The sequence below is a fragment of the Pollicipes pollicipes genome, unplaced genomic scaffold (genome assembly GCF_011947565.3).
Source record: "Pollicipes pollicipes isolate AB1234 unplaced genomic scaffold, Ppol_2.1 Scaffold_3087;HRSCAF=3621_pilon_pilon_pilon, whole genome shotgun sequence".
Lineage (NCBI taxonomy): Eukaryota > Metazoa > Arthropoda > Thecostraca > Pollicipedomorpha > Pollicipedidae > Pollicipes > Pollicipes pollicipes.
Genome location: NW_023596225.1, coordinates 9,471,150 through 9,541,458, shown reverse-complemented (window position 1 = coordinate 9,541,458; position 70,309 = coordinate 9,471,150). Strand labels below are relative to the sequence as shown.

At 52.7% G+C, this 70,309-nt stretch overlaps 5 protein-coding genes across 6 annotated transcripts in view; 2 read left to right on the top strand and 3 right to left on the bottom strand.

Annotated features, from left to right (window-relative positions):
- LOC119090537 (F-box/LRR-repeat protein 20) overlaps positions 1-7,443 on the bottom strand; it is a 16,119-nt gene extending 8,676 nt beyond the window's left edge. The window contains exons 1-3 of the mRNA XM_037213353.1: positions 7,312-7,443; positions 986-1,053; positions 537-666 (exon numbers count right to left, since the gene is read on the bottom strand). Coding sequence (XP_037069248.1) covers positions 537-666; positions 986-1,053; positions 7,312-7,341 — 228 coding nt within the window. The 5' untranslated portion in view covers positions 7,342-7,443. The remainder of the gene's footprint in view (positions 1-536; positions 667-985; positions 1,054-7,311) is intronic.
- Positions 7,444-24,575: 17,132 nt separating this feature from the next.
- Positions 24,576-30,437, top strand: LOC119089342 (ataxin-2). The gene is made up of 8 exons (XM_037212011.1): positions 24,576-24,652; positions 25,023-25,143; positions 25,633-25,840; positions 27,133-27,254; positions 28,459-28,644; positions 28,957-29,319; positions 29,962-30,130; positions 30,427-30,437. Exons 1-8 carry the CDS (start codon positions 24,576-24,578, stop codon positions 30,435-30,437), a joined length of 1,257 nt encoding a protein of 418 aa, XP_037067906.1.
- Positions 30,438-35,144: 4,707 nt separating this feature from the next.
- LOC119089733 (myosin regulatory light chain 2) lies at positions 35,145-45,710 on the bottom strand. Of its 2 annotated transcripts, none has more exons than XM_037212545.1 (4): positions 45,671-45,710; positions 42,336-42,378; positions 35,801-36,330; positions 35,145-35,498 (listed from the first exon to the last, which is right to left on the bottom strand). In XM_037212545.1, exons 2-3 carry the CDS (start codon positions 42,354-42,356, stop codon positions 35,812-35,814), a joined length of 540 nt encoding a protein of 179 aa, XP_037068440.1. In that variant the 5' UTR covers positions 42,357-42,378; positions 45,671-45,710; the 3' UTR covers positions 35,145-35,498; positions 35,801-35,811. The 2 variants fall into 2 exon arrangements, with proteins under 2 accessions (XP_037068440.1, XP_037068442.1); XM_037212547.1 differs by lacking the exon at positions 45,671-45,710 and adding an exon at positions 44,544-44,562.
- Positions 45,711-55,552: 9,842 nt separating this feature from the next.
- LOC119089727 (myosin regulatory light chain 2) lies at positions 55,553-62,542 on the top strand. Its single transcript, XM_037212539.1, has 4 exons — positions 55,553-55,664; positions 60,888-61,001; positions 61,406-61,909; positions 62,246-62,542. Exons 1-3 carry the CDS (start codon positions 55,662-55,664, stop codon positions 61,901-61,903), a joined length of 615 nt encoding a protein of 204 aa, XP_037068434.1. The 5' UTR covers positions 55,553-55,661; the 3' UTR covers positions 61,904-61,909; positions 62,246-62,542.
- A 94-nt stretch (positions 62,543-62,636) lies between these two features.
- The window catches only part of LOC119089729 (uncharacterized), an 18,137-nt gene continuing 10,464 nt past the window's right edge, over positions 62,637-70,309 (bottom strand). The window contains exons 3-8 of the mRNA XM_037212542.1: positions 68,331-68,488; positions 67,665-67,809; positions 66,486-66,719; positions 65,340-65,506; positions 64,062-64,332; positions 62,637-63,462 (exon numbers count right to left, since the gene is read on the bottom strand). Coding sequence (XP_037068437.1) covers positions 63,434-63,462; positions 64,062-64,332; positions 65,340-65,506; positions 66,486-66,719; positions 67,665-67,809; positions 68,331-68,488 — 1,004 coding nt within the window. The 3' untranslated portion in view covers positions 62,637-63,433. The remainder of the gene's footprint in view (positions 63,463-64,061; positions 64,333-65,339; positions 65,507-66,485; positions 66,720-67,664; positions 67,810-68,330; positions 68,489-70,309) is intronic.

Here is a 70,309-nt window from a genome sequence, read left to right as displayed (position 1 = left end):
CTGGGCCTTCACGACCGGAAAGGAGGGTCATGCTTGGCGCACCAAACCTTGCAATGCTTAGCGTGAGCTCTGATCCCAGACATCCATCCAATGAAACAGGTCCGGACTTAAAACACAGCACAGCGGTTCTCCGCTAATTACAAATACGGCAGCAGGAATGTGTTAGCCACACCCTCGAAATCCCCGGACCAAACATTTCCTCACGAAGTCCGGAGCACGAACACACGTTGAATGCAGACAAGCATCGCCAATCCGACAAACTGCACACTCGGGCTGAAGCACCCACTCCATGAAATTATGAAATTATATCACGGACGGCACCATCGCTCCGGTTATCGTCCTCGCCTGGTGTGTTAGAAAGTTAGTGTAACTAACACACCAGACGAAAACGGTGGTCTGGACAACCACTCCATCTGTGATAGTGATACCTCGTCTCAATCCTTCCGTAAATGGCTTGCGCAAGGAATGACATGTGCCAATCAAACGCACCGACGGTACGCGGAAAAGCGAAGCCAACGGGCGCCGGCGGCGCATACCTGCACATCGACCTGGAAGGAGAACAGATCAATGCGCTTCCAGTTGCTGCCATCGAGAGCGAGGATGTTCCAGTACTTGCAGACTTGAGCGCAGCGACACAGCGAAACGATGTCCAGGAAAGAGAATACTCTGGAAATGAGGAGCGAAACAGGTCACCCTCCAAAAACGACCGCTTCTAAATGCTTGAAAAAATCGAATTAGAAATGTACTCAAAGGTCAAGCAGTTTCGAAATCGTGCATCAGTTTGTCCTCTGTTGCTGGCTGCTTTATTGTCGTGAAATCCACGTAACCAAAACACTTTGATAAACAGCCTAATGAATCTACAACGGCAAAAGCTAGCAAGCAACATCCCAATGGTCAGCAGGCATCGCCTAATGAACAGGGCTTTCCTCATAGCCGTATCCCCTGCTATTATAATCGTCCAACTACTAAGATCACTAGCTCCTACCTGATCAGAACTTCCTTGGGCAATTTCTTGTTGATGAGCGCCTCGTCCTCTTGAAAGATTCGGGCAGGCTGCACGCAAAGAAACAGACTTACAGAACAGTGCAAGGCAGACGAAGGAAGTACAAAACAGGCCGTCAGCACTGGCGCTTGTTGGTTTGCCATATCCTACCCACTGTACGACCAAATAGGGTTAAGTGTTCTGGGCATGCACATCACATCGACATATCCATCAAGCGACCTTGTGCAACAGCAGCTTGTGCGGCAACAGTGTGAAACACACGAAGAAGAACGTGCCCAATACAGGAGGTATGACCGGTGAGCAGAACCTCTTGATCAAAGCACTGATTCACCGCTTTGACAAATACTTAAGGTAAATGCTCTTCAGCCTTAGCTGGGAGCGACACGACCTGGATATCATCGCCCAATATCTCCATTATTATGTATGTGACTGTTAGGATTATCAACGTCATAAGCCCCGATAGCATCAAGCAAAAACAAGCAAAAGGTCGGTTGCCAGTCTTGGGACACAGTATCTTGGCAACGAGCTAGATTCCCAATCATCCAGCTATAGCTTCCTTCGCCCAGATGGCCATGCTTGCCGACATCGACAATGGGTCATTAGACACAGCCTATACCCCATGGACAGTGAATGTCTATCGTTGCTATTTGAAGGCGTTGCTTCAGTGAAGCTCCACAGAAACCTGTTGCCACTAAGAGCAGGGTATTAGGTGCTGTATCGAATGGACCGATGTGACGACAAAATGGGTCTGAACTGAACCACTTCCAGATCATACATTTACGCTTGAAAGCCCAAGATCATCCAAATCGAATACTTCTTCCAGATCACATACTATAACTATTCCAGACCATGCACCTCATCGACTGAAAGTGGCAGGCTTCAGTATGCCCAGAGCGAGACAATTCTTCAGTAGCGCCACGCGCAAACTCGCGGGGGACCCACAGCATCGATGCACCTCCACTTACTAAGCTCGTGAAAGGAGCATAACCCAGCGAATTTATGCTCAAACTCGTATGGGTTCTCACGACGACGGACTTAATTTGTTTACGCTTGCGTATCATTTGCGTGGCCATACCAAGCACGTGTGTTACCACACCGCCTGTAAAAGGCGGCTCACTGATAAACGTTTTCTTTGCACAGCAAAACTGCCGTCTGCAACAATAGGACCTCATAGTGGCCTCTGCCAGTAAAGGGCTATTCACACACTACTCAATATATGTTTCCGACCTTTATGACCACTCCGGCGATATGACACGCGCAGTGCCACTCCCCAGGTCATCCCCACACACTTCAACGCTATGAAACATTCGCCTGAGGACACCTTCCACCTGATATTAGGATATACTGTATGAAAATACCAAATCTGCGCTAATCGCTTCACGCTCTTCCGCACAGCGACTCCTGTTTTGTCACTCACCCTACAGCAGAGGACGGGAATTGAAAACATACCTAATTTCAGTTCAGACTCTAGCATAGCAACACGGGAGTCTTATGCGACCACAGGTCCAGCCCAGGGGGGGGGGGGAGCACCCCCGCCCCCCTAGGACCCGAAAGTAATAAAAAGCGTGATCCGTTCTCGCTGAACTCAGCCCACCCACTATGAGTTCTGGTGGCACCCCGCCCGTGACCGCGTGATTATAGACGGCGCCGCAATGCAGGAATATCGAGAACTGTCCATGTGGTCTAAGAAACAACTCCTCAGGCTTCTAGTCCGCCAAACTGTTCCATGTTTGATGATGTTTATCCCATAGCTACCCGACCTGACAGATAAAAGGCATTCCACATCTCATTCTAAATCAGATGAACTTCGCCAGGCTGGCAGAGCTGCCTCAATCCAACCATCTGTCTGCAAACAACGACTGTAGTCCTGTAGTCCAGTCACGCCCGTTCAATATCGGTCCAAAATGGTGTGGATGACAGTTCATCTGGAAGGGCCAAGATAAATCGAAAACAGATGGATGTTGTCAAGGTCGTGGGGCAGCATCGGAATCGGACGATCTTATGTCAACCCCTGGCAGTAAATCTGCACTTCCTGCATCGATCCAGATTTAATATGTGAATAAGGTTGGTCGCGGCTAGCCGGTTTCCGGGTTGACTGCCTGCCGATCCGGCACTGGTGGCTAGCCGATCCGGCACTAGTGGCTAGCCGGTCCGGCACTGGTGGCTAGCCGATCCGGCACTGGTGGCTAGCCGATCCGGCACTGGTGGCTAGCCCATCCGGCACTGGTGGCTAGCCGATCCGGCACTGGCGGCTAGTCGATCCGGCACTGTTGACTAGCCGATCCGGCACTGGTGGCTGGCCGATCCAGCACCGGCGGCTAACCGACCTTGTCACCTGTTGCTGATCGGGCTAATGAGGGGGGGGGGGAGGGCATAAACCGGTTGGTTTGCCATGATTTTACTGTCTTTTCGACAATCCGAAAAATTTTCTACGCTGTGTCTAGCGATTTTACGATGAGGTTAAAGGTTATGTGTCAGTGCTTTGATTACGCACAAGTTTATGACTGACAGAATACCTATGCAATCATTTAGCACCTGTAGACATTTGTATCGCGGCTGAATGGTAAACTATCCCTGATCCACGGCTTGAATCAACGCGCATTCATTTCTCAACATCCCTCCAACCTCCCACAGCCGGCTAGCCACCATCTGCGGGTTAGTCCATTGATCGTCGGCTTGCTGGCTAGCTGGAAACTAGTCCTGCAGCACATAACGAAAAATTCAGATGTTGAAGATAAATAAATTTCAGTTTGCCTACCCGGCGGGGCAGCCCTAAGCTACCAGACAGTTCGGCAGTTTGGAAGGATCTTCATAGGCCTTTTGTTTCCGGATTTTTTTTCTTGTGTTAGGCTCCAAGAGGTTAGGATTTTTCCAAGCATGCCTGTGTGGCGCGGACTGTTCAGCGAGTGGGCGCCGGACCTGCCCCGTGTGGCGCGTGATGCCATGGACTCCTCCGATCTCCTCCTCCGCCATGGACTCCTCCGATCACACCCGCTTCTCCCACAGGTCTGAGGACCCGAGGCGGCGCGCTCATCGGCGCATGCCATCCGGTGTTTTCTCATCCGCGGGGCCGTCAGAGGCTCCTCTCGAGGGGAGCAGGACGCAATCTTCATCTCCGTCTGCAGTCTGAACTGAATGGCGCGACCCCGACGTCACCAAGGACGCCTAGGTGCACACATATCAGAGCAGCTGCTGTCTTCCTCGGGGCTTGTGAACGCAGCCCGCTTGAGCGGCTTGTCAGTTGCCTCCGCCGTTTTTGTTGGCATTCCTGCCTGATATTGTGCCGGGGGAGGAGCACAGAAGGCTCCGCTCTCGAAGCCGCTCTAGGAGTGTCACCAAGGACCTGGTCTTGAGAATTACAGCATCTTGTAGTGAAACATTTTGGGCTGTCAAAGTCCAAAAGTCCCATTACGAACATTTTCAGGGTCCTTCACGTATTTTCTGGACATCTTCTGGACCCAACCAGCAAAATGAATCCTAATGGCTTTCAAGTTGTTAATCTTGATTGTCGTGTAAAATGAGCCCATTCCAAAATTCTCTGCCGCCGTAACAGTACTGCCTCCCGAGTAAATCTTCAGTCGAGATGAGTTCCACACATTTCTCTTTCCTTGTGATATCACCAAAAGTTGGTGTCAAATCCATTAGTTAATCCATTTCATCGCTCTTATAACCTACTATACTCATATGAACCTCGTGTGACAAAAGGCTCAAGACTTTTGCGGAAAGTGCGATTCTTTCACCAAACGCGATCGTGGAGGCCTGGGCGTAGTTTCGCAAAATGAGTTGTTTTTTGTGTGTGTGGGGGGGGGGGGGCTGAGCAGTAGAAAATGGCACAACCTATGTCCAAATTATACCAAACAAACTAGTTTCTCCCCAGATTTGATCCACCTTCTTTTCAAAGTGTGCAGGGGAGGGGCTAGAGCCCCAACCTAACTGAACAAAAAATGAAACCTTTCCATGGTGGAGAAGTACTTTTTGCATCAAACAACACTACATCTAAGCTTCTCTGTGCCAGGTTTTCATCCTCGGATCAGTTGCCATCCTGCCAGCATGCCTGTGAGGGACAATGGACTACAAGTCTACCATCCTATTTGGTGATTTTGGGTAGTTTGGCCATCATGGTGTAGCAGCACCATGGCAGTCACACAGTCACTATTGACTCACCTGAGTTTGGCTGGGCTTGGTTAATGGTGATTATGATAGTTTGACCTTCACCTTATTTGGTTAACCTGAGTTAATTTTACCTCCATTTTAGTTGGTTTACTTAGTTTAGTTTGAGGCCCTTGAGTCTGTTAGTTTTCATGAAGTGTGGGTGACCAGTGGTAAATCCATCAGCCCATGTAATGCTTAAGGTTCAGATGCTCACTTGGTAACAGGTTTCTGAGGTTACATTGAGCTGGGTTTGGTTTACACCTTGTTACAATGTTGAGATGGGGCAACTGCTGTTCCTGGTGATCTCCCATGGGACCATCTGCACCAAGCAATGCTGGGATAACCTCATGATTAAGGTTTGGACAATGACTCAGTCTCTTTTGCCCCAAACTCATGCACCAAGAAGACAATGGACTCAGATTCAGACTGAAGGTTCTAGGATTCAGGATGCTGATCTGGACTCACTGTAGTGTGCAAAGGGCAGACTTTGGACTTAATTCTGATTACAGACATCATGACTTGAACTCCCATCCAATCTTTTGGACAGACCACCACTTGCTAGGCAACACATGCAGCTAATGGACTCAGGCTCAAGCCTTTGGGATTTGAGCACTATCTAAATCTCCTGGGACCAAGACTCAAGGATGGAGTCATAGGCCTCAACACCTTGCTGGGCTTGGACTCAGGAACATAATACTTGAAAACCTGATGTCACTTGTCATTCTACCCAAACAAACTCTATCTTAGCTCTTGCTTCACACCTGATTCAATACATGAAAAATTATGTTCTTACACTTGTTTGCTAGCAAGCAGGTATGTCACAACCAAGTGTGGTAAGGTTGGTCTAGTAAGTTGAACAAGATATCTGATTGCTTAATCTTGGAGCTTAACCTTGCTATGAATTTTCTTGTTTGTGTGCAATTAAAGGTAACTACAACAATAACATGCTTATCTTTCAATGCTTTTTACCCCAGACCTCAGGAAATTGTATGATCACTCTAAATATTTCCAGTGCTTATGAACCATTACAGACACCAAGATGCAATAATAATAACTAACAGCAAGTCCCAATGTTTTAATATATTGCACATATGGCTATGCCCTAGCAAAAACAGATGTGCTTTTATATTGTGAGATCCCTGAAATGTTCATAACATTTGCTGGACACATCCTGTTTTAGGACACCTGATGAAGAGCTCTGGGGATATTTGGTTTAAATGGAATGTAGACTGGGTGTAGAAACATTGATCCTATGTGCCAAGCAAATGCCTCCAGAAAAGAGCATGTTAACAAGCTATGCTTCAGGTGTGAGCCAGTTAAGAGCAGACATAAAATGGACCCTCAAGTACCAGAGAAATACATGTAATCAATATCCTTAAGAAAGCCCATTATGCTATTCCTAGCAAAGAACATGTCAAAAACATATCACATAGTAATACAACCATCAACTCAGTGCCTGTAACTTGTCACAGCTACTGCTTTATGCCGACAATGCCAGTTCTGGCTTAGAGATAATCATACTGGTGACATGGGTTCTCAACAAACTAAATCCCCATTTATTCTACTTGCATAAACAGCAAAATTGGCAGTGTTTGCATTTCACATTTCATTAGTTCAGAACAAATAAACCAGGAGTGACAACCATTCTCCTATCAAATTCATTTGGCTATAGCCATGTCAAAACTGGTTGGAGGCCTCCATATTTCACAAGACAGATGAGCACATGAAAAATTTTGTCTAACATATCTGTACAAGTTAGATCCCATCTATACAATACTTACACATCATTCATTGAATATCAATGTTACCATAGTTAGGCATGCATTAGATATGCTGAGCTATGCTGTTTGTCACAAAGCATGACAATAAGTCATTCATGGGTCACATCTGGAGGACAAAGAGCTGACAAACAGGCTCAGGAGATATGTCCTCTGAGCTTGAAGACAAAGACACAAAACAGGAATGGTGCCCCAACAGCCTTTTTATCATGAGTGTGTGACTTTCAGAACATCTGGTGGGGAGCCACACTGCATCATTCATTTTCCTCAGGTTACTGTGCAGATCAGCTGATTGAAAACACATTGACAGCGGGCGGCTGGCGATCATAACAAAGGCTATCGATTGTCGCCACCGCTGCTCCGCAAAGAAGTCCTCACCTCAGACCTGTGCCTGCCGTTACAGTGCATTATAGCTTGCCAGAATGAAGATACAGGCACATCGCTCGAAACTTCGCCGCCCCTGCACCCTCCCAGACCCTCGTTGGTGCCCCACCGCAAACTCTGCCCGCAGCTGCGGCTATGGGACCCGCGTCAAGGACGCGAGAGGAGCTGCGGCGCGCGCTACAATGGCGCACGTAAACAGATCGCATCACAGCTGATAGTGTGACGTCACAGACTGAACCACTCAGCGACAGCCCGCGTCGCGAGACCGGTGTCGACGACCGGTGGACACGCGGCATCGAAGGTCAAGGTCGAGTGCTTCGCTGTGCCTCAGGAAGCCACGCGACTTTTGAAGATGTGAATCAGCAGCGTGCCACCCACGTGTGATCGCGTGATAATACGGCGTCAGCGCAGGCGAGGACCGTGAGGGGGCCAAATCGCTAGGGGCGCGATCATGTCGATCGCCGACGGAGCGGTCGCTTAAGCGTCTCTTGACGTTCACGTGCATGGGTGAACCTGACGATTCCGCTGCGTGGCGGAAGGCATTATCAATGGTAAAGGGCCCTTCGATTTAATCGATTTCATAGCCTGGTGTCTGGACGCATGCTCGGCCGTGGGCAAAGGCAGCGGTTATCACGTTTGGAAACAGTCCTTCGGTGCTGCGCTCTCTCGTCGCTCTGACGATTTTCGTCCTCATCTCAGCGAGGGGCGGCGCCACCGAGTGACGCTAGCTCCTATACAATTTTGATATTTAATGTTGCGGCAAATTGTATGATTTACGTCCAATGTACGGAAGCATTGGATCTAAATATTCTCTATGCCCACAGCTCGCCGTCCCATCCCCAATCGTCAGCCGATGGCGTACCAAGACAAGTGGCCAATTGATGTACACCTGATGCTTTTTCACCGAATGTGAATAACTAGAATGCATTTCACCCTGTCTTTTTGCCGCCATGTTAAAAAGGCGAACGGTCAAAACGTGAAAAGCATGTTGGTGGCACGTCTTTGACGACGTGCAAATTGTAGAAATACAAACGGACCAAAATGTTAATAAGCCAACGACTAAATTGTCAAATAGATAAAAACCAATATTCCGAAACGGGCTATAGGCGAATGACAATTAGGAGAATGAAAATAACCGAATGCCTTTTCGCCGAAATACGAATCTGATGATCGGCAACTCGACAAATTGAAAATCACCAGATAATTAATCAGCTGAATGTCTTTCGCCAAAATGTGAATTAGACAAAATGCAGCTAGGCGAACGTGAATTCTTCGGGTGGTGCAATTGCCGACTTCCTTCTGTTGAAATGTGAATTGAGCTGAACGGTTGAAAGTTATTTTAAAAATGCCCTGTGGACAAGTTGTCTTAGGAATTTCAGTATTCCGCCTGATTGAAATGGCGGCAAAAACACACGTTCACCAAGTATCATTGTGTTAAATGCACTCGACAAAAAGACATTCGGTTGTGCCTTTCAGTTACTTGTCAGGATATCACCCGTAGCACGGCCCCTGTGCGTATGGAGAACATGCTACCACTGTGCTATTGTCATGTGACTGTAAATGTAGGCCGCTAATCACGTGTGAACCTGATTCGCTTCTGTAGGATGCATGTTGCACTGGCGTAAGAGCTCGGAACGTGGGCAGGGTCGGCCGTGGTTGGCTTACCCATTTTTCCGGAAAGTTCAGCAGGAGCCGTATATGGCGTTCCAGGGCAAAACACAAATCATGAAAGGTGTTTCGCCCACCCTCTTTTTAAGGAAGCCCTCGGTAAGACCTGCAAAACACCAGTAAGTGCGTGAAACCATGGATGGAGAAATTCTCCATCCATGGTTGCCATCGATGCTTGTATGCTCCAGGAGAAAACGGAATGAAAAGCATGGCAGCAGGCACTCTAACTTTGCTTGAAATGTAGTTAATGTTCTACGTTTCTCATTTGAAACTGGCTCCGCTCATGCTCTTGGCTAAACCGACGTTTTCCGATATTTTCCACCCATGCGTGAAAGTCGAGGTGCATGCTCATGACTCATAATCGAGAGCATTTTCCTGTGGCCGTGTCTTTTGAACTAAATGTGATCTGATGAAAATGAGGACTTAAGAACAAGAACAAAAACGTGATGGTTGGGTCGAAGTCAGTCGGGTTCGCTCATGCTAAGTGTCTCGGATGCTAAGCGTGATGAGAACAAGGCTGGTCAGTCACACGCCAAGGATTAAGTTGTAGACATCTAGAGCGGGCCAGATCAGACAACGAACATTCGGCCTAAACCCATCTACGGCCTTTAAGGTTTTCCTTTTTAAAACACACGCAAACACATCCAAAAGATAACGTAGGCTCGCTGCTCATTTCGGCTTTTAAATGTCTAAGCTATATTAACCCGCGCGCGGGCGGAGGGAGTTGACTTCCCTCTATGGTTTTTCAAGCACAGGTAGAAAAACAAACACTTGCAGCAATGCGAATTTTGGCATCTTTTGTAAAAATTTAAGCTTTGATCCACGAGCATCAGTGACCTAGGTCAGGTCAAAGAGGTCAACTTCAAAAAAACTTTGGACCATGCATAACTTTTGTGGTGCATTTTTCACTGTTCAAACTTTGTGTAGCAATAGAACGTGACAGTACCTACAGTTTGCATATTCTATATTTTTGGAAAATGTGAGTTCATTGGCCTGAAATCAGGCAAATTTCTATTAGTTTTCCGAAACTAGTGCAAGTTTGTATGTGTTCTATATGCTTTTGGTGTTGCGTAGGAGGAAAGAAGGCTGACTTGCATGCACAACCATCAAATGACCGCAGCGTACACGACCTTCGCCCAGGTCATACCCTAACTGTATGAGTACCTTCTGCAAAACGCATTCTGGCTAAAAATAGGCAATTTAATAAGGTAGGTTCAGACCCAGAATTCGACTACTCCGCTGAAAAGAAGTTGAGATATACTTGTAATGCATAATGAGGTCACAATAGGTTATGCAAGGTCATATGAGGTCATCTAGGGCCAATGACCTATGTTACCAGTAGCGGAGAGGCCAAATGTACGGGTGTGATGCGTGTAACAACCTTCTTATACGTTTGTGAAGGCGATGGCACATAATTTCATGCGTCGACGTGCCTGTTCTCAGTTTATTGCAAATACATGGTCAAGCGCCGAAGGGATTATGCATAATGTGGACAAAAGCTGCGCGATCTTGAGTACCTGTAGATGCACAGCACACTATTTCTGAACACAAACAAGTATTGCATTGGTAACGTGGACAGGGTTAGCACTCCAATTTTCACTTGGATGGCTTATGAATTCGGCTTAAGTTGACCTCAGATGACCTCAAGGTCACCCTAAACTGGCATTATTGCGTCTAGAATACTTTTGCTCCACAGCTTCACCTGATAAAATAAACTTGGAAGCACACTGTGAAGAAATGCATCGTTCTCATAAGTTACTGGCAGACCAATTTTGAATGGTGACCTGATATGACTCGACATTTGGCCTATAGTCAACAATTTGGGGAGCATTTTTTATGATTCAACGAGGCCTTTAAAACCGTGTATTTGATTTTCTCATACGACGTATGGAAGCTGGAGATCCCAGGGAAGAGTGAGTCAACTTCCCTCGGCTGGGCGCGGTTGTCTCAGACCCCGGCCGATCACGGGCTAAATGGCGCACAGTTGATCATAATTGTTCTTATCGCACAATTTCCTCTATTTGACTAATTTCGCGGTCTGTGATGATAAGGCGTTCTGAATATTATGCATTATATATATATATATATATATATATATATATATGATACAAATGTAATTTGCTCAGTCGGTCCATCGCTGTCTGAGTTATTCTGCCTGCTCACTAGGAGTGTGGCACATGGACTTTGGATATGCCGAGCAGCCGTCGCACGATATGCTCCCCGTCACGGACACGGGCGAGGTCAGCGTATCATGTCTAAGTGATCAACCGCCAGACGGTGCTGAGATGACACCGCCTACTGATCCATCATTCGCGCATTGGCACGTAGGGTAGGGACAGGGGCGCACGCACGTAGGGTAGGGACAGGGGCGCACGCACGTAGGGTAGGGACAGGGGCGCACGCACGTAGGGTAGGGACAGGGGCGCACGCACGTAGGGTAGGGACAGGGGCGCACGCACGTAGGGTAGGGACAGGGGCGCACGCACGTAGGGTAGGGACAGGGGCGCACGCACGTAGGGTAGGGACAGGGGCGCACGCACGTAGGGTAGGGACAGGGGCGCACGCACGTAGGGTAGGGACAGGGGCGCACGCACGTAGGGTAGGGACAGGGGCGCACGCACGTAGGGTAGGGACAGGGGCGCACGCACGTAGGGTAGGGACAGGGGCGCACGCACGTAGGGTAGGGACAGGGGCGCACGCACGTAGGGTAGGGACAGGGGCGCACGCACATAGTAGCGCTCTGGGCCCTTACAAAATTGACGACATGTTTTAATGGGTTTGTATGTGACTAAATGTTGACCTTTAAAAATGACAAGTAAGCAGGTAAAATCAGCAGATCAAAAACACGCGATGTTCTTTTCCGGCGCTCAAAAAATCGTGCACGGCTGACCCTAAACTCAATTTTCAGTGAATTTTCTTAGCCCAATTAAGGCGGATAGACCAGCATTTTGGGAAACTTATGTATGGCCAGCTATTATATATATGTATATATATATATATATATATATATATATATATATATATATATATATATATATAATATCTGGGGATTTTTTTGGGGGGGTCGCCATAAGAGGGGCTTTCGTCAGCCCTGTGTTCCCACTTGGCAAGACTGGGCACGCCCCTGCCTACACACAAAAGGAGATCAAGGTCGTCTATGTTGAATAATGGGACAATGAAATATCCGTTGGACCAATTCATTCCTAAGGCAGGCAGCTTCCCGGAAGTTTTTGCTCGGGTAGTGTGGTGTAGGGGAGGATAATTCGGAAAGAGATACAGTTGCAGGTGACAACACATGTTTTACGCACCAATTAGTAGTAATGCCTGATGCAGAAGCTCCCAGCCGGGCCAGGACATTAGCCGCCGATGGCGGACCGGAGCAGAGCCCATATAAGGAATATATGACAGAAGGTCCCTCATTCAGTGACTTTGTTTTTTCAAGGAAAATCTCCAGTTTTATGGCTTTTGCCACATTGTTTTTGGCAGTTGCAAACTTCCGAATTAGTTTCCACTTAAACAGGACTTACAGACAGGCTTTATCTCTTGAAGAGAAGCCAGCGAAACGAAAGCGCATGACAAATCTGTCGCACTGTGAGCCATCGATTCACTTTCAAAACTCTCACCAGCCTATGCCCAGGCCGTATTTTAGCATCTACCCTGTGGAGACAGATGCCTCCTCAATGACCCAAAATGCCTTCCCGCTCGTGGAATTTCGCATCCTCAGGAGAGACAATGCTAAAATGGGCGAATAATCTTCGGAATCTGAACAGCCTCATTTCCCGAATGACATAGATGAGTCAAATAGACAAGATTGTACACCAGTGAGAAACAGCTCTGGATGCATATCTAGCATAGCAGCCATGACATTTAAAAAAGAGCGATAACAACCTCCATCTCTATCCCCCCCCCCCCGCCGGTCGTCAGGCTTGTTTTCTAGAAAAAGTTCCTGAAGCACACCCTGAGCTTGGTCCCCTACTTTTTGAAACGTTCCCTACGCCTATTGAAGTAAGACTGGTAAGACTATAAGAAAAGTAAAGTAATGAGTTAGGAATGTAGGAACATTTGCTTTAGAGCAATAGCGGGTGTATGTTTTTGCAGTAAAATTTATGTTGTGTGCACTCACGTGCATGAGTTTTTCTATTAGAAGCAACATCTCATGCAACTAAAGACTGCATAAGCTTGTGCAAAAGGTAAATCCTGGGTATGTGTACTTTGAAGCACTCAAGTTGGCGAGTAGCACTCACATCGTATTTAAGTATTTGATGCAGAAGTAATGTTGGGTGTAGGTAGTGAGTCTGCATTAGTTTTGCCGAAGTAACGTCGCGTAGAACTAGTGTCGTAGCACTCCTGCCGGCAATATATTTGCCGAAGCACTAACATCGTGACACCGTCGCCGCGCGGGCTCGGCATTGGTTGGCCGACTAGCACGTCCAAGCAGCCGGCATTCAACCAAAGTAGGAAGCAACTGCGACAAGTGTGTGGTTGTTCGTGCTCTGCAATGCACGCTGCCTTTGTCGCTGCGAGCTGAACGGCGCGCCGTGTCTTGGCGTACGAGTAACAGGTGCAGGAGAACCAAAGGCGGATCCAAGAGACGCCAGTTCCACGATGGCCTGGGCCTGTCCCGAGACATTAAAAAAAAAATCGGTATGCTTGGCTTTTGGGAAGCTGGCACGGTATTGGGATGTCGTGGTTCAAAGTCGTAGTAAGACGCCATACTTCATCGTACGCTTCCTTCCGTGATCTTATGCTGGATCCACCCTTGTAGGCACGGATCGCCATTACCGTAGGCTGGGATCTTGATATCAGGATCCGGATCCCGGACTCAAATTATGATTCTGAATGAAAGTAGGATATTCCCACGCTAACGTGGGCTGGTCATTCTAAGCACAAATTCGGAAAAAATGGCAGAGACTGTGAGTTCCATCGGTTCAGAAAGAACTCCCTTGGCCATTGCTAAATGAATAGCGTCGACGAATTATTGCAGGCAGTCATTTAACGCTCGCTCCTTCAGCTAACACCAGAATTGGATTTTCAGGGAGCTCCTGGAGGGGGGGGGGGGGCACTGAAGCTTTGCGACGCACTCAGCTGCTGAGGCTACCTCTCACCCTGGCGGGAAGGACGGGCACCGCGGAGAATCGAACCTGGTAACTCTGGCTTCCCAGGCGTGCGGTAGTTAACGCAAACCCGTTAACCACTACACTATTGACGCCCTCGGAAGCTTCTGGCTCTTGTTCTCTGGCTCTGGCTCTGGCTCTGGCTCGGTTAAATACGATAAGAATAAAAATAAGGCAATGAAAGTGATATCCTCAAACTAAAGTGGGCAATGTCCGGTGACTTTTTTTTGGGGGGGGAGCTTTGGCCATCAGGTGACCTTTTGTCAATGCTACTCCCCCCCCCCCTTTGCCAAGACTCCGGCTGCGCTCCTCTCAGTAGACTTTCATACTGTTCAAGAATGTTTTGATACGCTGAAGCGCGATAAATAATCTTACAAATTCCAGCTAACATCGTGATCCAGTTACATTGTTCCAGAGCCATGAAGATTGAATTGTAACTTACAAATCAGTTTGCATTGATATCGATGGTAGTTTTCTCAAAATCCGTTCAGCTCTTGAGTCAACTCTCAGAATGCAATCAGCCACAGTTTTGGAAGCAGAGAAAATAGCAAAATAATTATTATTGGCCTGCAAAGTCTTAATGGACCACTCTGACGCTGCCTACCTATTTGTATTGCATGAAGCCGTTCAATGGACTCAACCTGACAGCATTGGCCCCGGTTTTTCAACCATGTTATCTACTCCAGCCAGCTCTGCTTGCCATCCCAGCCATGGCCACCTCACCGCAACATTCAAATGCCTATGCGTGTTTACATCCTCAGGCTATCAAATGTCGTGTGTGGACACAGTAATTACGTGACGTACCCGCCGGTTGGGAGGGTCGTATTGGCAGTGGCGATGCCAAGATCCTGATTATCTGCCCTGCCATGGGGTGCCAGAATCAGCATTATGCCGATATCGTAGCCGTCCGAAAGTTGCAGTGATTGAGTGATTCATTAAACTGGCGCTCTGATTGATGCGCTTCCAATGCATGTTCAATTATTGCCTCATCCACAGTTGACCGCCCGCTGAAGGCCAAACTGAGCCGAACCCTAGTCGTGGCCATTTCAACTGCAGCCCATGTACATCCTGTTTGCCCATCTCATAATTTTGGAAACGTTTGTTCCGGTCATCTCACCCTTGCCCCGACAGTCTGGGCCCAAGAGGACTTGGGTTGGCCAACCCGAACTCCCAGTTGCTTTATGGATTCTCATTGCTAAGGAGCGGGCCGAGCGCAGAGGCGCGCCCAGAGAGCGGACGCAGCTGTGCACCAGCATGGTGCCAGCAGAACAGACGATACGCTCACAGCATTTTTTTGGAAACCGTTGTCTGGTTTATATAGTATTTTAATGGCACTGGGCTCAGGTGCATTTTGGAGTGTCTGCAATATCAAGTCGCCAAGGTGTTCTTCAAGCATGGTTATTCATAAAAGTAAATCAATGTTTGGCGTACTTTGTGAACAAGTACGACGGAGCCGCTCAAGGTAAGCGCGCCGAACATTAAGCTCCAGCAGTATACTGTGGCGCACAACGCTTAACGCCACTCCGTGATGAAAAACGAAGTACTCATCAGCCTAAACCGCATGGCGCTTGAAGCGAGTTATACGTGTCTGTTTACTACTGTTGGCTTCTTGTTTGTAGCGGCTTAAAAACTGCGTGGCTTACAGCAACTGAAACAGAGTTGCCGCTGCCGGAAGTACACTTACGTTTATCTAATATTTCGAAAGTAAATTTAGCCAGAACATTTTACAAAATGGATTTCTGGGAGCAGAGTTCACGTCATGCAGTGTTTGTGGTGTCAACACTGGTCTCGTCACCCGATCTCGTATGTCCAGTAAAACTGCATGGTTCTCTAGCAAAACTTTACATTGCCGCAATGCTCGGTACGCTCCGTCCCGCCCTCTGACCTCTTCTGACTGAGCGGCCGCTGCCGCTGACCGCAAACCATCTCAGACATGGCAAGAAAGCGAGCACTGAACCGACTCAGGCCCGCCGGAGTGATCCGTCATAATCATTTACCACAAGTGTAAAAATTCAATGTTTAACTTCAAAACACATCTCTTCGTATCAAAAATATGAAACTTCATGACACCTTGTGCTCATACGGGGTTTCATGTAAGGAGGCATGTACGGGGAGGCTTGTAAGCCTTCTCGTGAACGCCGTAAAACCGTAAATATTTACCTATTGCATTTGTCACACCGGTGTATATACATACAGAAAAGCCTTCTAACGCAGAGGCATCCGCTGACGCTATGAAATAGTCACGACCAACACTAAACAGTTCTCCCATGTATTCGTATTTGTATTCGACATCAGTTGACACTTCCACATACATACCTGGCTATTACGTGTCATTTGTCTGAGAAATAAAACAGCATGTCAAAAACAACGGAAAGTGATAAGGGATAAAACAGCACATAAACGCATGCACACATAAGCAGTATGAGACAAACCTATGGCATAAAAAAGACCTGGCAGCGCGCTTAAGACTTGTTGAATTTAGTCGTCGAACATCCACAGGCAACTCAATGACAATGATAATGTATGCAATGAGTGTTAAAGGTCCTGTGTCAATCAAGTGCCTAAGCGCGAAACGTAACCATTCGCCCAGTTTCATTCGGGAGCCCAATAAGTCGAAATGGGATCCCTGTGCCAACCATTAAAACCCCTGCGCGGGTAAGGGAGCCTTTCGCGTCAGTGAGAGGCCCTGCTTCGACCCGAGGTCATCTTCCACGGTCAGAGGGCCTCTTGCGTGAGGAAGGGCACCAATGTACGATATATCCCTCTGAGGATTTTTAGATCCACCAGAGAACTCCGGCCCCTGTGTCAACAGAATGGCAGCCGATATGGATGCCCCGGACTGAGACGGAAACGCCATGCAGAGCCTGACCTCCAAAGGTGAGGGCCCATTAATGATCTACGCACTAGCCTTCTGTTCCAGAGATGTAAGCAAATTTTACGATGTTTTTGAAAGCTGGCTTGAATCGACAGATCCTTATTGGTTGAATGGATCGAATCGACCGATCCTTGGGGGTTAGATGGGTCAAATAGATCGATCCTTAGTGTTTAATTTTGCAGATTGAAATATGGTGAAATGTTCGCCTTCTCACGGTTGCCATAGGATGCACACCATTCTTTCATCATCGACTTTTTTAACACGCGCTCCGGTGGCCGGTTGGATACCCTTTGCTCGGGTGGGGGTCAGTTTGACCCCCCCAGATCTCAGGACTTAAGAGAGCTAGATACATCAAATTCATACCAAATTCACAGGGCGTGTTGGGCTGCTCATGAACTCACTTATTCCAAAGTTTAAGGTTCCTATGTCATAAACTTTGGGAAAAATAGGGTCAAACAAGGTCAAACTCCAGGTTGGTCTCCCTAAGCATCCGCAGACCCAGATACCTTTTCTAAGCAAAAGCTCACATGCTCATTTAAAGTCAGTGACCTTGTTTGGCCTTTTGAAGATCATGGCGACCAAAATCATACAAGACTGCTTTAAGCTTTGCATTTGAATAAGCGACAAAAATCACGCTGCGCAGTATGTTCCTAAAACCAAAATGTTGACCTGGGTCATTTTCGGTCAGTAACTTATTCGGACCTTTAATAAGTCCATGGATGTCCATGGAAGTCCATGCATCACGCGACGCCTGTCATCAGCAAATCCGAAATGAGCACCAGGAACTATCCCATGCAGCAAGCCCTAGAGTAATAAAGCAGGTTGGTTGTGACCTTGGTCTGACCTTCACATCTGCCCCTAGGTCAGTGGAATTTGTTCATCAAATTGTTGTGTCGCCCAAGAAAGCATCTCAGAGATGTATGGCTTCGTCTAACACTCCGTTTTTGCATCAGATTGAATGATTCCCTTGAAATTGACTTTGTTGAATCCATGGGCTAACTTTTGACTTGCCGAAGGTCAGCGACACGACAAGGCACATCTAGATTTTTATACCAACCATCCGCTATTCAATTTTCTACAGATATGCAAAATTTGCTGTGGCTGCGCCGCGCCGTTCAGAAACCATTCCAGAAAAGCCTGGGGGGGGGGGGGGGGACGTCAACTTGATCCCCTTCCCAAACGCATGTTAATTGCATAACGAATAGCTTTAAGCATGCGCACTCGTACTCTTACGGAGCAAGGACGCCGACGTCAGGCGTTGTAACCTCCGTGGATCGCACAGCGTCGGCCGCCGCAGCGAACATCAGGCGCTTGATGGCGGGCGAGTGCTAACTATTACATGACGTGAAACAATGCTTGTGGGAGTTCTTTCAAGTCAGCTTGAACCGCTTAAAACATAAACTGGAGCTTTATTTCACTTGCTCAATCCCGAGGTTGATAACCAGGTTAAGAAGTACAGCAAGAAGAACAATAGAGATTACACTATGTTGCTTGCCCCGGTGTTTCTGGCGCTGTAATTCTTGATCCGTTTCAAGCATGGATCTGAAAATCGCATAAGCGACGTCTACGGTCCGTATACCTGCCAAGCGAACAAACAGATTTTTGAAAGAGTTTGAAAAAACTGGCTTCCTGTGGGTGATCATTTTCCCCCGCTCGCCGGGCGCCGCTTGGTTTTGATTGCAGAGTCAGCGCCTCTCGACCTAAGGATTCTGCAAACTGGGTGTCGATGTTTTTGCTTCAAAAGATCGAGAGTGCCCATGCCCAAAACTGTTAACCTATAACTAACTTCAACAGTGATCTCGTCTTAATGATGTATCCTAGTGTTCCACCCACGGGACCCCTCAGTATTTATTGAAACCCATTTATTGTTATTATTATTAATATTATTATTATTATTGCAAACCTTGGCGAAATCCAGCGAGTGGCTATTTTAACACCGCGTCAGTACATGTCACATAGATAAACACAGAATACGCAACACATGCAAATGGGACGCAATGCCAGCGATCCACATAGGATGTTATAAAACATGAGCGACTAATGGTACAGTCAGCACCTGCGCGTCATGGCCAGTTGGTCAATTTAGGCAAGTCCTCTGATAAAAGACATTGCTTTGCCCTTGAACTGATTTAAGTTTTGCACTGGCGCGTGGCAGCAGGGAGGCGATTCCACGCCGCTACGGCTCGATAGGGAAATGCCCTTCTCACGCACTCTAAGCGAGGGTGTTTTATAGCGCTCGTCTGCAGCACAGTTTCATCATCGGTGGCTCTGGTGTGCCGCTGAGATACTTTAGATCGGCGCCTGATCAGGTTACTGATAGCCCGTAACCCATCAGGCACGCAAAAGGCGCGATGCAAGCATATGCAGTGGCGGTGGGTGACAGTCTCGTCGAAATTGGGCCAATTTAGCTGTTTTCTGGATTCCGTGATGTGATCTCGTCTACGTTTGCCGGCAACAATCCTGACCGCGAAGTCAATAGCCTTATCCAAGCGCTGGTGCTGAACGGTTGTTGTTGGGGCCCATGCAGGTAAACAATATCTGATGAGAGGGAAGACCAGTGACTCAACTAGGGACTTTATTGTGGAGCTGGGAAGCACATGCTTAAGCTTGTTGATAGCTATCAGGGAGCCAAAACAGCGCTGAGTAGTTTTGGCCGTTTGATGCTGCCAGCTGATATTTTTATCGATGAGCACCCCCAGTATTTTGATGTACTCTGAAGGAGACAGCTTGAAGTTACCAAAACTCACGCTCAGCCCGGCGGCTTTGCGGGTGTTGGTGGGTGTGCCAGCAACAATGAATTCAGCTTTTGATGAGTTGATCTTCATGACATTGCGACGAAACCATATGCTGAGACTGAAGTCAGATCGGACTCAACACACGAACACAACTGCGTGAGACCACAGGCAGATGGTGATGATTCATGCATGAGCTGCACGTCGTCTGCATGTGACACCAGTTTGCACGTAGCTGAAACATAACACTGGATGCCGTTGGTAAAGAGGAGGAACATCAGCGGTCCTACTATGCTGCCTTGGACCACGCCATACGCGACCTCAAGGCTCGGCCCGTTTCCACCCTTCACAGGCTGTCGGCGGTCGGCGAAATAATCCGAAAGCCAGTGTGGTGAAATACCATAGCATTCCAGTTTGGCCAAAAGAGCAGAGCGGTCTACACAATCGGCTGCGTTTGACAAGTCAGTTGAGCTGATGGTGGTGACCATACCGGCGTCTATGTTGTTGTTTATGTGGCTAACTATATCGATGACTGCATGCTCGGTGAAGCGGTGAGGACGGCGCGCGTATTGTGAGTCAACAAGAATGTGGCGACGAGTCACATATTCTTAACGCTGGGTGCAACCAACCCTCTCCATCAGCTTGCTTACAACACGGATAACGCTGATAGGCCTGTAATTCGACGGCTCAAACACCAGTTCCCTTGCGCGAAGGCACGATTGTCGCAAGCTTCCAGGTGGACGGGACGCTACCAGTCGTGATGGAGTGGTTTACGTTTATTTATGACGTATCGGTTTAGAAAGCGCAGAATGGACCATTGTAACATGAGTGGCGCCGACTGGCTGTTCGATGCGACCATTGAGTTACACCATCCGCTTTTTACTTCTAAGTGCAAGCACACCCCACTTTACGGTACCGGTATAGGGATTTTTTTTGCATGTCAAATAATCAGCCCATTAGGGAGATCCCTGCACAGAAGGGGCTTTTCTTTTCACTCATGGGCTTAAGCAAAGGACGAAAGCATTTTCCTGGAAAAAATTACCCCTTGAAACAACAAAGCCAGTGAACCATCGCCATGCACACTTGCCATATCCGGCGTGCCCCAACCACGGCTCGGCTGCGCTCCTTGGATTGTAGCCTTGGAAAATGGAATTGTAGCCCAATATACTCTACACTTTTACGGCCTTGATTCTTACATTTGTATGCTTATCTGGTGGAGGGCTGTTTTTTGTTCTGCATGTCGAATAATATGCCCATCAGAGAGATCCCTGCACAGAAGGGGCTTTTCTACGCGCGTACCAATGTCAGTGTTTTAATATGAGCCTTCGTTTTAAGAATATTCTTGATGCAGGTGGGGATGCGGCGAATGCGGACTTCGATGCCGGAGGAGTGGTTTTGCGGAGTTGGGTTTTGTGGATTGCTATGTGTGGCGTGTCTGTAAGTGAATTCCGCTACGTTCTATAATTGGCAAAGTTGTCTACATGATGTGTCGCTGCAATTCAAGTTAAAAGTGTGTGCAAAAACATGGGCTAGACCCGATAATTCCTTCGAAGTTGTTTATTGAAAAGTGAAGATACAAGTATTTTAGGTCTTTGTACGTCGTGAGGTACTTCAGCCATCCATTCCATGGATTTCTTCTGAGTGGAGAACTTCCAGGCAGGCAGTTCATGCATTATCATGGTGTAGGGGATAAACCGACCGGCTACTGCTCAGAGGTGAGTTTGCTGTCAGTGTGGCATTACTTGAGTGCCATTGTTTTATCATATTTGTTAAAAATAAAACTAAGTTGGAGAAGAACCTAGCTCCTTGTGGGCTGAGTGTACTGATTGATTTCTGTTGTGCTTAGGCTGCTGCAACCAATATGCTGAGGTTGAACAAATTTGCTATGAAAAGTGTTTGAAGGTATAATGTGTGTTATCATGCAATATACCTAAGTATGCTTGCTCACTTTGGAAATGTGAGGCCCCAATTTTTTAAGATAGCACTATGCCTAAAAACATTGCAGGTCTTTTTCTCAGAGCACCATTCATCTGAGCATCACAGTGCCATCTGCTAGATGATGTGCATATGAAGTGAAGTAAACACTGAAAACATATGAAGTAAACACATGAAGTAAACATATGAAGTAAACATATGAAGTAAACACTGAAGTGACAGATATGCTGTTATTAGTTCATTGTACAGTTAGGAAGATATTTGTGCCCCTTTTTACTAACATTTTAAAATATTTTGAATGCCTTTAAGCGATGAGATATTAGAATGCCTTGAAGAGAAAGATGATCATTCATGTTATTCCAGAAAATTGTTATGCTACAGATATAATAGGATTTCAAAATAAGCCAGGCATCATTTTACCCACTAAGGTTACTCAACACCCAGGCACATGCCATATCTCCTGCTGTTGCTTTGCCTTATTTACACTCTGTAAGCTATTACCTGCATATCAAGGATGGGTTGGTGGTGTCCAGCAAGCAATGAGATCTACTCATATATCAAAAGTTACCCAGAAATATCAGAGGTATCCTGCTTGTCAATCTATTTCAAGACGCATCACTAGATGGAATTACATTGTGAAGGTGAAGACTGTGACCTGTGTGCAGCTTGTTTATATCATAGCATGTCACAATGTTATCATCAAAGCACTACTAATATTTTTGAATACTTAACACATGGTGCAAACACCAAACATCTGCTTTTCACTGGTAATAACTGCTCATGTGCCAACTGGCTGTCAAAGGGCCTCATAGCATCCAAATCTCACTTTGTACTTTAGTTTAATGTTACCATGATGTAATGCAATAAGATACCTGTGATTGTTTCACTGCAGCTAGGTATATTTGAACAGGTAAATTTACCTGTTTACATCTGTGCCTTAAAATTACTTTATTGTCAGCTTTAATATTTGTTAAGACAAGCCTAGACAAGCTCAGCAGCATGGGCATCTGCATGTCCAGAAACACTAAGACTTAAGAAAATGGGGACCTCATTGCAAAGATATGCTTGTCACCTGAAACCATTGCCTTTGCTTAATTATCTTGGTATAATAGAGGCCTAGCATTGTAACTGTGAGAAAGAGTAAGAAATTCATTGCAAGTAATGTCAGGCAAAGTCAAGAGTGTTTTGGCAGTATGTATGTTCCAGGCTCACACTAAAGCTAAAACTTGGTGATCTCAAATGAATATTATAAGTAATAGGCGGGATAAGACTGATGGCCAAACAAGTACTTAAGCAGCATCTCCACTGAGAAGACATGTGCATGCCAGAGCTTGCAGTATAGTGCAGGGGCCACATCTTGTGAGTTATCAGTTTGTGAGCAGAAGCCATGAAGGTGAAACTATGTATAATAGCTATAATTATAATAGCAATGGACCCACAGCCTAGGGGAGAGATGCATCCAGTGGCACTAGCATGGGACAGCAGGTGAGCAGGTGCATTGTTTGTTCTGACTGACATTGAAATGTCAGATGGCTATGACCAAAGTGGGCCAACTTGGCATGTTGGTGGTATGTGTTGCACTTTTATGTATCACAAAACTCCCCAATTCTGCTGGAGAAAGGCTGGAGACAAAATTATTTAATGAATTTGATGCTGAATTGATGTGCCTTGGGTGGTAGGTTTCAGATGGACTGAAACAAAAGCATCCATAAAAACATTCAAAACTAAATGGCTGCAGTGAATGTGGACCATTTCAAAAAGTGCTTGTAGAGTGATCCCATGCAGTACAACAGAAAGATTCACCCCACTGGCTCCAATGACCAGCCAGGTTCAGACCCCACTGCTTCTCTGAGCTGCTAGAGGTGTCGGAGGATTGGACCAAGGTGGCGATTCATGGGGATCCCACCAATGCCATCTACCTCAACATTGGCAAGACTTTCGATTCGGTATGTCACCGATGGCTCCTGGCAGGACAGAAGGATATGGGGCACATGGTAAGCCTCTGGCATAGACTGTCAATTTCGGGCTGGTCGACACGAGGAGGTGGCTGCGAACGGCCGCCAATCCTAGCGTGGTCCCCGTGATGCGCGGTGTTTCTCAAGAGTCGCGTGATGGGCGGAGATTGTTGAGGATCGGAAGTGTACTCCGCCATCTCAGGCCACTGCGTAAAGCAGTTCGGCCGCGGCCGCAGTATCGTCTGGTCTTTGGCATCCTACTCTTAACGGAAGCAGACGAGAAACATTGCATGTGACTGCCACAGGACTCGGTGCAGCATTACGGGACCGGCCTTATTCTGATCATGACGTTTCGCAGGCCAAGCGTCGGCGTGCTACATAAGACATCGTAGGAGCAATCCTAAAAAGTGTTGCTTGGTATTTCGATGACTATGTATCAATATAACGCGTGCCGCCGCCGCCGCCACCTTTCACGCGGATTGTGACGGAGTGCACGCAAACTGCGTGCAAGGCGCGAACCTCGAACCCGCGGCGTCGCAAGTCGCCGATACGGCCACAGCCTCTTGTCCCGATCGCGACACACCTTGCAGGAGGTCTGGAATCCATGCTGTTGTGTTCGCCGGTCAGATGCTCTACCACCACCCACATTTCTATGGTTACGTACTGACATCGCGCTGGAAAATTTATCAACCAGAAGGGGCCGAACTGCATCATTTGACGGCGGGACTTTTGCATTATGAAACTGTCTGACCTCCTCCATTCTAAGCTTTTTCTTCGCACTTTACCTTAGTAGTACAGTGTGGATCTCCTGGCACAACGCTAGCAACAGTGATGCACTGTTCTCGCGTTATCTTTCCACTCGTGTGAATGAAAAGCATTCTGTCGGTGAGGCAAGTTTCCTTAATGTGGCATACCACAGCGCGTACCATGGTCGTGTTGTTTCTTTCAGATACTTACACAAACTTACAGAAACACCGTAATGAACTCCAACAACCAGGGAAACCGACCCAGGAAGTCGAGAAATTCGGGACCATCCAACGCAAATAACAATGGAAGGTAAGTTATAGATCGCCACGAATTCAAGACATCAACTGCTCGATGTACCAGTATGATAATGTTCATGCCATATGCACTAGGCGTTGCTATTTGTATATATATATATATATATATATATATATATATATATATATATATATATATATATATATATGTATATATGCATTTATAGTCATATTCATATGTATACATGTCTTCCTCTTCTTTCGTCTCTTCTTTTTTTCTTCCGTAATTCCCTTCTTTTTCTGTCCTCGTTTATATTCTTTGTCGTGTCCATTGCTGCCGTGGCCTCCCAGCGGCGCGCCGGCCCACGGCCTCTGCCCTTGTGGCCTGCGCGGTGGCGTCTGACGCGGCGGGCACCGGTCGCCAGGTTCGGTCGCGCCCGCGAGCCACGCCCCAGCCAGGACCGGCCGCCGCCGGAGGCCGCCGGCGTGTACGCCGACCCCAAGTACGCGCACGTCTTCACCTCCGTCCTCGGCTGCACCGTCCGGGTGAGAGAAAGAGAGAGAGAGACCAGCCCCGCCGGCGGCGGCGGCGGCGGCGGCGCGCGCCGGATCGTGCTCGTGCTCGTGTGTTCCAGCGCTGCTGGTGGTGAACGATGCATTACGGTCAGACCGCACATGCTTTAGCTTGATCGGTTGGTGCATGCTTAAAGGGTGCAGGCCTGATGGCGTACACACTTGCGTTAGGCATGCATTCCATTAAGAACAATGTGAGGAGTGGCGTGTAGCATTGCTGTGTGTATCGGAGCCGGCAGGAATTCTTGGCATATCTCTGTAGCACTTGGTAACATCGCGTGCGTGAGTTAACGCACGGGCTGCAGACTGCTGCCTTGTCTTCGAAGCCACACGCGGCCCGGAGACGCCGCTCGCACGCGGGTGGCGCACCGGCTGCGGCGGTGTGCCGCGCAGCGTCCGCCGCGTGCGGGTGACCGCCGCGGCCCGCGGAGGCCGCCAGCTGAGCAGCTTCCTCCTGGCCAGGTGCTCACCAAGTCGCAGGCGCTGTACGAGGGCGTGCTGGAGTCCGTTTCCGAGGACAACTGCTTCGTGCTGGGCCTGGCCAACCCTGTCAGCCGCGAGGACCCCAAGAAGATCGACCCCAAGGCCATCCGCGACAAGGTCATCTTCAAAAGCGACCAGATCGTCACCATTCTGGCGGCCAATGTGGACCTGGATTACGCCACTAAGAGTGAGCAGACGCCGCCGCCCGACCGGCGTGCTCCGCTCGCCGGGCAGACACAGTCGCCGGTTTTCGCCGCTATGCAGCGGTGCATTTGATATTAACGTCGACCTGCCTACAAAGCCAACTCGTCCTCTACTTGCGCAAGAGCTGTGCCCAACTGGGTTTGGTTCACTTATCCCTTGATGTGCTTGTCCCCCTTTCCTGGTGTGCAGTGTGGGCGGTTTCGTCGGTTGTTTTTTCACGCCAGTTAGACAGATTACTTTGAATCCTACGTTGAAAAAATTGCGGGCATTGCTTCGAAAGAAATTCAAGCCGATCGGTCTGATCCCCGACATGTAACGCTGTTCGTTGCGTTGGGTGGGCGGTGGTTCAGAGAATGGGACATCCAAGTGGACCAGTCTATTCCCCGAGATGTAACGCTGTCCTTTGCGTTGGTTGGGCGATGATTGGGAGAATGAGACGTCTAGATTAGCGTAGTTCTTGGCTCATTTTCGCGTACGACAGCCATTCAGGCATTTTGCTTGTCCCCATGGACAGCACTCATCAGGGGGAAGTCACTGCGTCGTTTCAGCTGGTTACTCTATGGTGTTAATCAGCTTTTATTAGCCAGGAAGAGCCATAATCTTTGGCAATTTCGGTGTGATCGTTGCCACCAGCATTAATTGATTTAATATGAGAGAATATATGCCGTTGAAGTCATTCCTTTCAAAGTCGTCCCTCTTTTACCATGCAGCTTTTATCGGAATCATTCTGTCTCACATTGGTGGCTCGTGAAATGTCAACGATACAGTCGTATCGGTATTTTCAACCATCCTTTCAGCCGTCTAATATTTATCGAAATGTTTTGTCATACTTTCATTTACACCCTTATGCAAGTCTCCATGCATTTCCATGCTGCAAATCCAGGGGGGGGGGGGGGAGGTGGAACCAGACAATACCATTGCAAATAGCTGTAACAAGTTAAAGCCTCGAACATAGCCCAACATGACTAGTGCGAGCTATGTTTTTTCCAACCCACTCCTCGAAGCATCTGACGGCGTATCGAACGACGCCAGCCCTCTGGTGCGTCATACACTGACAATGTGTTACCGAAGTGCCGTTTCCTGTGCTGGATACTGGCATGCCGCAAAAGTCACGTGGTGCACTCCGCAGCGTGTGCGTGACCGCTGTCAGCTGGTGAATGTGGGGTGGCGCCGGGGTCGGCGACTGACCAGCGGTGTGTGCGTGACCGCTGTCAGCTGGTGACTGTGGGGTGCGCTGGGGTCGGCGACTGACCAGCGGCATGCGGGATGTTCCAGCGGGCTTCCAGACAGATGGCGCCATCTCTGGCAAGACGAACGGCTCGCTGGCCGCCCGCGAGCTGCAGCCCTGGGTGGAGGACGACATTCCCAGCGAGCAGCTGGTCTCGCTCGAGGAGGCGGTCAGTTGAGAGAGAGAGAGAGAGGAGAGAGAGAGAGAGAGAGAGAGAGAAAGGAGAGAGAGGAGAGAGAGAGAGAGAGAGAGAGGGAGAGGAGGAGAGGAGGGGAGAAGAGGAGGAGAGGGAGAGAGAGAGGGAGGGAGGGGAGAGGGAGAGGGAGAGGGAGAGGGAGAGGGAGAGGGAGGGAGGAGAGAGGGAGAGGGGAGAGGGAGGGGAGAGGGAGAGGAGAGGGAGGGAGAGGGAGAGGGAGAGGGAGAGGGAGAGGGAGAGGGACGAGGGAGAGGGAGAGGGAGAGGGAGAGGGAGAGGGAGAGGGAGAGGAGAGGGAGACGGGAGAGGAGAGGGAGAGGGAGAGGAGAGGGAGAGGGAGAGGAGAGGGAGAGGGAGGAGGAGAGGGAGAGGGAGAGGGAGAGGGAGAGGGAGAGGGAGAGGGAGAGGATGAGGAGAGGGAGAGGGAGAGGGAGAGGGAGAGGGAGAGGGAGAGGGAGAGGGAAGAGGGAGAGGGAGAGGGAGAGGGGAGAGGGAGAGGGAGAGGGAGAGGGAGAGGGAGAGGGAGAGGGAGAGGGAGAGGGAGATTGTGTATTTTATTATTTTTTTACTCTGTCCGTTCAGTGCAAAGCCATCAGTTGATGTCGGCAATTTAAGAAGAAATGTTCTGCCGTCTGTTGAGATGAGATAGAAAGGTGAAATTTTGGGTAGTTTCTGGTGATGGACAAATCTAATTTCCCCCATCTTTCTCCTCATCTGTTGGTGAAAACTGCCAGCATAGTGTTTAATGTCTACTTTGGCGCATTAGGATTTTTTGTCCAGGTACTTTGACAACCGCTCTCTAAGCAACATCACTGATGTTAGCCAAACAATGCTATGTTTTAGGTCACACTGACATGTCATTTTTGCACACTGAAACCTGTTGGTCGAAAATTAAGGTGAAAGAATGAAATACATATTGCCGTAATTTAGCGCTTGCGGGTTGATGGGTCAGCAATGTAGCCCAGCGGGCTTTTGCGGGCTGCACTACTTGCTGGGTGGGGCGGGCTGGGCTGCGGACTGATTTTTTGGAGAAAGTTGCGTCTCTGGTGTAGATACATAGTACTTGTGTACGAAACTCCATGACGACGACATGGCCGTCGTCCACGCCCGATCAGCCGCCTGGCGCCGCCCACACCGCGTCGAGCACCGCGTGACCATTCCTGCCTTGTCGTCCGCAGAATGGCTGGGACCCGCGCGAGATGTTCCGCCTCAACGAGAAGATGTACGGCGTGCGGTCAACGTTCGACCAGACGCTGGCCGGCTACACGACGCCGCTTGAGCTGACCTCGGAGGAGCAGCTGGAGCGGGCGGCGCGCATCGCGCACGAGATCGAGCGCTCCACCGTCTCGCGGCACCGCGCCGACGCCGAAAACGGCGACGAGGAGGCGGCGTTCGCGGCCGTCGGCCGGCCGAGCGGCGACGCGCGCGCCGACCGGTACGTGCCGCCGGCGCGGCGACCGCCGCGCGAGCCGGCGGCCGGGCCGCGCGGACCGGCGCGCGGCGCGCCGCCGCCGGCGCGGCCGCGGCCCGGGACGGCTGGCGGCGCGCCGGCGCGCCAGCCGTCGCACCATGGCCGCTCGGGCGCCGGTAGGGCGCGCGGCTCTCCGCCGGGCCGTTCGACGGAGGAACGGGCTGAGGCGGGCCCGCCGGCGCCGGAGCCCGCCGACAGGCAGCAGCGGCCGCCGGCCGCCGGCAAACCTGCGCTCACCGGCCTCAAGGAGTTCCAGGAGAACTTCGTGCTGGCGGAGGAGGCGGCGCCGCGCGCGGAGGGTGCGGCGCCAACGCCGGCCGGTGGTCGACCCAGTGAGCCGGCCACACCCACCTCGGCTGCTGGCGCCACGCCCACTTCGTCGGGCGGAACGACGCCTTCCGCGGGCACAGTGACCACGCCCAACTCGGCTGCTACGCCCAAGCAGGACGTGCCCAAGCTGGCAGACTCGCTGGCAAGGTCCAAACTCAACCCGAACGCTAAGGAGTTCACGATGAATCCGAACGCGAAGACGTTCACGCCGGTGCCCGTGCCTAATATGGGCTACTCGGTAAGCCCAACGGCCGGCCGCATGCCGGGTTCTCGCGACAAAACAGGACAGCTCGCGTCCCGCCAGCTACGCTACTGTTTTGTTGCGAGACGTACGAGGGGATTGTTGCTGATTGGGCACCGCGGTATGATACGCTCTGAGCTTGTGGTTTGGCCATGAGGGAAAATCAGCTGCGAACGTTATATATCAGGGTTATTATGGGGTGTTGAAGCGAATGACGTCGCCTTCATTGGTGGCAAATGATACGGCAGATTGTTAACGTCTTTGTGACGTGTCCAATCCCTGTGCATGCATTTACCCTTGCCCATTTCAACCCGCAGTCCTCACGCGCTTGCATTTTGTGTGCACTGGTACAGTATTTTGTTATCCCCATTCCTCCTGCTCACGTCTCCATCAACCTGTGGACCGAGCATCGGCCCGTGAGGCGGCTCTGAGCGTCCAGTAACGCTCTGAGTGCAGCTCTACACGTCCGGCGCCATTCTGAGCGTGGTTCGGAGCGTCCGGTGCCTCTTGGAGTACTCCTCTGAGCGGTCGACGCCGCTCTGACTGCGGTTGTAAGCGTCCACTGCCGCTCTGGGCCTCCGGCACCGCTCGGCCGCTGCCGCCCTGACTGTGACTCTGAGCGCGACTCCCCGCCGGCAGCCGGATCCGCCGGCGCGCGTGGTGACGCCCCAGGCGGCGCTGATGCCCGGCCAGCTGTCGCTGCTCTCGATGCCGGGCCACCCGGGCCTCAGCTACCTGCCGATGGGGCCGCAGTCGCTGCCGCTGCCGCACCAGATGCACCAGGCGCCGCGGCACCAGAAACAGAGAGGTGGGAGCCGGCCGCCGGGCAGGGGCGCGCCAGCTGGGCCGGTACGGCAGTGAAGGAGTTGCCGCGGCAGCCACGGTCTTTGGCGGTCACCGCGCTTTATTGCGGCTGCGGGTGTCTGTGTGCATCCCTGTCTTTATTCTGCATGCATCCCAGTTCGCCGGCGTGCCAACCAGCTGCTGACGAGCTAGCCAATCGGCCAACTGGCTTGTTGACCGATGACGGACTGACCAAATGGTGGGTTTATGCATGTGTTGTGTCAATCTGCGACCCTGTCGTGTTCAGCCTTTGCTTTTCAGCTCTATCGTGACCCGGCTCCGGCTGCGAGTGTCGGCCTCTGACCCGGCTCCGGCTGCGAGTGTCGGCCTCTGACCCGGCCCCGGCCGCGAGTGTCGGCCTCTGACCCGGCCCCGGCCGCGAGTGTCGGCCTCTGACCCGGCCCCGGCCGCGAGTGTCGGCCTCTGACCCGGCCCCGGCCGCGAGTGTCGGCCTCTGACCCGGCCCCGGCCGCGAGTGTCGGCCTCTGACCCGGCCCCGGCCGTACCTCACCCCGCGCTTCCCGTCGGCAGGTGACTACGCGGCACTGGCGGGCGTGTCGCCGCGGGCCGAGGCCTCCCAGATGCAGGTGGCTGCCATGACTGGGCAGCCGCTGCTGGCGCCGTCGCCGCTGGGCGGCCACCCGCCGGCGCCGCACGGCGCGCTGCCCATGCCGCAGAACGGCATGGTGGCGCCGCACCACTACCCGGGCCAGGTGAGCCGTACGGGACAGGCCAGGGCTGGCGGGCGGGACGCCAGCCGGCCGGCAGACTGCCGGGGATGAGAACGCGGTGCCGTCGCTGGTCGGTCGCTGTTGGCCGTCGTCGTCGGCGGACACGCGGGAGGTGGCCGCCGAGCACGGTCGCAGAACAGCTGGCTGTTCTTTGTGGCGCGGTCGGGCCGACGTCAGCCGGCTTGGCTGCGTGCTTCGCGACTGTGCGGTGCTGATGGTGCGGCTGAAGCGTACTGCCCCCCCCCCCCCCCCCCCCCCCCCCCCCCCCCGGTCCATCCAGCAGCGAGCTTCGGTTGTGCCGGCGGGCGGCGTCGTCAGCGACCGCCGACGGCCCCGCTCTGCCGACAGGTGATCGTCAGGATGATGCCGACGGCGCACGCCTCCATGTACCAGCAGCAGCAGCCGCAGCCGCAGCAGCAGCCTCAGCCGCAGCAGCCGCAGCAGCCACCGCCGCCGCCGGCGCCGGCCGGCTACGAGCCGCAGCAGGGTCCCCCGCCGCCGCCGCCGCCACCGCCTCCCCCGCACCAGGCGCTGGCGTACGGCATGGTGCCGCAGCAGGCGGCACTGGCTCCTGGCGGCGGCGGCGGCGGCGGCGGCCAGGCGGGCCTGTTGTACCAGCTGCCGGCTGGCGGTGGCGGCGGCGGCGGCTACCCGGCCAGCAGCATGTACCTGGTGCCGCCGGCGCAACTGGCCATGATGCAGGGACAGCCGTACTCGTGCGGACCCAGCACGGGCACCTCCTCCTCCATGGCTCTGACCATGGCGCTGGGGCCGCAGCCCTACTACTTCCAGCAGCCGCAGCCGCCCGTCTACGGTCAGTGGGCCAGCTGGCCGTCTCTGCCTCCGACACGGTTTGTGTCTGGGCTGTGTCCGTGTCCGACTCGGGCTCTGCCTCCGCTTATGTCTCAGTCTCTGTTCGGCTTCATGTTGGAGGTTCAATCTGAAGTTTTCTCAGGGGTGTTGTGACAGGGATTTGTGCTCTGCTGTTACGTTTTAATGCACTTTAGGGCACGTCAGTTAGCTTGAGCATAACTTCCCAGGTCTCGCACTGTAAGTTCGTTGCCGCAGTACTAAGACCAAGAATGATGCCCTGTTGCCTGAGGTCGACTTCGCAGTGTCCCCGGCCATGTACCTATGACGCCCTTACGGCCCTATGATGACTTCTGACGGAGTGCCGCTAACCCTCTAAGGTTCCTCCGGTGACTGAAGACTAGCTGGTCTTTTGGCCCTCTGCTCGTCTGCTCTCAAACCTCTTGCCGAGTGCCTCCGGCCGTGCTCAGGTGCTCCTCTGACCCCTGATGGCGTGCTTCTGACCGTCCCCAGGTCCTGGCGGTGGCCACCCGATGCCACTCGTGCCCCACCACAACCCATGACGGTAGCGGCGCGAACGCTAGCGCACGATTGTCGGGACGTACAGTGCAACGGGCCGGCGGCCGGCGCGGCGGCGGCAGCGCCCGCTCCCTGGCCGGGACATTGGGTCAGGGCGTGCCGGCGGCGCGCCACCAGCCGGCCGGCCGGGTCCCCTCAGGGTAAACGGGCGGCGCCGGCGTGGGAGCTGGTGGGCCGGCGGCGCACCACCAGCCGGCCGGCCGGGTCCCCTCAGGGTAAGCGGGCGGCGCCGGCGTGGGAGCTGGCGAGCCGGCGGCGCGCCACCAGCCGGCCGGCCGGGTCCCCTCAGGGTAAGCGGGCGGCGCCGGCGCGGGAGCTGGCGTGCCGGCCGCGCGGTGCGGTGGTGCGGCGCCGGGACTGCCGGCGCCGCGCCCGGCCGCGTGACATACGGGTTGATGTGTTGACGCCGCAGCGCGGCGCGCGAATCGAAGTGAGCACCGTGGGACGGGCAAGACGGCGGCGGGCACGCACGGCTTGACGGCGGTCAGCGCGGAAACGACGCTGGCGGCGCCCTGCGGCGGCGGAGGCCGCCTGGCGCGGACGCCAGCACCATCGGACGGCGGCGGCGGGAGCGAGCAGTGCTCACGCGGCCGCGGGCGGCGCGGTGCGCTCACAAGCGGCGGCTGGAGCTGTTGGTTGGGAAGCCGCGGTCCATGTCGCCGACGTGAGCTTGCGAAGCCATATACTCCACGCAGATCTCCAGACAAAGTGTGTGTTCCATTGGGCTTAGCAAGCAGCGGTTCGTTTACTGGCCGTAAGCCGGGCTTCGCGTGATGGAAAACGTCTGGCGGGCGTCCGCGACGTCTGATCCCGCATGATGACATGTTCGCGGCGAGGCGGGTGGGCCGCGTCTCACCGCGCTCCGGCCGGATCTCTGGCTGGGGCGAGGGCGCGTCTGTGTTCCGGACTCATGGTGCGCGTGTGCTCGGCGTGTCGTGCCCTCGGGCGACTTCGTCGTGGGGTGACGTCGTCGAGTCGGCCCGAATGTAACGCAGGCAGCAGGCCCACCAGCAATTTCAGCGAATGACGTGCTTTTTTCGGGTCATTGGAAGGCAATATGATTTGTTTCTGGTCAACTGATGCGAGAGACGCATAGAAATAAAATATGCATTCAATCGGGGCCTGTTTGGCTGGCAGCACGGCCGAAGAGCGCGCTGGTGGCGTCGGCGCTCGTCGATAGCCCGAGCTCGGAGCGCGTCGCCGCTCGTCGATAGCCCGAGCTCGGAGCGCGTCGCCGCTCGTCGACAGTTCGAGCTCGGAGCGCGACGGCGCTCCGCCGTCAGCGGCGAAAACGGCGCGGCTTACAGCGGCCGCGGGCTCCGGTTTTCGATCCCTTGTTCGGTAAGAGGAGTGGGAGCAGTAGCTCCGGGCAGTTTTTCTGCGATCACTACAAAAAGCGAGCGACGTGAGCGAAAAGAGGAAGTTCTCAGTGCTGTTGATATGATTTTCATGTGCTGCACAACAGTTTGTTCGAGGTCATGTCACGTGGATTTGGTTGCGAGAGAACTGTGCGGCGCTTTTGAGGCAGCGTTTTCCCTCGTTTGCGCAAATAAATGCGCGGGTGGCAAATGTGTGTCAAAATTTCCTTGCAAACGGTAACCATCGTAAGACACCACAACTGAATTTTCAAAGTCAAATTAGTTCAATGTTTTGAGGTTGGCACGCTACCCACGATTTGGTCCGGACCATTTTTACATGATCTGGTTTTCTTCTAATCTGATTCCCAGCACGACAGCACTGTTTCCCAGAAGTATTACTTCTGCTGCAACAAGACCACTTGCCTAGTTTGTGATCTCCATCAAGGCGTTCGCCAGACGACCGACGACGACGAGACGCAATTCCCTCTGACCGGTCGGCCACCTTCGGCCACCAGCGCCGGCCGCCTGCTCCCCAGCCGTCGGAGCGGCCGCGCTCGGCAGCCGCTGCTGACTCGGCTCGCGTTTCGCCTCGGCACGCTATTTCGGTGCGTCGGCGGCGGCGGGCGGGCCAGCGGCCTTCGTGCCGGTCCCACCACCGCCGTGTCGGCGGGGGGGCCGCCACCGGCGCGCCCCGCCCCATCGCCGCCGCCGAAGCAGGCCGAGGCGGTGCTGCGACGGGCGTGGCGCGGTCTGATGCTCGCAAACAGATGGCTGGGCTGACGGTAGAGCGGCGGATACGGGGCTGGAAATTTCGCGAAGATTCGAGGTCTCAGAACTAGGGTTCTGACTCGCCAAGGCTGTTGCTACTGAACTGCTTTCTAAAGGTGTTCTTGCAGTGCGTCTCCAGTAATTTGCCAGCTCTTTCACTTTTGTTGGTGCATCACGATCGGGATCTACCGAAGAATTTATTGGAAGCGGATTACAACAACGCAGTTGTATCAAAAACTGAGGAGCAATGTTTTCCGTGATTCAAATGACTGGTTTTCTGATGCCTTTCGTTATGCATGGAACAGCAACTGATCTGCTGAAACGTATAATAATTATGCAATGACAAAACTATGTCGATTGTTTTGACTTCACTGGATTATGGCAAACATTGCAGAGAATATGGAGTGGGCTCATGCCATCCCCCTCCCTTCGTAAAAGAAGATTAATGCGTGGCTTCAATCAAACAGAAGCCAGCTGACTTGATAGCTATGGTCGCATTCTGATTATGCTCACGCACCAATTGGGAACTTTGCGTGCACCCTAAACTGAAGCTGCTGGTCAGGTTTGGCTTCACCTTCATCTTGCGCCAGTGCGACTCTGAAACTCATCTTGCCCCAGAGATTGTTCACCGGTGACCGCGTCGAGAGATGTGATCTGGCCGTCCAATTCCACACAATCTACCAGCAAGATCTTAGCTGTCCAGCTCGCCGCCGACCCCCTGTCAAACACAAACGAAGCCAGCGTCGCCCCGCGCTGTCAGGTCCTGACCATGTATTGTTCAGCGCACAAACCACACCGAGTTAGTGGCATGTCCAGTGTGCCGTCGGCGGCTGTACGGCTCGTACGGCCAGGGTGAGGGGTCGGGCGGGCAGCGGCGGGGGTCCCGGGAGCATCCGAGCCGAGCCCGCCCCGCTGACCCCGCCCGGCCCGCCCCCGTCCCAGAGCAGCGGACAGCCGGACAGCCAGACAGCCAGACAGCGCGGTGTCGGGCTGTCCGGCGAGAGTCGCAGCGGCGGCGAGCCTGCGTCCGCCGAGAGTCGCGGCCGCGGCGAGCCTGCGTCTGGCGAGAGTCGCGGCGGCGATGGGCCTGCGGACAGACGATGACGGCTGTGATGAGCCCCGCACTCCGGCTGGGAAACTGACGGGGGCACCTCGCAACCGAGAGCTTCACGATCGGGTCATCGAGTCAGACCAGCGTCGAACACTGCGCGCCCAGGGAGCGTGACTGAATCACGCACGGCAGGGAGCAGAGAACATGGGTATCGCTACCTGGTGAATACAGACGGGGAAGGTGATCTGAGGGGGCTATCCTGATGCAGCACGCCCAGGGCGACGCCTGACCCTGTTGCTCATACTGTCATTAGACCGCAGCGAGGAGCGGTGACCCACCTTTCTACAGGTCACTCGGCCGGGGCCGCTTCCTGGTCCTCCGCCGCGCCGCCATCATCGGTCTTGCCCACGATCATCTCGATCAGCGGATCCAGCTCGATGTTGTTCTCATCATCGAAGTCCATCTCGGCTAACGCGTCGTCCACCTCCTTCGGCTTCATCTTGTCTCCAAACACCATCAGCTGGTTGCGGAAGGCTTCGCTTTCGATCTTGCCCTGGCCGTTGTCGAAGGCCTTGAGGGCCTTGATGATTATCTCATCGTCGTCGGTAGGCCCCGACTGCCGCTCAGCGAACATGTTGACAAACATGGTGAAGCTGATGGGACCGGGCGCGTCGTTCAACATGTCATCCAGCTCCTTGTCCGACACAATCTTGCCGACGATATCGAAGGAGTTTCTGATGTCGGTCTTGTTGAGGATACCGTCCTTGTCGTTGTCCATCAGAGCGAAGCCTTCCTTGAACTCGGAGACCTGCACCTGGGAGAAGGATGAGAAGACGCTGCTTCCCGCCTTCTTGCTGGACTTCTTCGACTGAAAGTAAAGGAGACACCTAAAATGGTGCGTATATAGTACAGGTGTCGATTTGGTTTCGACACGGATTTTTCACATACATAATTCAGCTCTCTGTTGCGTTCATCATTAGCTGCCGATCATCTTTGGTCATGATTGTGTTAAACGGGTGCCAGATACCAACCCGTCTCTTAGAAGGTTTAAAGTCTTGAAGGTCTTGGAAATGGTCTAAAAACAACCTGATCAGAATGACCCTCCAGTGTGAACAAGGTCTTCCTGCCTCTTCAACATCCAAATTAGCCGTGCTTTGTTCAGCGCGATCACGACTTCTTCACAAAACGAAGCAAGCCCTGACATATGTAAGCCACTGTCGACCGGCTCCTCTCCGTAACCCTACGAACGGCGAGGCCCAGGGCAGGACAGCCACGCCGTAGTGTAAGCCAACGCGCCTCGCAGTGGCAGGCCAAGGCAAACAGACAGGGCCGGCGGCGCGGCAGGTGACTCAGCCAGAGCGGTCGGTCCGGCCTGTAACGTCGCCGGCGGCCCGTGCTGCTGCGGCTGCTGCCAGCCCCCCCCCCCCCCTCCGCTCTCCTTCAGAGACACCGCATCGCTCGGTACAGACAATCCGTCAAAAAGTGAGCGGCTGGTCGTTGGACTGAAAAGGCCCCAAGCTAAGGCAAGATGGGTGTGAAATGGCATGTTGTATAGCAGGCGTCGTGGCTCGCATATGCTTACCAAAAACTCTGCTCACTTGCTGGTACTTAGTGCTTGACGATTCCAATGTTGGCTGTTTGAATATTTTCTAACTTTATGACAGTTGTATTTCCAGAAATAATATTGTATGTGGGTCACACTGGGTTAGGTCGCCTTGTATTACTCTATATATCAGGGCACAAGAGACCAACTAAGTAATTTCGTTATCGTCAAAAATGATGGCAAACGACAAAAAATGCATTCTTATTTTGGGTCAACGCATACCGCCTTGGATATGTCCACAACCGTGTCCACCTGGATCGCCTATGCGTAACTTCTCACTATCTCAGCATTTAACCATCAGACTGAAGAAATCTGAGCGGCGTCCGATAGCCCTGGTCATCCCTCCCTGCCTCCCAGACGTCCCGTCGACTTTATACGCGACTGTTCGGAGACACGAGACCCAGAGAGGCTTGTGATAACTGTCACTAGCCACGGGTTCGGAATACGAGCTGTTGAATGGCTGATTGGGCAGCGCAAAATGGTCAGCAACAACCCGCGTTCAGCGTTTCAACGTGGCGTACCGTGACCGTCGCCGCTGACCTGCCACAGTCACGAACGGTGAGGTGGACTCTGACTCTGGCGTAGCGTGACCGTCGCCGCTGACCTGCCACAATCACGAATGGTGAGGTGGACTCTGACTCTGGCGTACCGTGACCGTCGCCGCTGACCTGCCACAGTCACGAACGGTGAGGTGGACTCTGACTCTGGCGTAGCGTGACCGTCGCCGCTGACCTGCCACAATCACGAATGGTGAGGTGGACATGACTCTGGCGTAGCGTGACCATCGCCGCTGACCTGCCACAATCACGAATGGTGAGGTGGACTCTGACCTACACAAAGTCGACCCAGCCGATCCGCTACGCCAAAACAATGAAAAAAAGAAGAAAAAGAAACGTTAAACTGCTGCCCCGGAAGTACAGACGGCTGCGAATGCTTGCACCATCACTTTCAATAACCACGGCATATCTCCGCAGCCTGGCCTAGCACGTACTTGATGACTTTCCTAAAGGTATACAATCGATCTCCTGAGTAAAGGCAAAACTTTGTGGGCAGCGTGCAATGACTGAAAAGTTGTTCCAAAATGAGAAAGGTCAGCAGTCGCTGCTTTGCTTCGCTGGTAAACAGTTTTCGCAGTGGTGAGGGTGGAACCCTGTTTGTGCACCCAGAGCTGCTAGTACATGCATTGTCACATCTGCGCCATAAAAATGATTATAGTAAACGTAATACATCGTGCGTATTTGCGGTTATATTGTGCCAACGCATTGCAGTCGCCGATCTAATTCCGCACATTTTACCATGTACCAAGGTTATCGCACATTAATTTTTGTTTGTAAGTTATGTAATTTATAACTAGCGAAAGCGCAGGCTGTAGTCGTATTAATGTCAACTAACGGGAAATTTGATAGCTTAAGCGACCTGGTCAAATCCTGCCTGTCATGATTACGACGGACGTGCTCTCCTGGTACGACGGACGTACTCTTTTTTATTATCTACACGCTTGACGGATATCATTGCAACCACCGAGGACTCTGTATGATATCATGTACAGCCATGAAACAGTCAGCAACAGATAGCACAAACATTGACAACTTGCGCTTCAGTATCGTAGAGGCACTTAAACGTTGATCAGGCGGCGCGCTTCGGCATTTTAAGATTATCACTACTGCTTTACCCCCACCCCCCCCCATCCTACCCTATTCAGTTGGTGTGAGAAACTGGAAAATGTTAAACTTTCGAGTCGCGAAAAGGTGAACAGCTAAGGCCAGACAAAGCTTAAGATTTTGGTCACTATGCCTTGCAGCTACATGATTCGATGATCCTGGTGAAGGAGAAAATGGACAGTCGTGCTGGGACAGTGTGGTCCACTTTGTATTTACTTACACCCACAGGCGCATAAATAAAAAATCCACCCGTTTCGGGGCGTTTTTAAGGATCGATATTAATTTTGCGACAAGGACTGGTAAAGACGTGAAATCAGGTGCACAATGTAGATGATCGGTGCGCCTCGGTGGCGCCAGGATGGCCTTGAAAGCATCGCATCACATAAAAGGATGTGTTATGGAGGATGGCCAATGAATTCGCCGATGCAAGCTATGTGAAAATAATAGCCTAGACGTTAAGTCGTCTGAATGTGCGACATTTCCATGCATCGGGGAAAGACACGTGTCCACCCGCCTCGTGCGATAGGATGATCCTGCCATTCGTCTTGTAAGTGGGAGAACGAGAACTCCTGCCGGCCTCGTCGAGCGGCAGTCTGCCGCCATCACCGTCCTCTGTATCTGTCCGTATGTGTCGATGTCACTCGCATGTCACTGGCGCTGGCTCCTATTTCGCCGCTGGAGCTTACTCAGAGTTATTTTACCGGACGGCGCGCGCTCGGCCGCTGGCTGCGGGCCACGTGGCGGCGGCGGCGGCGGCGGCGGCGGCGGCGCCTGGCCTCAGCCCAGCGACCCCGCATTCCCTCGGGGCGGAGGCGCACACGCCACGCCCGGAGCGGCGCTCTAATATGGGCTCGGCCCGGTCCTCCTCTGTCCAGGGGCTCCGCCTTCCGGGTCGGAGACCTGGCGGGGATGCCAGCGAGAGCAGGCCTGACGCAGGTAGAACTGTACGCGCTGGAGGTGTATGGTAAATCACTTAGCTGGGGATCCCCGGGGAAAGGGGTGGGCGGTCCTAACCTGGCATAATCACACAAAGATCCTATTAGGCCTATAGTGTCCGCTTATCATATTGGATCAGAGGGACCTGGGCTCCCTGATCTCAGAAGGAATCTCCGACAGTTGCTCGTGAGGTTTAGTTGGGGTCTAAATTGGACCCAATAATTTGAAAAGGAAGCCTGCTCATACGACAGCAAGGTTCCTTGTGTGGTGTGGGATGATGGAGCGCAAACGAACGTGAGAATTACCGAATGTAATTATGTAAGTGATGCCAAAAACTATGTTCATGAACCTTCCAGCCACCGTTGGTAACGAATGACGGCAGGTTTGATCAGTGCGTTTCGAGGCCCGCCTTTCTTGAATGATAGGGGGCGCAGACTTGCTAGTGCAAAATTCAGGCGTTCATTTAGAAACAATGCTGTTGATTTCATTTTCTGGCCTTCAGTTTCATCAGGCCGTTTATGTCGTTAAAAATTGTGGGCAAAATATTGAGAGCAGTGCATTTTGTACAAATCGGTCACGACGCGCAGCGCGACATGGCTATTTGGTTGACCTGACGTGACATGACCGTGACCTTTCCCTCGGGTCAGACCACAGTTCTACATGCAAGATCGACTCCGGAAAAGCTTACGTTTGTCCCTTTTTCGTCCATCACTGGCACGCTCTCTATGGACCAGGCAGGTTTGAGACGTGACAGTAAGCTGCAGCCGGCACATTCACCCGCATTGCGAGACTTGTTTTACATCCTCCTCCGCTCTGATCACTAACATATGAAATCGACGCTAAAATAAAGCCGCCCTAAAGCGGTCGGTGGCATGGTGTGTGTACCAGGGTGGAGCGTGAAGAGCCCTCTGCTACATCACACATTGTCATCGAGCGACGTATCACACGCCGTCACACGTTTCCAGTTTCGATTTCCACGGCAATCAGAAGGGTCTAAACATGTGGGGATTTTGCAATATTGCAGAGAAGTAACTCCTGGCCGAACAGCGCACAAACAAATTCCCACAATGATGTACAGCACCAAGTTTTAATACTTGCGCGTGTTGTTTCTGAAGATCATGTGAAGCTGCGATCAGCGATTGCATACAAATGAGGTTCAAAAGGGCGTGGCAGGCGGGCGAGGTCACTCAAGTTGAAATTTTATCATAATGCAATTAAGACTCGCTTTACCACCAGGCTCGGCTAACCACCAGGGTGGTAAAACCACATCAGCGGAGGCTCGGCTAACCACCAGGGTGGTAAAACCACATCGGTAGAGGCTCGACTAACCACCAGGGTAGTAAAACCACATCGGTGGAGGCTCGGTTGACCACCAGGGTGGTAAAACCACATCGGTGGAGCCTCGGCTAACCACCAGGGTGGTAAAACCACATCGGTGGAGCCTCGGCTAACCACAAAACCACATCGGTGGAGCCTCGGCTAACCACCAGGGTGGAAAAACCACATCGGTGGAGCCTCGGCTAACCACCAGGGTGGTAAAACCACATCGGTGGAGCCTCGGCTAACCACCAGGGTGGTAACACCACATCGGCGGAGGCTCGGTTGACCACCAGGGTGGTAAAACCACATCGGTGGAGCCTCGGCTAACCACCAGGGTGGTAAAACCACATCGGTGGAGCCTCGGCTAACCACCAGGGTGGTGAAACCTGCCGACTTCCTGGATAAGGTCGGCGACACAAATTTAGATATTCACGCGAAGCTCGGTACCAAAAATGTTTTTGGACAGCAAATTTTGGTAATGGCCAGGACGAAAAATACAGCACGCCATGGAAAACATAACATGAGGTCTCCACACATGGACATTATGCCTCCATGGTAACACATTTCGCCACACAACAGCAAAAGTTTCCGTAAACACTTTTTACCGTACTCTACGGCACCATGGCATCTTTTCTAGGTTTCATTCCAACCAGGCGACACAAATGTCCTACGATTTTTAGCTGGTCGGCCGACTCGGTGACAGGTCGGCGACAAAGCAGTGTATTTCCGATGGCCCGGCCGGTCGGCCGAATCGCTGTTTTTAACAGCCGACCATCGGTGTCCCGAACTAGACAGTATGAAATACTGGAAAATCTAGATGCGGGGATTCGTCTGGCCGCAAGGGCATATTCCAATCGTTGCGATGCGAGTGATATAAGGTGGGCGGTGATTTCAATGCACTGCAATTTTGCAAGTCAGGCCCCGGCAAGCCCCGAATGTAGAAGAAAACTGTTGTGATTGGGCTATCTTATTGGTATAGGGCAGGTGCGCCTGCTTTCCTAGCAGCAGCACTCATCCTGACATTTGTTGAAGGGTAGTGCATGATTGAACGTTTCGGTTATGTGCATGATATTGAAAATTGCATCGATGAAAGAGACCTTCGGTGGTAGGTTGATTACCGATGACGTTACTGGGCATGGACTTAATGACCATTTTGTCATATGATATGACATTGCGCTACTGGCGACAAGTTTTCCTCCAGAAATTTGGTCGGTGACAAAAAGTACGCTTTTACCACCCCTGCTAACCAGCGTGAGTCGAGGTTGTAGGCGTCTCGACCCATCTCATCATCAGTCGGCTCGGTCGCTGGCACTCCCATCCAAACCGCTCCGTTAGGTATCGCATGCCACTCACCCCTTTCTTCGTCGACGGCATGGCTGCGGCTGTTCAGGAGTACCTGTGGAAATAAACAAGCTCAGTTTAGCCACAGGCATTGTCTGTTCATAGATGCAGCCTGATCGCATCCGCTCCTGCCTACATTTGCAGCGCTCTCCCACCGAAACGATTTGCATGAAACGTCTGGCGGTTTCGCTGGGCAGTGCGTGTTACACACCCGCCTTAATCCCAGTGTTGCGCGTGTTATACCCACGTTTCCAGTTCTCGCGAGGGAGACAAACGCAATTCTGAACGAGTATATTGATGCAGTGTTTTCTGTACAACGCAGCACGATTCATTTGATGTACTGATCTTGAGATGGCTTTGCAAAATGATAGATAGGAAAGTAGTTTCTCAGGAAAAGTTTCTCAGACAAATATTTGGCTCCTCACTCAGTTGGCGGCTAAGACAGATAAAGCCGCCAAAATGACGCTTATCTGATAGGTCACCTGCCTGGAGGCCAAAATAGTCTAGTGTGGGTGCTTACGCTCCTGTCACCGTGGGCCGCTAGTGCAGGTTTTCACAAGCACGTGAAATACGCGCACGGCGCACTGCGTGCGTGGGCATGTGCAGTGTGCGATCGGTTGTAGTCGGCTTGGTCGTCAGTTTATGATGAGGGGTTAACCATTGAGAAAATGACTAACCCCTTTGCCATTTTGCTTTTGCTAAATGGCAAAGGCGTGACCTGAACGTAACCTTAAGCCCAAATTCTGGCATCTCCATTGAAAAGTACGGGAAAGTCGTCTCTTTCTACCAAGCTTTTCTGGATCCATTTATGCATGAGCTCGGCGAAATTAGGTCATCGCCAGAGGCACCTTTTGCTTCTCGTCCAAATCTGAGGCAGATTTGCCAAGAGGCCGTCTGGACTAACTGCTCAGCTGGCAGTGGGATAATACTCGGGCGAGCGGTCCAGCGTTCAGACTTCACCAACGTCATCGCATTTTGTGCTGATTGACATCACACCTCAGAGCGTCTCAGGCAAGCTTTGACTGGGGTGGAGATGTCCTTGTGGCGCGTGAAGTAGTGCTGGTTTCGGACCCTTTGGTGTAGCGGCGGGATAAGCGGATACCTGGCTCGCTAAATGGGCGAGAATACTTCGAAACGTGCCCGGTAGCTCAGCAACCATTGATCGGAGCGACGTGAAATCGGCGCGTATGTCCGTACCGATCCGGTTCTATTGCGCAGAAGCGTTTCGTCTTCATCACCCCCCCCCCCCCCCCCAGTCAGCTTGACTCTGTTTGGTTCTTAGATGCGCTGGCAGTTTTGCCTGCGTTATGCTACTTTTGGACGCCTTACTGATGCAAATCACCTTGACCCAAGCGATGATAACTTGCCATGGTATCGCGTTGCAGCCCGCCACAGGTGGCCATCACCAATCATGCCGATGGTCGCTTCCCACAGCTTTTTGTTTGCATAAATCTCTGTGATGGGCAAGACGGTGTTTAACATGATCTGAACACGCCGATTTATTTCAGAGCACTGGAGATGACCTCAATAAAGAAATATCAGGGAGAGTCTACGCTGCCCATATCGGCAGCCTCTGCGTCAGATGTTTGCGAAGGAAAATATGCATGGAAAATACCTCGCCTTTGACGGCCGCGTCGCTGAGCTGTAAGCCTACAATCAAAATGCGAAAGAACTGAACGCACAATACATTACCGTCAATTTGTAGCTGTCGGATGGGAGGAAATGCGAAGTAAAGGCAGCCAAAGGCCGGCAGCGGTGACTCACATAATCGCATATTGGCATAAAATTCCTCCGCCCAATCGTAAGGAACGCAAAACCACTGAAGATCATGCAACAGTTCACTAAAACACGCTTTCTCGCCATTAAGCTAGTGCCTAGTCAAGGCAACAAGCATAGCATGCACAGGATCGATGACATCGCATACATTGAAGATGTAACCGTGCACGCATTATTGCCCGCTCGTACCGCGGACACGCGTGTGACATGGACATTCTAAAACTCATTGTTTGATTCCGATGGTGCGTTATGCCTGCCGCGCAGAAACAGACGCAGTAGGTATCGTGATTGACATGTGCTGCTAAGAAGCATAATTTAGCACGAGGAAAGCGATTTTATGTAGACACGCACCGACTGTGCCTGAGACTGTCTGACATCATGACCAAGACCACTTCCCCCCGGACGGTGTCGGCCATGCGCACGTGAGTACTGTGCTGGACTGACCTTAGAGGAATCTATTCTGGGTTCGGCTGGCGGCCTGTGGAGGCAGTTGTTACTATCACTTCCAAGAGCTCGCCAACTTTCTGAGTTTACCACTTTTCTAAATGAAGGAGACGGGCTTAATTACGTGAGCAATTGCAATGTAAATGATTATTACAAGTAATCGACGGTTATTATGATAAAAAAATGCAATTTCGATTACGGCAACATGAGGTCTAAAGTGTAACGAGTACAGCGCACAGGCGTTGTTAGAAGATTTTTTTGGTTTACCGGCACGTAACGGGGATATATCATCTTACGTAGAGTTCAATTTACTCCTTAATGCAATTGGCTCTCAAAGCAAAACAAAGCGAAAACAGTCGCAGTTAGTTGCATTTACATTTGAGTAGGCTAATCCACGAATCGATCCCGCATGCTTGACTGAGCTCCGCCTCCGCCATGCCCGAATTTTGAAAGGAGTCACTTTCGCTCTGCCTCACTTAAGACTTGGTTAATTTCGGGGTCGATCATGCCTTCACCCTGCCTCTTAGCCCGGGTAACAAATATAAATTCATTTTTAGTTGCTGCAGCTGGCCCCACCCCTGGTCTCTCGGTAGCGACGGCCAGCGGCGTGACTTCGACACACCGTGACTATTTCGGGGCAGAGCTTGGGGTGAAAGGACTGCCCGAGACTCTTGCCAGGGTCGCTGCTACGGACTCTTGGCTTAAATGCTGGAGGATAAGACGTCTTCTAGAAATGATCGGTGCAAATTTCCCCTGGATGCTTTGTGAATAAAAAAGAGCAGGAGCTTGCTGTTTACCGGAAGGAAACGCGACTTACCCGTAGTATAACTATACTGAAAAACTCGTGCGTGTCCATGCACCTGCTACGTGCTCTGCTCACCCTGCTACGTTCTGCTACGTCTGGATATACAGCTAGGGTCACGGTGCGATGGCCATCGACGTGCCGACTTCTGTGCTATTTACTACGTGGCGCAGCCATCTCTCTGAGTGCCAGTCATCTACCCACGTCTACCTACGGCCTGGTCATCTACCCACGTCTGTCTACGGCCCGGTCCACATGCGGCTATGCACCACACGCCGGCCCGCCGGCCCGTGCCGGCTCTCCGGGCACCGAGGGGCGGCCTTACGGGGCGGCGGCGGCAGGTCTGCGCTGCGATCTCGGGCGGCGCGCTGCCACGACTGGCCGCACTTCCGGCGCGGCGCTCTCATTAGTGGCGCGCGGTGCTGTCGCGCGCGGCGCCGCCGGCTGGCCGCCGGCCAGCAACAGATGAACCTTGACGCCGACTGATGGAGCCGATGCGGAGATGGTCGCGGCGCGCGGTGACCCGGGGTCGCCGGCCGCGACGGGCCGTAGCGGGGCTGATGGAGCCGGTGCGGAGATGGTCGCGGCGCGCCGTGACCCGGGGCCGCCGGCCGCGACGGGCCGTAGCGGGGCTGATGGAGCCGGTGCGGAGATGGTCGCGGCCGCGACGGGGACGGAGCGGGGCTGATGGAGCCGCCCGGGTGATGGCGCCAGCGAGCCGCGGCCGGCGCTCGTACGCGCTCCCCGGCCACGGCGGAACGCTCCGCAGAAGCTGGCGCGTAACTCCATTGGAAGGTGCAATGGGGTGTCTCCCGCCAAAAATCGACGTTAGATCTTTGGTATTCAGTGTTGTAAATGGATCAAAACCAACCTTGTTATAGTGATTTATTTAAGCTTCCACGCCTTCCGTGGAGATACCTTGCGGTGCATGGTGAAGACATAGAACATTTGCTGCAGCGGTAGGTCGCTGCATAAACGAATAGTACTTAATACGCTCTACCAAGAATTGAGATGGTGTTTTGAAGGCAAAGATGTGGATGTTGCGGCTTGTAGTCCCCGTCCATTTGGCATGCTCTTATTGACTGAGTTTTCTTTTCGCCCTGTATGAATTCTGCAAGATTTCGACTCTAGCATTGTTCGTAGGGGGGCGAATAGGCGGTAGAGTTAGCGTCGTCATCGCAGTGTTTTAGCTCGCAGCGTCGCGGCAGAAGCCATGGCGTATGCAGGGGAGGACACCGAGAGTATGTGCCTCACCCCCCCCCCCCCCCTATGACAATTTTGCATTTATTAAGATGCACGCTAGTGTTGTCAACATCTAAATCATCACGTTGCATGCGTTGAAATAACTAGATCGATAGCATTGGCAAGCCCCATGCAAAATAACTTTCGTTTCCCTGCGATGAGCTAAATAAAAAATTCAGCAAATATTTTGAATCGTCTCCCCCACCACAGCACGACATCCTGCATACGCCAGTAGGCCGAGAAAAAATCTCCAAGTGGCAATAGTTCCGCTGCCCAGGAGTTGCTAGGGTCAAAAGGCTACTTTTGCATGAAAGCTTTCTGCTCGCTTTAGGAAAAAATATGATAGCATGTTCTGGTAAGCCATTTCCTTCAAATATTGCGCTTTTTCGACCATCATTAGCAGATGAAATACAAAATTCATCGCATTTCATTCGGTGGCAAGTGATTCCTATCAGCTTGAAACGGGACGTCATCAGTTAAGATTGCCAGGGGCCACACTAATCCCGGCAGCGTGGCGCAGCCCTCGCCATGCCACAGTGTCGGAAGGCGCCATTTCAGCTACCGCGCCACAAATACGCATAGCACGGTGTAGCCCAGAACAGTACTGCGCGTGGTGGCGACGGGGTCACGTTTCGCTACGTTTCTGGCAAGCCCCCGCCGCGGACGGGTTCCCAATGTGGTGAGGCGGCACCGGCCTGGACGCGCCGCTCTGTTGGCAGGCCGGGCCGACGCTGGCCGGTCGCCACGTGCCCACCTCGCGCAGGAATGTCTCGCCAACTGGGCGCGACCGCTGCCAGCAGTCCCCGGCCGCCGCCTGCTGGGGCGCATCTGCAGGCGCTGGCAGACAGCAGAGGCCGGCATCTGCGGACGGTGCGAGCGCGCGCAACGCCAGAGGATGTCGCTGGCGCGCACGGTGCGGCTTCTTTCTGGGTAGGATGTAGCTGATGCGGTAGGGATGAGGTGGCTGCGAGGACGCGCAGGTCCGACGCTCCTTCAGCCGGCCACGCCTCAGCTCCCGAAGCTCTCTGTAACTGGCGTGAGCGAGTTCTACGTCGGGATCGCGGCATGGTCGCCTGCGTGGTCGAACCACCAAAGGAGCGAAGTGTCGTCTAGATACCATGGTCCAATAAACACCATCTGTCGTGCGCAAGCTTGGTCGCGGCTGTCCATGATTGTTGATGACCTGTGTCAGATCGCCTCCCACGGTGCCTGACAGCCTGCTGACTGAACTGTCAGCGCTATCACCCGCTTGTCGTCTGTGTCGCGGCCAGGTCATCACGGTGTCAGCTCTGGAGTCTTCAGACCAGTGAAGCATAGCAGCGCGCGTACCAATTAGAGGTAAACATTCGGTTTGCTTCCGCATCGGAATATTCGGATAGTTATATTTGGTTGTTCGAATTTGTTTGCATACGTTGCAACGTTCCTATTAAAAATATGGCTGCCGTGACATGTCAAAAACTGACATTTTGCGAACTGTGTTGCAAATTTTGAGCACATCATGTCAACGAATGAGACGATTATCGATTATTTATCGGTCAGAACAAGAATTATGCTATTCCGCGTCACATGTGCGAATCAAAGAACTGAAAAGGACCAGTGCCAATTTTACCAACGCCTTTTTGAAATACATCTGAGCCAAACACTGTCAGTCTTCGTTCTCATGGCCTGCTCACACAGGAGTTTTGTTCCAGCGGGCTGGTCGCCCGTCGGACGTGCGTGGAAGGCAGGTGACGTCAGTCGGACGCGCGTGGAAGGCAGGTGACGTCAGTCGGACGTGCGTGGAAGGCAGGTGATGTCATGAGGAAAAGTGTGGCGTGCCATGCGCACCAGGTGGTGCTCAAGTTGGATACCAGGAGGGCTTGCTTGGCAAAATGTTAATCATATCTAAGGTCCTCTTCAGTTATCTTAAACACTAGGGGTGTTCATTTTTGTAAATTATTGGGGGCCAAACCGAAGGCCCGACAACCTACACCCTCCCATTTTTCTCACCGGATGTAGCCCACTTTATTTTGATTAGACGCAATATATGTTTTTAATCTTTGTATAATGCTTAAAAGTCTTTGATTTCAGCAGTACAGAAGTCATGCAGGGTTGGATCCAGGGAGCAGGCACTGAACGCACGCGTTTCCTCTGATCGGCACGTGAAGGCCATAGAGGTCACCTTAGTGCGCTGATGGCGCTCTTCTTTGACGGTCATGGGGGGCGACACGCATTTTGGTTGAGGGACGGCGGGGGGGGGGGGGGGGTAGCCATGAAGGACTTAGGTCATCCCTTTATTCCAGAGCTTTTTACTTTAGCCTCACAAACTATTGCGTGTCTTATGCCGCTAGGTATGTGGAGTTTATTGCATCGTTTGCCCTCTCAGCTGTTACGGTTTGTATCTGATGGTGAGAGCAGCCATGACTTTTTGTTTTGAGACTGGTACGAGACACCACTACGGAGAAAGATCAAAGAAGATAGTCTTTGTGCTAAGATCATCTTTTACCCACGTGCTTTTGTAGCATTCCATCCAAAAACATGGGGGGAGGGCAAACCAACATTGGGGGGCCGACCCAACATTGGGGAGGGGTGGCAGGGACCTTACAAAACAATACAGATCGACACCCGTGTTGGATACTCAAACGCGCAAAACATCTGCAATCGATAGGCCTTTGCTAATCTGCTACAAATATAACTAAGATTGATCGCGCACCAGGCACCAGGCATGCAGCCCGAAATCCCTGGCTTTCCTGCACAGTGTGAGAAAACAGGGGGCGAGAGAGTAGGCGAATCCGATGCGCAGCGGCGACATCTGGCCAACAGAATGACGCATTCAGTAAAAGCATTACGCAGCCAAAGGCACAACTTGTAGCCTGAGGCAAAGTACCTGCACGCGTCCAACGCACTGGCAAAAAAAAAAAACACGCTTGTGTGAGTAGACCTCAGGTGAGGCGTAGTATAGCACGCAAACAGCGCTTTCCTTATTCTGCGCATTAGCCGTGGTTCACAAGCTGCTGCCATACTTTAAAAGTTATCCTCGTTCTGCGCGAACTGCAACGTTAGGAAGTTGCAGGCAGACCCCTTGAAGCACATCAACGTTTGCAGCATTAGATGTCAATTAGGCTCAAAACTGAGATTCATTATTCTTTTCAAAGTTTGCGTTTATTTCTCATTTGTTATTCATACGTTTCTGAAATTTCAAGGCCATCTTCCATTACACTTTTACGGAATGTCTGAGACTAAGCTTAAGCATTACGATTGGAAAATTTGTCCGGACTACCGCCCTCGTCTGGTGTGTTAGCATCCGTGCAACGGTTCGGCCGATGCATTGTCTGGTAACGTAGTCCAGCGGTGATAAAACGGTACTTTTTGTCGCCGACCAAATTTTTGGAGGAAAAATTGTCGCCAGTAGTGTAATGTCATATCACATGACAAAATGGTCATTAAGTCCATGCCCAGAAGCGTCATCAGTAATCAGCCTATCACCAAGGGTTTTTCCATTACTGCATTTTTCAATGTCATGCACATAACGAAACGTTCAATCACACACTGTCCTTCAACAAATGTCAAGATAAGTGCCGCTACTAGGAAAGCAGGCGCACCTGCCCTAGACCAATGAGATAGCGCAATTCAAGCAGGAGTTTTCTTCTTTATTCGGAACTTGCCGGGGCCTCACGTTTAAACTTGATCCGCGGTTGGATGTGCTTTCCTCGACCGCAACAAATAACGAGGGACCTCGATAGCCTGGGCGGTAGAATGCGCGACAGATTTCGAACTAGTAGCAAGCGACACTGGGAACGACGTCAAATATGGGGGGCTCCACGAGGCCGTGCCCCCTTATGAAAATCACGTGTGCTCTTCGAGCTCCATCTCACCCGTCATCAAGCCATCCACCATACTTTAGGTATGCTCCAAGTGTGGCGCGACATGTTTTGGCTGGTGGCGCCTTTCGCCGTGCCCAACAAGCAAATTGCATAGAAATTTGTCGATAATCTCGCATCAGGCGGCTAGCTCTTTCCGGACAAATTACCCGCCCCGACAGGAGGGGGTAGGAGGGTGGGCGACGCGACATCCCCTCTACGGCTTTCTGAGGATACCAATGCAGCATATTGTGCAGCCTCACTCAAATGTTTGGGAGCCTCTGGGGCATCCATTGCACACGTGTTGACACAAAAAGGTGTCCCTAGCCAGTCTGGTTTCAGAGTAGCTAAGGCGATTCTAGGCCGGCGGGCGCTGCGGGTGACGAGCAACGATTCTGCGGACCACGCGCGGGGATTGGCGCTGTTACATGAACGAAACCCTTCATAATAGATATTGTCTCCAAACAGATAAAACTGCATGCTATTGTGCACATAATTAAATAAGGGACGCGCCTCTTTTTGTTTCATGTCACTATACTGCATGGTTTTGGGTCTATGAACATGCATAACTGATGTTTGGTTTCCAGGAAAATTTGAACTTTGACCTGGCCTAGTGGGGTCAATGAACACCACGGGGCTTCTTTTCAGTCGCGAGATATCGTTGATAGCAGTTCATCGTGTGTTTGCCTTTTTGCGAGACTTAACCTTTCTTAATTTGCAAACCTCAGATAATCCCCCCCCCCCCCCCCACCAGTCCCCGTTGCAAAAGCCGGCGAATCAGGGTAGGAGTTAAAATTGTTGGCTGCCATCCTTTTTTATTAATTTTGTGTATGCTGGTGTAGAAATATGCACTTCAGATCATGAAAACATCAACTGCCACAGCAGAATGACGCATTTAATTGCCAACATCCAAACATTGGTAGGAATTCAATCAGTAAGCCAACATTGTCCTTTACATGCAAGTAGCAGGCAAATCTGAGGTTATGTGTGATGTTTGTCATGTATAATGCAGGAGTATCAATTCAAATTAATTTCTGGGGCACTAGATGATGTATATATATATATATATATATATATATATATATATATATATATATATATATATATATATGTTTGGCTGGGCCGCTCAATGCTGAATTCTCGCCCCCCCCCCCCTCCAACCAACATGTCTAGCTGGAAAATTAAAACAGATTTGAGAAAAAGCCGACAATCGCCCAAAACCATTTACTATGGACTTTATTTGTTGAGCATGGTCTATAGTCAATAATGGATACGTTAAATTGCTATTGGTTAATTAGACGAACTAGCTCTATGCTTTGATTACTATCCCCTTGCCAATCCTTTCAGATGCCAGCTAAGATTCTCGTTATATTTTCATGACGGGATGCAGTTCAGGGGCGGACTCGGGACTCGTATGCGTAGGCTCGAGACAAAATAATTCGGACTCGGACGCCAGGCTTGGACTCAGACCCCTGTTCAGTGTTGACCTGGCCCTCGCTCGTGTAAGGTAAACAGGTGACCAGAACAAGAGGCTGTGATCTTTGGAAGTTCGCCCAGCCGATGAGCTTCGCTGGCCAAAACTGCCAGCTTTGGGGCGCGAATAGCCTACCGCGGCCCTGGGGCATCCGTGAAGCACCTGCCCAAGCGGCGTGCCGTGACGTCAGAGCAGCCAAGACATATACACAACACGATCCACGACCTCGTGTTATGCATTCCTGTGCATTTGCTGCTTACTGCAGGGGACATAGCAACGTTGCCAAGGGTCAGAGACGGCACGAAACTGTTTAAGAATCAATTCGATTCATGCCCACGTGGACAACGCTTAGCTTTCAAATGAGGTGATGTAGTAGTCCGCAGCGCACATTCATACGTCTATGTACGGGTACTGGGGGCCCGCTGCTCTCTGCGTGAAAATGCTGTCTCACAACCATGAATGCGCGAACTTTGCATGATTGGTTGCCGGGACAAGTACTATGATGATGGATAAACGTTAGCTGAGCACTGTTTATTGACTGCTGTGCCATTCGGATGCAGCCGGTTACCTGCTCGTTTTTGTGGTGACAAGCGCTGCGTCGTCCGAAACACCAAAACATATTTTTGGGACGCCGCGAATTCAAGCGTGACCCGTCCGATGTGCCTGTGTGTGTCAAACTATCAGCGTTCGCCGCCTATAAACAACGTCTGCCGGCAGATTTGAAGACTACGGCGTGGCATACAGACCTGTGGCCGACTCCAGCTAGGCAGAGCGCTCTCTGATCCTGACTAACAGTACTCAGGCTCGATTCCGAATGTGACCTCAGCTGACTGATGACTTGGGGTCGACTTCACGCCCGACCGCGGCTGTGTAACAATTCACGAATGCGACCCTGGCTCTGGGCTAAGATGGTTTTGTTCGATTGCTTGGATGACTGATCACGCTGTTTAGCATGCAAGTTGGGCAGTGGTGCAGCCTTAAGTAAGAAGCGCATACCTGTAATCAATATCAGCATGCATGACGCATGCTTCGAAACATTCATTGCTATTGAGCCTTGTGCAGTGCCCGCCTTACCTGCCTAATAACCGGCCGCAATCACATCTCCAGACTATGCGCAGTGCCTAATAAACACCCAACAAAGCATCAACGCAGTGCGCAGTGCACAAAATGAAACAATGTGCATGCAACTGCTACTAAAAAATGTTAAGTTTGTTAGACCTCTGCGAGACATAAATATGTTGCCAACTGGTTTTCCATCCTAGGCTAGTCACGAGCACGAAAGATCACAATAATATCAGGGTACAGTGCTGATGAATTTTATGTATGATTGTGTTTATCTTACATTTGGTGATGTATACATGGATATATATATATACATATATGCATAAATGCTTGTGTATGACATCAAAATTTGTCTTTTTAGACATGGTTTTTGTGCTATTTGCAAGTTGAGCATACCAGTAAAGACATGGCGTTGACCATGTGCACATCGCAACCAGGGCCTACCCAGCATGACTGGATACAACAGCTGACACAGCTCTGGCTCTGACTCCACATAGTGTTCAGTGGAGTCAAACCATCGTAAATCAACAATTTTACCAACTCCTGAGTCGACTCTGACTTAAACTCAGAGTCTTTCACAATCCTGGTCCCATCACCCCGTCATCATCATCAGTCACATCATCCCTCATGTCATACATAGGCGGATCTTGGGGGGGGGGGGGCCCCGGGCCATGCCCCTCCCAAAACCTCTGAGAGTATGTTTTGCCCCCCCCCCCAAAAAAAAAAAATTCTTAGAACTTCATAAAAGTTCCTTCCACTTACCGTCTGTTTTAACTTTACTGCTTTAACTGTTTTGTTTTAACTTCTGTTTAAGATTCAAGGGCATTTCGGTGTTTTTCGGTTTTGAATGGTGTCCCTACTAGGTACTCGCGAGAGGCACCATGCACTGGACCTCGGATCCCACACCAGCCAGCTGGCGACGAACGGTTGCCCCCCCTCCCCAAAAAAAAACAAAAAACAAAAAAAAAACCCAGATTAGATCCGCCCCTGACGTCATAGGAAGCGTACCAAGCTGGGCTCGGCTGAGATGAAGGTAAGAGCAACAGTCTTCTCTGTGTTTCATATTTGGTCGTTTTTCAGTTTGTTACGTTTTTATTGGTTAGTGCTTATAAGCTCTGTGATTTTATGTCGTGTCCAATATCATCAAACTGCAAGATCATGGCCGTCAGTTGTCAGGAGATGGAAGACCCATGCCGTTGATATATTTACAAATATCTTATCATTCTTTCAAACTTTGTATCATGTAAACAATATTATGACCAATTGTGAACTGTAATTGAGCTCTATGGATGGACCAAGTGGGTTCCATGTTTATGCTCTCGTTAAATCGGCCGTAAATTGCCTGTGAACCACCGCAAGGACTGAACTTGGACGCCTGTGTATTTGAGCCTGGGCAACATAGGCTGTCTCATATATATATATATATATATATATATATATATATATATATATATATATATATATATACATATATATATATATATGGGATGGAAGAGAGTTCCCCGCACCTAGTTAAGTGCAGCGGGTGGAGGAGGGGGGGGGGGGGGGGAGGAGCACCACATCATGCCGGCTTTGATACGTGATAAAACCCCAGGTCACCATTCACTTCACGTGCCCCTTATACTGAGGGGGGCGCCTTCATATGTAAGCTTATGATACATCAGCCACGACACACTTACGAGCTACGGTAAGGGTGACCTCTGCACCCCATCACGCACATCGCACCAGTGATGATCGTCTGGTGGCGACCGAGCGAGGGCGCCCGGCTCTGTATCGGAACTCTGCACCCCTGCCCTGCACCCCTGTACCCCCAGTGACCTCTGCATCCCAACACTCACATCCCACCAGTGATGATGATCGTCTGCTGGCGGCCCGAGCTAGGGCGGCCGGCCCTATATCGGAGCTCATTAGGCGGCGCGCCGGCCGAGTCAGGCCATGCCTCACATTCCCGGGCGTCGTCCCCACCGGCCGAAGACCAACGACGCTCTGTGGCGACGGCGACGGCTCTGACCCGTCGCTGACCGACGCGGCTCGTTACCGGGCCGCCCCGCGACACCGGCGTGTCACCGGCGAGGGCGTACCGGCCTCCTTACAACAGGTCGTCGGGGCCGGTGACGGCGGCGGCGACGGATGCCCTCGGGTCGTGTGACGTGGCAGAGGGTGGCGTAACATGTAGCTCGATGTTCCGATCAGGTGTTTTCGGACCATCTGTTCGTGGGTAAACCGTAGAGATCATCATGTCGGATGCCAGTTCCCATACGGCGCATTATTGGCGTTCATGGAATTTCATGCGAGCAATATACGAAACAGTATACGAGCAAAGGGTAACCTAGACGACGGCTCCTCCGTCTTTGACTTCACCGGTGCAGGCGCTGGCGTTTGGGATGATGAGATCGTCCCCGGACCGGCCGGCCGCCTGCCACGCGGGTGGCCCGCCTCCGCCGCTGCCGGCGTGCCCCGACCCGGGCTGGCGTCCAGGGCGCCCGAGGCGGGCGGGCGGGGCCGCGGCCCGACCGCCGCCCTCGGCCGAATAAGGCGGTAGGCGGGCCATTGGCGGCGGCGGCGGCGCCGGCGGCTCCCATTGGTGGGGCCCGGCGCGGCCCGAGCCGAGCTCCTGGAGCCTGACCGACCTCCAGTCCAGTGGACTCGGCGCTGTCCGCTCCTCCCTGTCGCCAGCTCCGGGCCGCTACTGCGACATCATGGTGAGTGGCGACCGGAAAACGGCCCGAGTGCGGCCCGAGCGGAGGCCCGGCGGCGCCCGAGGCAGGCCCGAGGCAGGCCCGAGGCGGCGCTGACGGGACGCTGTCGCCGAGACAATGCGGTCACGCCTCAGCGACACCGGCGCCGCCCATTTCACGCGCTGTGATCCGGAGCACGCCGGTCGTGCCTGGCATCCCGCCGCGCTCCCAGCTATTCGGAGCCCGCCGACAATGGCCGATGAGTCGGCTGTACTGCTGACGTGCGCTGCCGATCTGTCTTGGAAGTGTGGGGAGCGCGATGTACATCAGCTCTGAGAGGCAGCCTGTCGTCGGGTCACCCGTGTTTTGATTGCAAGTGCAGGTGGGCCTGGGGGCTATAGCTTATGCCATTCGTAAACAATTCGTAAAGTTTATGAATTATTGCCTTCCCACAGTAATCTCAACGTTTGAGTATCTAACGATATCGACGAACAGGCCATGGTTTTGTCCGTTTGGGTGGGGCCCACGCTTGTTCTCAATATGGCAGCCGGTCTCTTGCCGATCTTAGACCGGAGCTACAGGCCCTCTTAACTCCCATTCCCGATACCCTCGAGCCCTATCTCTGCCGCAGCCGCCTTCGGGGTGCCGTCCTCCCGTCCTCGGGGTGCCGTCCCCCCGTCCTCGGGGTGCCGTCCTGCCGTCCACGGCCGTCAGAGGGTGCCGTCCTCCCGTACTCGGGTGCCGCCCACCCACCTCTGGGGTGCCGTCCTGCCGTCCACGGCCATCAGAGGGTGCCGTCCTGCCTTCCACAGCCGTCAGGGGTGCCGTCCTGCCGTCCACGGCCGTCAGGGGGTGCCGTCCCCCCATCCTCTGGGGTGCCGTCCTGCCGTCCACGGCCGTCGGGTGGTGCCGTCCTGCCGTCCACAACCGTCAGGGGTGCCGTCCTCCCGGCCCAGGCTGTCAGGGGGTGCCGTCCTCCCGGCCCAGGCTGTCAGGGGGTGCTGTCCTCCCGGCCCAGGCTGTCTGCGCCCCGATCAGTCGGCGGCATTGGCGCGCCGGAGCGACGGCCAACTATGTCCGGCCGTTCTTCATCGCCGGCGACAGATGGCCCTCCGCCACCGCCGGTGTAACGCCAGATACCCCCTCCCCCCTGAACATCCCCAGGCGGCATCTGTCGGCGAGCTGGGCGTCCGCGGCGCCGCGCTCGCCGCGGCCGTGGCGGTCCTGAGGCTAATGATAGCGACAGTGGCCGTGTCTGCAGAGCTGACTTCGCCAGGCGGTGCCTGAGCCGGTGGGAACGCTGGTGGTGGCAGTAGTAGCGTGCCGTTGTGGCGGTCCTGTAGGGGGTGCGTTTGACTATAGTGCTGCGTAGGCCGTAGGAGACGTGCTTGCGCTGATGCCGTCGTAAGCTGGCGCTCGTGCCCGTCCAACTCTGGCGTCTCTGGTCTCCAGTTGCTTAGTTGTGTAGATGGTAGGCGTCAGTTCATTGCCCTTCATGACGTCAGAGCACGAGGCAATAGCGCTGGGCTTTCGTCCGTTTTTTTCTGTAGTGCGTTCATGGTGGCAGCCGCCTGCTTCGTTTTGCGCACATAGTAGTTTTGAAGATGGTATGTGTGAAATGTCCAATCGTCCATGAGTGGTTGTTTGTACTTTTCAAAGCGACATCGCTCACAAATATTGGTGTCGGGTCACCCCAACACTTGACGCAAACCATAGGAAGTTGCCGAAAGACTCAGAAAATTTCAAAAGCCTTTCTGTTTTTTATTAAATATGTTTCCTGCTTACCCCACACCCCTCCTTCCGCCAGGAACCTCCTGAAGCCGTACTTTGGCAAATGCTTGAAGTCATACATACGTGTGTGTGTGTTGTGTGCCAACATCCGCTTTAAAACGCAATCTGTCTTGGGGTTGTCAATCAAAGCTGTTGATTTTTCACTTGTGTTGTATTGCCTTACAGTGCTGCCTTTGTTGTGTTGCCTTACTGTCCATCGTGTTTCTTAATCATGGGGTAATGCGATCTCCAATTAAGTGAGGCTGCGAAAACGCTAGGAAAGCCCTTGGCGTAGATGATAAACTTTGTGTGAAGATTTACCGCGGTATACAGCCCGCTCCTGTTAGACTCTTGGTAGCAGCGGGCTTCTACTGGTCCTTCATTCGCCGTCTGCGTGCGTGCGGATGTCTATAATTTGTGAATGGACGATTGCCCGTGCTAGAGTGAGATCGCTGCATTGGAACTGGCTACGTTTTCATTGTTGGATATGACCATTGGTGCGTGATCTTGGCACGTACCATTGTCGGGTATGCCTTGTTAAGCTGAGGCGATGCCAAATAGGACTCTCTACACTGTCATGAAGGGAGACACCACCTGTGACTGCACAATCGGTGCCAGGGCATTGACGTGCGCCGTTAGGAGTTCATTAGACGCAAGACTAGGCACTGTTGACAGCTAACTGATCACGGACGTCGGGTCAATGGAATGCAGCGCTGTTGGTCGCGGCAGGTTAGCTCGGGATGGTGCTGCCACCGCGGGCGGTTAGCTGGCCGTTACATGCTGGCAATGGCATGCGCCGTCGCCTGAGTTGGCAGGCTGCTGTCAGGACGTCACGCGCCATTAACGCCGGCTCGCCTCTATCGCGTCGGAACAGGGTGCTTACGTCTGACAGTCACTGGTGTGAGGGGACGATAGTGCGCTCGTTGTTGGGTGCGGTGGTTACATTAGGACGGTGGTATGCACAGTTGGCGGTCATTTGACCAGAGCCTCGCTGCGTCAGTTTGCGCCGCAGCCTGCTAATGGCCTTTGTTTGGGACAATGCCACCACACTCGGCAGCTCCGGCCTGTGACACTGAGGCGATCGTGGGAGCCATTACACGCAGCCATTACACGCAGTCGGCAGCTTCGGCTTGTGACACTGAGGCGATCGTGGGAGCCATTACACGCAGCCATTACACGAAGTCGGCAGCTTCAGCCTGTGACACTGAGGCGATCGTGGGAGCCATTACACGCGGCCATTACACGCAGTCGGCAGCTTCGGCCTCTGACACTGAGGCGATCATGGGAGCCATTACGTGCGTATTGCCGAGATGCTCGGAATGACTACAGAGACGGGCCAATTGGTGGAAAGAAAGATGCGAATCCAGTGCTGGGGAAGGAGGTAGGAGGAAATGGGAACCATTTTACGTTTTTTCAGCTTGCAATGCTTGACCGATCCCGTGTTTTTGCTATCCAGTTACGCATCCCAATCCTCATCGGGTTCGAACGCGATTCATTTCTGGCATGGATCGTCCTGGTATTGCGCTCGTTATATATGCATGATCACCAGAGTGGATAGTCGTGTGGCGTCGCCCGTCTCCGCAGCTCCCTGGTGTGTACCGTTGCAGTCTTTTTCACGCGAGTCTTCTTTGTCGAGGACCGCATTTGCCACCAAATCTTAAATTCAAGAAAATTTTGGTAAACGGGGGCACAACCCACGCAAACCATCGGGCCCACCAGAATACCCGGAGTCAAGAAATGTTGCTGCGGCAGCGCTTTGGTTTCACATCATGCGCCTTGCCATTTTATGGTTGCGACCTCAGTCCCATGAGACTGACCTACGTACCCGCAGACGTAAAATAAGGAGTAGGTACATGATGAAGTGAAAACGCATCCGTGGTAAATTTTGCCAGCTATTTTGGCAGAACTGACCACAACGTTGAGTTCCACTGCTGGTTATTCTAGCTTTCGTACATTTCAAATCTGGTAGGAAATTGAATCCTGGTATAATAACACTAGCGCGAGCAGGGCTGACGTGTCGCCGGGCGCCGCCGAGGGCCGCCGTGTTGGGAGTTTGTGGGTTACTGTTGGCTGCCACAGATCGCTGCCGCATGCCGTTGCACTGAGCGTAGCGGCTGGTTGAGATGGGTCGCCACCGCGGCTGGTTGAGATGGGTCGCTGTTGTGCGTGGTTGGGGGGACGGTTGACTGCAGGGGGTCTTGTTCTAGGTCGTAGAGGGTCACTCCCGTTGCGTCGCTGTTGAATGCCATTGAAGCACAGTTCGTAGCGTGGTGGTTAAGCTTAGGTGGATTGAAGTGTGACTAGTTGTGGTGGGTGTCTGGCATTGGTTCGGAGAAGGGGCAACTCTCACAATGACCCTCGGGGGAACGTGCAGCTCTTATTGGGAACACCCTATGTAATTTGACGCCACTCAAGAAATTTCGCGCGTATGCGGCGCGCTGCTAAACTCTGGGTAGATAGGCGATTGAATCGGTTTACGATGAGCCTCTGGCGTGGGTCATCATCGAACACCGTTCCCTACAGTGGGTCGTTCCGCGCGTGCCGTCGCGGGTGCGCTTCGTCGTGACGAATCTCTCTAATTCGGGGCACCCATGGTGCGGCTCGCTGCGGCGGCAGCAGATGTGCATCGCTGCGGCTCGAAGTGCGTCACAATGGGCCTGTGATGTGGGCTGCCGTGGGTCACAGCGCGTTGCGGTGGGTCGTTGGCGGGGCCGTTGTCTGGCCGCCTGCAGGCCTCCTGCCCGGTATTTATAGCCGCTGCTGGCAGCTGGCCAACGGGGTTTATAAGGCGGCCGCGCCAGCCCAGCGGTCCAGGGCGCGCCGCCGGACGGCAGGCGTGCCGACACTTGATACGGTGTCGGGTGTCTGAGACAGCCGGGGCAGACACGCGTAGCTCGTGGCGGCCCGGTGCGCGACACGCTGGAGGGTGTCTGGGGCGGTGCGACACACGTGACGCTGTCGAGGGGTGGGAGTCGGTGTGAGATGAACTGCTGGATGCACGCACTGCGGATTGTTTGGCGGTTAGCGGTATATTATGACTGTCTAAGTCGTCACACGTACAATATCGTGTCGGTGACCTCGCCTTTACTGCAGAGGTCAAGCGATCATGAGCAAGGTTTGTCTGTCAGTGACCGATGCTCATGCGGACTGTGGTCTGAAAGTTCCCGAGAGTTATTGCCAACTACCGACATAACTTCCGGTGTCGATGGTGCCAAGCGACAATGAGGACGATTGCCCAGCATTTGGGATCTTGAACCGGCCGAACGGAGCCAAAGGACTCCACCGCCACATTTCGGGCAAAATTTGACCAAGGTTCATGCCATGGAACTTCGTTGCCACAGTCCCGCCCCACCGTTTGAGATGCAGATCACCCCACGTGACAGCGTCTGCATTTACCCCATCATCCTCACCTCCTTCCATTTACCCCATTACCCTCACCTCCCTCCATCACGCTGACCTGTCTGTTTCCCCCCTCAGGCTGACGACAAAGAGAAGAAGAAGAGGAAGAAGAAGAAGGAGGGCGATGAGGCCGAAGCAGCCCCTGCCCCTGCCCCGGAGCCCGCGAAGCCGGCCTCGGCCAAGCGGTCCAGCGTGAGTTGCTCGACGCCGCATGTGAACCGGTGACTCTGCACGAGCGCCATGGCCTCCACACAACCCAGGGTCCAAACAGGTCCACAACGGACCTGGCACGTTGCCAAACAAAACCATCCGCATTGCGAGTGACCGGCCCAGTTTCTCTGTTGAGGGTATTTTGGACCGCAATACACAGAACAGAAATACGTTGGTCCGCTGCCATGATTCATTTCTATTGTGTCATTAGGCGCAAGAGTACAGATGACTCATGGCGGTGAACAGTGAGATGAAAACCTAGTTATTATTTTTGATGAATTCGGGCGTCCGGTATATTCCTGAGTTTTTTTAGGTGCTTGCTCGAACTGAAAAGCGTACCAATCTTATGTATCACACTGCTTAATGGAGTTTTGACCCTTCGACAGGGCAAGAAATCCAGCAAGAAGGCTGGCAGCAGCGTCTTCTCCTGCTTCTCCCAGCAGCAAGTGAACGAGTTCAAGGAGGGCTTCCAGATGATGGACGCTGACAAGGACGGCATCCTCAACAAGAGCGACATCCGGAGCTCCTTCGACATCATCGGCAAGATCGTCTCTGACAAGGAGCTGGAGGAGATGCTGGCCGACGCGCCCGGACCCATCAACTTCACCATGCTTCTCTCGATGTTCGCCAGCCGGCAGTCCGGTGAGGCCGACGACGACGACGTTATCGTCAGCGCCTTCAAGGCCTTCGACGACGGCGACGGCACCATCAACAGCGACAGCTTCCGGCACTCGCTGCTGACATGGGGCGAGAAGTTCACGCCCAAGGAGGTGGACGAGGCGTTTGAGCAGTTCGACATCGATGACCAGGGCAAGATCGACCTGGGAGGCGTGTTAGATCTGCTCGTCGGAGGCAAGAAGGAGGAGGAGGCGGAGGCGGCCTAAGATCCGGTCAGTATACATTACCCATTCATTCTGTAATATGACTCACTCCATCCGTTCTCAATTCATTCATTCACTCATTCATTCACACACTTTGAATGTGATTTGATTGCGTAGCAATGCATGCATACTTAATTCTCTCTCTCTCTGTCGCTCTTAACTGAAGTCTATCCGTTGCCAAATTTTTCAGCAACTTAACGTTCAGTACAGCTGTGGCGCTTCCCAAATGCTTCGCAAAAGTACCGTTCCGAACGTTGTGGTGAGGAGAGGCTTGTTCCGGAGCCCCCGGGGCCGTCCCGGGACCGTTGTCACCCTGACGCCCCCCCCCCCCCCGCCCTGTTGCAGCTCCAGCACATTTCCACGTACCCGGTGGCCCGCAGCCGGCCGCCGTTCACCCGTCATCCCGGCGGCGGCGCGGCCGGGAGGCCTCCCCAGCAGGTGGCGCCACCGGCGCCCGGCGGGAGGAGGAGCTCCCAGCCCGCTGCTACCACCTGGCGGCTGCGGACTACTCCGTCGCTTCGCCCGGCTGAATTTGTGACCATCGCAAGGGAACCCAGGCCGAACCTTTCAATCGGTGCTCAGGACTTCGTGTCTTATTGAAGGTGTTACGCGGGCCCGCGACATAAATTCTACGATCCCATCTGACTGGTTTTGAGAGCTGAACATCGAACGTGGGCGGTCAGGCTGCGCTGAGGAGTCTTGATCGAGTGCTGGCCTCTGAACGAGTAGAATATGCGACCGCGTTTGGGTTTTATTATGTTTTAGACCGTTTATTTACACACACTTCGGAAACACAGTCATGAAACTTGCAACAACCAACGGCAGATCGAGGCTCCGGGGATGCTTCGTCGCGTATTACTCCACCTACAGAATATTGTAACAATAAATAGGGTCGATGGCCTAGCGATGAGGACGGAAAGATGCGGCTGTTCTACGGAGCTTGTCTACAAAGGTTCTAGCGTTCTGGTCTACCGGTCTATTGGGTTGATTTGCTTCACATGGTATGGGTAAGACGTTGAGCACGTATCAATACGACGCATCGCTTCGACTCTCTCACCGTTGAGAGCACGTGTGCCGGCCTGCTGGGCGCGCCGCACCGTCCGCCGCACGGGCTCGACCCTGCGCTGGCGCCCGCCGCCACTCAGAACTACACTAACGCGGCCGGCTCAGGTCCCGGCCACGCGCAGACTGCCGCCGTCGCTGGGCACTGCACGGAAGACGCACACTCGCCGCACTCGCCGCACGCCGCGGACCGACGGTGCGGACTTCGCACGGCGCGCCGCGGACGCGCGAGTCCATGCGGGCGGCGGGCGGACTCCATCCGGAGGCGTGGCGTCCGCGACGACCCCCGCGTCATGGGCGGACGCGCGACCAGGGGGAGGGTTTCCGGGAGGGGAGGGGTTCGCCGCCGGAGGATGCGTCGACGGCGGAGTTGACCGACCGACAGCGAGCGTCCCGCTCCCGCTGCTCGGCTGTGGCGCTGAGCTGACCCGGGCCCGCAGCACCTCAGGCGAGTGGGCTACCCAGCCGGGATCAGTTGCAGACACCGTCCGGGCAGTTCACTGCACGGAGAGGAAAACAAGCATCAGTGTCGGCCCTCTGTCTGTCGTAGCACAGCGTGAGGGCGATCAAGACCAACCTTGACTTAATGGTGTCTGTTGGGCAGTAACCGAAATATAAAAGCAAACCATAGAGCAATGAACGCCTCTCTTCACCATGGCAATCGTCAGGCATGAGATAGCCAGCGAAATATCCTTGAGGAAAAGAATCAAAAGCCAAATGTGAGCAACTTAACACAATCGATCATGATCAGTCGTAGTTTAGCCTACTTGGCTACTGCACGAATTCAAGCGAGTGTTAGATGAGAGTTAATTCTTCGTTTTTGGTTGTCTCGAGACTATTTCAATTGCTGCATCGTCTCTGATAGACACTCGACCAACATTCAAGTTGACTCGCACTACCGTGCGTTTTGTACCCCCACCTACAAATAAACACCAGCATCCGTTATTGCCTCAGAAGCGTGTGCCAAGCTAACGTCCGTTACCCCCGTTCCTCTCGCGTTCCACCACTAACATACGCTTCTGCCATCTTCCAGCGTGCTCCCTCCCGGTCCCTGGCAGACCGCCCGCCCCGACACCTGGCGGCCGCCTCGCCAACTAACCGCAGTGTCCGAGCCGGTAGTCGTGACCCTCGGGGCACTTCTGGCAGCAGAGCATAGGCACTGCCTTGGTGCGCTTGCCCTGGCGACTGAGTACGGGCAGCACCAGCTCGATGTTGTCGTAGTCGATGAGGGTCATGAAGGCGTTGTCCTCGGTGACAGTGTTGAGCGCCTCGCCGACAATGTCGACGAAACCCTCCTGGTCGGTGATGTTGTAGACTGGCGTGTCAATGGTGAGCACCACGTCAACCAGCGGGCGGCCATCGTTGTCACGCTGCGGGGAGATGGCCGTTGTCAGTAATGGACAGGGGGAGATTTGGCTGGAGGTCTGAGGTGATAGAGGTCTAAAGGTCTGGGGTGGGGTGAGAGACGCATGATGAGAACCTAGTGTGCACCAGACGTTGACTTTGGTGACCTCCATAGACCGTTGAGTCGCAATGGGGAAGCATTGTGCTTTACTGATTGTCATTTTGACCCGTCGTGAACCGAGGAACGAATCGCCATTCACAGATACAACAGTCGCTTGAAAGGCCATACATGATTCAGCAGAGTTGCTGGACCACAACCACGAGCATTGTTCCATGGGCAAGTTATTGCTTGTCTCAGTAATCTGAGGTCAAAACTTGAGAAGGCGAGCCGGGCACGTGTATTAAAAACGAATGCATTTTTGGCACTGCTATTCTTCTATTCTTCATGTATTTCTCTTAATGCCAGAGGCGATGTTTGTGCGATTCGCTAAGTGGTTTGAGAAGCTATTTGCCGCCATCTAGTTTACACGTAAATTTGATTTGATTTCGCAGTAAAGCTAAACACTTTGTATGTGTGTGAGCCAAGCCGAATCAATCTGTATAGTTACAAACAGAGGAGGCATCAGACACATTCAGTGTTCAACCATGCGGTGCCAACTTATGCAGACGCTACAATACAGAAACAGTACGTATGGGGAGATCTTGTAAGTCACCATTCGACCCTTATAAGATCAACTGAAAGAACAAAGTCGCAAGTTCACGTGTAACATGGCGAATAACGGGACGAGGGGGTTTCGCTCGATACGGGCAAAAAACCCTAAGCTTCTAACTTTTCGTCACTATGAGTTCCTGTTCTGGATATAACCGACCTCCGATATACCAGAACAGCCGGGTTAAGCGAAAATGTGAAACCGTCATATGTGAGAATGCGTCACCCGTGAGAATATCTGTCGCTTCAAGGCCGTTTCCATGGTCACGAGAGCGTTGTGACCCCTCCCCCTCGTCCCCGTGCATGGAGAGCGAGTGGCCTTACCGATGCCTTCATGCTGAGGTCGGAGACGCCGCACTCCTCCGGATATGGACAGAAGATGTCGTTGTACTTGTAGACGAGGCCGTCGAACTGGTGTTTGAGTGACTCCACCGACTCGCGTTGGTACGTGATCTTATACTGCAGGTTGGCGGAAAACACGGGCACGATCTCTGCGGGTTGGACACGAGCTCGTTATGGCCGGTTGCCCACGTGTAACACCCGTGTAGCACCCGTGTAGCACTGCATGTCGGCGCTTCAGGCTCGCCATGAGCTCTGGCTCGTATTCACCTCCACCAGCAATGGTTGAAATGCTGCCACCTGAGAACTTTTGTAGCGAGATGGTACAAATACGCAGAAGTGACATGGCTACCAAAATACCTGGATTCTACTCCTGCCACGGAGCATGTGCATCACATGGCAAAACAACGCTACCATGCTCATAAAATGTGCTTTTGGAACGTAATCGTGAAAGCCATCAAAGCTCGTCACTAAACGGTAGCCCCTGCAGTTCACTGAGCTAAAACGTGCAGCCCTGTAGCTCTGTTGGTAGCGAGTTCAGCTGTGTTAGGTGTGTAACAGACATGTGGGATAAAAACCGAACGGCGCTCGTAACGCTGGTCTTTGACGGCAATTATCAAAGGACGAGAGCCCAGGATGAGACATAGTTTGCCGTGTCGCGGCAGTGCTGGGCATGTATCGACCAATGTTACTTGAACTAGAATTGCTGTGATGGAGAGCTGGGATCGAGGTTTTCGAAGCAATACTAGTATGGGTTCTGATACCAAGTGCATACCAAAAATATTCGGAAAGATTTCCTTGTAAAGATCATGCCATATCAGACATGCCAGTCCCCGATGATGATATGGAACGTGATACACACACACACACACACACACACACACACACACAACACACTATATATATATATATATATATATATATATATATATATATATATATATATATATATATATATATATACCGTGCAGCACAAACCGTAACTGTCAAGTTCCGTGGAGCCGCAAAGACCAGTCCCACCCAGCCCGCCTTTAAACGCCACCGCGAGTGCCACAGCAACCCGCCGAGCCCCACTGCAGAAGCCCCTCGAGCGGCCTCGGCGGCGGCGGGGGGGGGGGGGGGGGTACTCACGGTAGCACTGGGGCGCGCTGCCGCTCGGACTCCACTCGCCACCAGCGCCGCACGAGTACTTCTTGGCCGGTGACTCATAAAAGCCGTAGCCCTCCTCGCAGCGCGCCTGGCACATGGAGCCCTTGCTCCAGAGGATGTCGTTGTTGCAGTCGCCGTTGGCGTTGACCTCGGAGACACCCCGGCACAGCGTGGTCGTGTGCAGCGGCGCCACAAAGTTGGGACACGTCTCCACATCTGGGGACGGGTGGGGTGTTGTTGGTGGCTTGTTCGCCTGAGCTTTTGATGAGGAGATGGTTAAAGGAGCAAGCGCTGCATTGGGTCATACGGCAGATGCATGGGTTCTCCAGCCTTCACCGCGCACCTGGTGCACAAAGTATGCACCGTCGTTTGGGGACACTGTGCTAACGGTCCTTGTACAGGTGATTTAATCTTGTCGGACCTTTGGTAATGGTCCAACTTTTCCTGTAAGGCCTTTTAGGTATGGATTTATGCAGGGGCTCTTTCAGCGCCCCACTTGCATCACGGAAAATAGCCAATGGTGTCGATCGGAACAGGATGTAAGCTAATCCGCGAAGTCTACAATGCACCAACCATGTAATTAAAAATCGATTGAAAACAGACCATGCAAAATATTTCAAGGTGACAGCAGCCGATGAAACAGTTATCTGCCGCTGTTGCCTAACATTATTTTCACAGAATCTTGTTGATGCTTGGATAACCTGGTACTCAGATGGTGATATTACAAACAACTGACAAGAGGCCAACAACCCCGGCGCTGTACTGATCATGAACTTCACTCTTCAGAAAAAAGAAGCTCTTTGTCCCGCCTTGGCCTTGACGGCAGCACAAACAAAAACGGCTTGCGATGCAGGGAGAGCCAGTGTCACCCACGTGAACAATAAGTCAAGGCAACGTATTCCGCCTGCGTGCTAAGCCTTGCGTGAAAAACGCGGCCGTCCCTGATGGCTTTCCCGGGCATGGAGGGCGGGCTTCAGAGCTCGCTGCGGACCCGAGGAGGTGGGTCCACACGGAGGCGGAAAGGAGGGAATTGGGCCGCGAACTCCCTGCGGACTGGAGAAGCTGGGATGACGGCCTCTGCTGCGGCCGGGGGGGGGGGACCAGTTTGTCAGCTCTGCCGGCTGGAGGGGAGGGGAGGACAGATCGTGAGCTCCCGCTTACCGACGGCCTGGTTGACGGTGGCGGCCGGACCCAGCTGCGAGTTCTCGAGCACAGCGGCCACCGAGAACGTGTAGTCGACGCCCGGTCTGATGCAGTAGTCGCACACGGCTGGGTTCATGTCGTACGAACACTGCTGCTCGTCACACTGTGGAGCGGGCGGCGCGGGGTGAGACGGCGACCCGCCGACACGCGCCAGGGGTGAGGCTCTGCGCGGCGCAGGCGCACCGGCGGCAGAGGTGAGCACAGGTGACGCCGGTGAGGATGGACTTGCGTCTGAGTTGGACCGAGGTGCCGCGAGCACGAGCGAGCCCACGGCAGAGGTCACCACACGTACGGTTTTTGTCGGGCCAGCGTCAGCATCAGAGGTCAGAACACCCACGGCAGAGGTCACCACACATACCGCTTTTGTCGGGCCAGCGTCAGTGTCAGAGGTCAGAACACCCACGGCAGAGGTCACCACACATACCGCTTTTGTCGAGCCAGCGTCAGCATCAGAGGTCAGAACAGATGCGAACAACAAGGCGGGCTCCACTTCAGAAGCTGCACGCCGGCTCAACGCAGACACCCCGAAAACATGCAGCGCGTGAAAAGTCGCCAATCAAAGCAGCCGGCCGATGACGCAGCCGACGTCAGACGAGGCACCGGAGGACCAGCACCCTACCTCACCTTGATCTCGGTGTCGTAGCTGGTGCTGCCGCCCAGCACGACCATGATGTAGGAGTTAAGGTCACCCTCGCAGGCCGGCCGGTCCCACGTGATGCGCACCCACGACACCAGCTCCGACACGCGCAGGTTCTGCGGCTTGCTCGCCTCCGCGTTGCCCGCTGCCGGAAGGAGGCGCGGTTTGGGTCGGGTCGAGGCGGGTCGGCGGTTGACGTGGTCGGCCTATACGCTGACAGTGTGGTGATGCCAGTGAGGACTTTGAGTTGGGGACCCAGGTCTGATTTTTGCGCCTAGCATAAATGTTAAGCTGAGCCCATTGTGGTAGCCTCTGCTTGGATCTTCGAACACTTAGCATGAACGTTCTCAAAAAACAGCTGGCGTGGCGGCATAATCAACGATGCCTGTGCCGACGAAGTCGGTTTCGACACTTCCGTCAAAGCCTACATAACGAATCTGCGGTAACCATACATACACTTCAAATCAGATAGGTACAAAGCTGCTTGAGGCGGACCATAATAGGCGAAAAGGGAACACACTCGGGTGGGCCTGTGAATAGTATGGCCTAGTAGTTCGTTTAGGTAAGTGGCCGTCTCCCGGAAGCAAAGACACGATTTGTTGAAAGCATATGAAATAAAATGAGAATGAAATGACCCACTCAGCCACAGACCACAGACATAAGCAGCCGTCCAGACACATTCCTCAATGATTTAGGGTATGGCGAGTCCGTTGCAATGTCTATTAGTGGCAAACCAACCCACGACTTCTGGTCATTCTCAGAGCTCGTGCAGTGAAATCCACAGATGTCATTGTCCCCCACCGTTGGCAGCCACGCCCACGTCGACATCGGCTGTCACCTCACGAGCCGAGACCCTGCCCTTCTCGGCGCTCCGTTGCTGCAGCGCCACGGCCGCCAAACGCGGGGTCGCGCGCAGCCGGCTGGACGGCGCACGTCGGGCCGAACCCGGCGCGCGGCCGGCTGGACGGCGCACGTCGGGCCGAACCTGGCGCGCGGCCGGCTGGACAGCGCGTGTCGGGCCGAACCCGGCGCGCCGGCGGCATACCGCGGCGCCGCTTACGAGTGAGCCGCCCGCTTAATGCGGCGCTAATTGTCGCCAGTGAAAGCGTCGGTCACGTGAGCGCGGACACCACTTCTCAGGGGCCAGCGGCCGGCTGGCGGCGGGGCGGCCCCCTCCGCCTCCGGACGCGGCTCCAGCAGCGCCGCACGCTCGGCGTAGGCGTCGGCGGAAGCTGTGAGGCTGCTGGAGAAGCCTCGGGGGAATCGGCCCTGCCACCACAGCCCTGAACGCTGCGGTCCCCGGCACGAGCTGGCTGATCGGTCGGCGTTACGCCATCGAAAAGCCTGAAACCATGCCCGCGGCTGACAGCGGGCAGTCCATGGACGCTGAGCGTGGACCGCGCTCCCAGCAGCATGCCACTTTGGAATGGGAATATGCTCCGTCAGCGAAGAAGAGTGAAAATGTGAAAGCGTCTACTCCAGCTAACATCCAGAGCATTTAATTCCTGTTTTCATGTGTTGATCACACACATTTCACACAAACTGCCTCGCATCTAGAAACGCTATATAAATCAGTTATGATATATAAATCAAACGTGCATCCACTTTCCATCTGAGTCAGAGGTTTTTGATCAGATGATACTACAGCCTGGTGAGGCACGGGTAAGACTTGATATCGTGCAGCCAGGACGGAGCCGGACTGACATGGCGTTTGTTTCTTGTGTCGCCACAGCGTCAACACTGTCGCATGACCGCCGACTTTCCTCAGCCCAAGCGCCGGATTCATGAGCGGTCATGGCTTAAAAAACGAGACATGCTGTTGCCCACCTAAATCGTGAACACACGCTAAAGAGAACGGATCAGCAGCGCTCGTCAGTGACTAAGGTTGCTACCCCGTCAGGAAACACAAACGCTGCCGTTCGGGCCATCACCGTAGCGAAACTCCGAAAGTCGACTTTGGGCGCGG

Bases quoted from the DNA above. Each gene is read 5' to 3' on its own strand.
- LOC119089342 (XM_037212011.1), top strand. From the start codon at position 24,576: ATGAACTCCAACAACCAGGGAAACCGACCCAGGAAGTCGAGAAATTCG. The intron at 24,653-25,022 runs GTAAGTTATAGA...ACCGGTCGCCAG, and splicing joins AACGCAAATAACAATGGAAG to GTTCGGTCGCGCCCGCGAGC. The intron at 28,645-28,956 runs GCCGAAAACGGC...GACAGGCAGCAG, and splicing joins TCTCGCGGCACCGCGCCGAC to CGGCCGCCGGCCGCCGGCAA.
- LOC119089733 (XM_037212545.1), bottom strand. From the start codon at position 42,356: ATGCCGTCGACGAAGAAAGGG. The intron at 36,331-42,335 runs GTGAGTGGCATG...CTTTACTTTCAG, and splicing joins TGCCGTCGACGAAGAAAGGG to TCGAAGAAGTCCAGCAAGAA.
- LOC119089727 (XM_037212539.1), top strand. The intron at 61,002-61,405 runs GTGAGTTGCTCG...ACCCTTCGACAG, and splicing joins CCTCGGCCAAGCGGTCCAGC to GGCAAGAAATCCAGCAAGAA.